The sequence below is a fragment of the Rosa chinensis genome, chromosome 5 (assembly GCF_002994745.2).
Source record: "Rosa chinensis cultivar Old Blush chromosome 5, RchiOBHm-V2, whole genome shotgun sequence".
In the NCBI taxonomy this organism is placed as follows: domain Eukaryota; kingdom Viridiplantae; phylum Streptophyta; class Magnoliopsida; order Rosales; family Rosaceae; genus Rosa; species Rosa chinensis.
In genome coordinates, this window is record NC_037092.1 from 82,848,556 (window position 1) to 82,901,823 (window position 53,268).

General features: G+C 39.3%; 3 protein-coding genes across 3 annotated transcripts; all 3 read left to right on the forward strand.

The window, feature by feature from the left end:
* Nucleotides 1-9,467: 9,467 nt before the first annotated feature.
* On the forward strand, nucleotides 9,468-11,557 carry LOC112168101. The gene is made up of 5 exons (XM_024305223.2): nucleotides 9,468-9,515; nucleotides 9,597-9,842; nucleotides 9,926-10,000; nucleotides 10,591-10,813; nucleotides 10,901-11,557. Exons 2-5 carry the CDS (start codon nucleotides 9,600-9,602, stop codon nucleotides 10,918-10,920), a joined length of 561 nt encoding a protein of 186 aa, XP_024160991.1. The 5' UTR covers nucleotides 9,468-9,515; nucleotides 9,597-9,599; the 3' UTR covers nucleotides 10,921-11,557.
* A 23,623-nt stretch (nucleotides 11,558-35,180) lies between these two features.
* LOC121049115 lies at nucleotides 35,181-36,907 on the forward strand. The gene is made up of 5 exons (XM_040505642.1): nucleotides 35,181-35,230; nucleotides 35,306-35,547; nucleotides 35,638-35,712; nucleotides 36,277-36,499; nucleotides 36,591-36,907. The coding sequence occupies exons 2-5, from the start codon at nucleotides 35,311-35,313 to the stop codon at nucleotides 36,608-36,610; spliced, it is 555 nt and encodes a 184-aa protein (XP_040361576.1). The 5' UTR covers nucleotides 35,181-35,230; nucleotides 35,306-35,310; the 3' UTR covers nucleotides 36,611-36,907.
* A 1,151-nt stretch (nucleotides 36,908-38,058) lies between these two features.
* LOC112167129 (outer envelope protein 80, chloroplastic) lies at nucleotides 38,059-44,671 on the forward strand. Its single transcript, XM_024304096.2, has 16 exons — nucleotides 38,059-38,742; nucleotides 39,629-39,722; nucleotides 39,876-39,958; nucleotides 40,137-40,234; nucleotides 40,361-40,430; nucleotides 40,975-41,065; nucleotides 41,175-41,256; nucleotides 41,361-41,396; nucleotides 42,111-42,264; nucleotides 42,363-42,503; nucleotides 42,682-42,752; nucleotides 42,882-42,960; nucleotides 43,038-43,153; nucleotides 43,315-43,462; nucleotides 43,642-43,711; nucleotides 44,102-44,671. Exons 1-16 carry the CDS (start codon nucleotides 38,170-38,172, stop codon nucleotides 44,254-44,256), a joined length of 2,061 nt encoding a protein of 686 aa, XP_024159864.1. The 5' UTR covers nucleotides 38,059-38,169; the 3' UTR covers nucleotides 44,257-44,671.
* Nucleotides 44,672-53,268: the final 8,597 nt, after the last annotated feature.

Genomic DNA, 53,268 nt, shown 5'->3' on the forward strand with positions numbered 1-53,268 from the left:
TGAGTTAGTTTTCTCAGAAGATATAGTACAAGAGGAATTGGATTTCTTTCTTGGAGGCATTGGACCAATATGGTAGCTTCCCTTTACTGCTAAAATTTGGTATCAGGATTTTAAGCTACAATGGATTGAATTTGCAAATTTGGGGATTTCGAAAATCAAACGATATATGGGTTTTATGTTGGTGAAGTCTGCATCTTGCTAAGATTGTGTTTTTGGGACTGGAATCAACAAATTGGGGCTAGGTTCTGAGAGAAAGAGAGGCTGAGAGAGTGATGTCGCGAGAGAGGCTCGAGAGGCTGCGTTTCTGGAATGAGATCCCTAAATGACCCCCTTAGGGTTTTTCCACTTTCGACTCAGATCCAACAGCTTTAATTGATTGTTGATGAGTTTTTCTATTAGAATCTCCAAGTTTACTCACTTGACCTCCTATGCTTTTTACACCTCCTATCAAATTTACAAATAATAAATTTACCACTAAACCTCACTAAAGTTTCTTAAATAACCTTACTCATATAATTTACAAATAAACTATTATCTTTAAAATAAAAAATTTAGTCATTTTAATAATTTAAATCTTAATTACATATCTATTTCTTAATAATTTAAATCTTAATTACATATCTATTTCTTAATCAGACAACATAAATCTCTTCTTCAACCACGTGGTGTGGTGTGGTGGACGAGCGGCCTAGTCTGGAACCCCCAGGTCTAGCGTTCGATTCCCAGCTCCACCCCGTGGCCAGCAGATTTGAGGGACCTGGGTTTGTTAACACCTAAGGTTCGTGCGTCTGCGGTGCAGTGATTAGTCTGGCAATGCTGGGATACACTGCATGGGTGGGTGTGTAAAGGTTCTACTGTCGTCTTGCCCCTCAATAAAAAAATCTCTTCTTCAATAAAAAAAATCAAACACAAGGTATTGAGTTTTAAAAATTAATTTCTAATCAACAAGAAAATAACAGGACCCATTCTGTGGTTTTTTTTAACCTTTTTTTTTTTTTTTTTTTTTTTCCTGTTTTAGGCTTTTAGCTGTGCAAAAAAGAGAGAAGAAGATTAATCATTTTTTCTTAATGTTTATTTTATTTTCTCTATTGTTTGTACCTCATGATTAATTATTAAAATATTTATTTAATTTTTTTAATTGCTAGCCTTTTTTTTTTTTTTGCCAATATAATGGGTAGACTTAGATTTAGATCATAATCTCCCTCATCTATATGCGTTCAACATGATCATACATTTTTATGTCACATGATCTTAATCATAATTTTAATTCTTATTAAATATACATGAATGCTTTAATGAGTATGAAGTGAATTGGAAAAGAAAAATAGATAAGGAAAATAATAAAAAGTGCAATCTAATATTATTGAATTGGAAAGTCTAGAGAAAATGAATATAATATTTTTTTGGTATAATTATTGTTCTTAATAGTCATTTTATTGTAGGTTATATATTTCATTTAATAATTCATAATAAAGTGAGGTCAAATGAGCAGATTTGGAGGTCCCAAAAGAAACACTCATATCAACAGCTAATAACACACCTACTAATAAAAGTAATAAAAAATATATAAAAGTTATCCTATCTGGTCGGTTCGGCAATACCAAACCTCCTCCATTAGCTAAACCACTACCGAGCCGATATCCTACCTTCGGTAGGGCATTACTACACCGCACCTCCCGCTGCCTTTTTGTTCTGCGTTGACTCTGTCGGTTAGGCCGGTTTCCGGTCAGTTTCAGCATTTCAAGCCAGCCCTAAAAAATATAACAACCTCATGGCAATAAATTTCGTGTAAAACATTTATATATATATATATATATATATATATATTGAATAGAGGTTTGGAATCCAATCTAACTGGAGATTCAGCCTCACACCCAATAATACTATTAATAACTAAAGGATGATTGTATAGTGAGGGGAACATATTACCTATACCTTGAGTACTAGCTTAGTACAAGAATTCTCATAGAGTGCATCTTGGATAATTACAGGTGCCTCTTCTAGCCAATAATCATCTAAATAATCAACACTACAAAGGTATGCAAATCTATGGGCCACACCATTTGCTTCACGATAGATAGAGCGTAAATTTAAAGAAGGAATTGCCTGCAAATATGCTTTGCAATCTATCAAAAGCTAAAAACCGATACCAAGCTCAACGGCAAAGATAAGTATGTATTTTTTTATTTCATTTAGTCTTTTTTTTTTTTGAGGAAATAGATAACTTCATTACTTATCAATGGCCAGAAGACACGTACATCAGATGCTGTCTCATACAAAAAAAACTAAATGGCACAAGCCGCCAAGTAAAAGATAAGTGACCCTCACTGTTAACACATAAGCCACTCATTGAGCCTAAACAACAAGAAATCAAGTCCTCACTACTAACCCCTCTTTGAAAAGTAAACCTAGTCACCTAGAGACCTCAATTGGTGTACAACTGGAGTAAACTAAGAAGAAAGTAATAGAAGACCCAATTTCAAGTGGTAGGCAAGAGACCTGGAAAGCCTTTAGGCTTTCCTTTGCCCTTATCTCTTGTTCTTATTTCCGGCGGTCTACTCGTCTTCTTCTTCTTCAGAGTGACAAGAAGCACATCATTGTCATCCTCAAGTAGAAAAGATTGGGAGGACTTGCACGCAGGACTACCTTCAATCTTTCCCAGATCCGGGGAGCTACCACCCGCTGCGAGAGCAAGAGGAGTAGCAAAGCTTGTTGTGACGACATCTATGGAGGCCATGGAGAAGGATGAAGCGATTACAAGAGGCTAGAGGCTAGGGTGCCGTAGAAGACTAGGCTGAGAAATACTCTCCTAGATTTTATTTAGTCTTTTAGTGGCTTTTGTTGACGATTTATTGATTGGTGAAAATATGTCTTTTATAAATTTGACAAATATGTCCCTTTTAAGTTTATTTATTGTATGAGAGGCTATTACCATTAAAAAATTCTTCGGAAATTAAGAAATCATAGTAAATAAACTTAATAAGTGCAAGATTTTACAACGATTAAAGGCACCCAATTTGAACAAGCTCCGGTCTCATAACTATATCTCCCTGTGTCGTGGAATAAAAGCAATCTCAATGCCAATTCCTCCAACTAGCATTTCGCAATATTCCTCCACATCACATGCCCTAGCCTCCACTGCTAGTTAAGGTTCCTCAGAAGTACATCCTAAGTCCTAAGATATACCGCTTCTAGGCAACATGACAAGGTTAGGCAATCCGATTCAATCAATCATCAAAGGAAAAAGGTAACCCTCAATGGCAAACGAATTGAGGAACTGCCTCGATCCCTAAAAGCTGAAGTGTAGATATCGCAAGCTTCTTGTTTGGCCAAAGCACCCATTAGCAATCCCGGCCTTCATCAGCATCTATTCCTATCAATAACAGTCCATGTGAATGAGCAGTTGCTCTTTATGTATAAGAACAGTACGAGGTGGAGACCAGCATTGGGGATTTCTCTTTATAGGGTAGCTTCCAGTTGCAGACCCTCCCAATGTGCGATAGTGTTTCGTCACTAGCTAGTGAATGTCTATTTCTAGGAAGAGAACCGTGAAGGCATAAATCACTGGCTTCTCTTAAACTATAGAAACCAAAATAACTATATATGGGTACAAACGATTCCAGATCATGCCCAGGGAGTACACGACTACACGGTCAGTCTCACACACCTACTCCTTTGCCTCTATAGTTAGGAGCAGTATATTAATTAAACAAGGAAATCAGTCACTGGAATTTAGGTTTGGTCATAAAATCCAGAATGGAACCCTAAACTGAAACTTGGGGAAAAAAGGGAGAATCAATTAGCTACCCAAAAGAACTAGTCAGCCGACACCATTGATTCTTCTTATCATCATTTTTATGGTCCACTATCACTGATAACCCGGCCAAGAAATTAATAGCATGTATATCACTTCAAGAACCTACAACTCGCAGTATGACAAGTAATGGAAGATTTTAATATTTGCAGGTATATATAAAATCGGTGATCATTAAAGTATCAAACTAGATTAAAACAATGGACGAACCAAATCTGTCAAACTTGAATCGTTCATACTTATAATCTTAAATCGTCATTTTGAATGCCTTAACGATAATCAATTTGGCTGAAAATTTGCATAAGTAATCTACACATTAGGACCTAAAAACTGAACGGTTGATATACAAAAATATAATCGGAAAGTTGGTCTAATGCTCTAATCCTAGAAAAACTAAAAAAAAAGGATCCCTCACTAGAAGACCCTGTATATATATATATATAGTTACTTCAATCTCTCCATCTTATAATAAATCCTTGTCGAGGCTAGATCAGTTACTGTGTTTGCTTTGGATGGCTCAGTTAGATTTACTTGCATGATAAAGGACACTACTTGAAAAGCAGGCTGGCATGTTTGGTGAGGATCAGAGTATAAGTAACACTGATTAGTTAACTACTTAAATAGTATCATCATTAATGATCAAGATAATGAGAAAGGAGAGCAGACAATTTTGAGAAAGGAGAACAGACAATTTCCTATACCTCTTAAACAGAACAGAATCATTATAAGTCAATGGTAATTAACAAAGATATCAAATGTACCCAATATAAATTATTTAAGGGGCAAGATGTGCAGGGTTCTTCGTATCTCATCCTCCAGAGGATATCTCTTTGTCTTTTGAACCATTAAGATCTCTCGCCCAACACCTATTATAGTATTGTAGACAATCAAGTAAACATCCGCCCCTCAATGCGTTTAAAAGAAGTATGTAGATCTTTTTAAGAGAGGACATTTTTGTTGTTGTTGTAAATATAGATCAGAACCATCAAGAATAATATCAATTACAGTAATATGGTATGAAAGAGTTACATGACTTACGCCGATTATCAACTGGTCCTCCTCGGCCTGAACGCCTGTTGTCAATAAGTTTCAACAAACTCCCTTTGCCATTATCAGCAACAAGACCAAACAATTCGAGCTGCACTGGAGGGTTGCCAGTGCAATGCTCCTTAACTATTGCTTGGTAAATCTGGATCACATTCTCAGGATCAATTGCCTCCAAGGTTAGCAAACGAACCGTCCAACCACCAAACACCTGGTTATATGCCTTTAACACTCTTACAAATTGCAGTTGGCATTCTAAAAGGACACAAGCCAAAACATTAGGGTTCGACATCAACTCATATACAAAACCTTTAGTGGCACAGGAACGTAAATGTGCATCTAATGCAGAATCAATAATGGATCAAGTTCGAGCCGTGAATACATATAGACATTATTCGAGACACTACTATTACGTGATCAGTATCTTCATACCAATTGACAAATTACGCATGATAAATATACGACATCTAAAGAGCTAGCTAATATAACTTATAGAATATTATATATATGACAGCTCTTTATATAGGAGCACGTTGAGAAACTTATGATCAGTTCAGACCTTGTGCTTGTTGAACACTTCCAAAACGAAATGTGCATTAATCACAACCCTAATGCAATATCTGGACGAGGTAGCAATAGGACTTGCTCGAGAAATAACATTTCTGGAATGTCCTGTTTCAAAGAAAGGAGAATGAGGGAGATCCAGAAATGAAAAGCAGTACTACCGGAAAGTAAAGAAGTAAATCCCTCCTTCAAAGAGACCCAGTAAACAGTAAAAAGAGAACAATATTAACGCTTTGAGCTAGCTAGGTCAGTTCCGGCTTTCCGGCCAGTTTCACATACTTGGTGGTCAGGTTCCACTTTCTTAGGCCGCCTTTGAATGCAGGGACGGTGTAATACAGAAAGAAAATGAAGAGGTTGACGAGAGGAATAGCCCAAATTTAGATGAAGCATCGAAACTGGAAACACGTCCTGATCATGATTAAGATTTAGGGTTCTGATTTCGAAAGGCGTGACCATGTTTGCTACTGATCTTCTGGTCACAACATTTCCAAGCATAGATCGAATAGTCGTTGCCATGCCGCCCTCCCACACTTCTTGTCAGTGCCTAGTCGTGGAACTGACTTAATATTACAACCATATGCGTAAACCCTAAGCCGTAAACCCTAAAATCCCAGCCCAAACTAATAAAAAAAAAACGAAAATGGAATAATTTTCTTTTCTACTGAAGTCTATATCTAAACTCTAAAGTCTACATTAGATAACCCACCAGGCAACATCAACCGAACTGAACTAATGAAAACTACATATTCAAGAATAAAATATATTGACTTACAGTTAATATACCGTTTCTCAATTTCACGGATCATTCTTCAAAATGTTCAATTGCACAACTCAAATTGTGGTGCAACTAGAGCAGTTTGGAAGTTGTTTATGCAGTTTATTTTTATCCATTTTCTTCTAAAATAAATTAACTATTTTTATTTATGTATTTAATCTCATAATGAATAAATAAATGACGTGGCATCTACTATATCATTTTTTTTTTTGAGGGGCATTTACTATATCATTGGAAATTCATAGTCGTTTTTTTTTTTTTGTTTTTTTGTTTTTTTTTAAAGGGCTGTGCGGCAGCCCTCAAGCCTTGATTATGAAATGGATGAATACATAGGGGCGGGGGGACATAGTGCTTAAACCCCTTATTACAATACACCTCAAGAGAACCTCCTGAATAAAAACAGAAGTCTCTACAACTACAATATATTCAAACATACACCAAATAGCAAACAGTATCATACAGACTACTCCATTTGCTTTACAATAACAGTGGCATATCGGAAAGTTAAAGCAATGTCATAGAACCAATAAAGTAGTTTTCCCAATATGCTGACGACCGGAAAGAAATCCGACGACACATCGTTTCATCCTGCCACCAAGAGGTTGTAACCAATTCATGATCCGTCGCCTCGCTAAGGCAGACAAGGCATACTGAGTATGCAAACTTGGACAGCGCCCACATGTCCTTACCAATAGGTGGTAGGGATTTATTGTAGGGTTATTGACCAAAAGCACCAAAATGAGCAAAAATTATCCAACCTCCAGTGAGAGATTTTTATTCCCACTAACCCAATTACAGATTCAAAAGACGATTCTACCCCCAAAAAATTTGAAAATTACTCAACGGCACAACGACTCTCTCTCTCTCTCTCTCTGCGCGCATCAAAAACGGCAAACGAACCCGCTTGACCACCAGTATCTTCTTCTGCAAGCGGACGACAAGGAACGACAGTGGACTGCCGCCACCTGGATCACGGTCGTTGCCACTTGGATCTGCCGCCATCATCGCGTATCACGGTAAAATCGTTGCGCCAGTTTGAATTGGTATAGGGCTACCAGTCACCTAAGGCATCGTCGTTGTAGAGGACGCGTAGCTTGCCGGCGACTTTGGTAACGGTATTGGTCTGATCTGATAGCACTGGTTACCGCTACTTCGGCGCGACGAAGAAGCTGCCGATGTCAGGGAGCTTTTCGAGAAGCTGTCGATGCCGAGGTATGACACTATGACATTTACAAGAGGATTGATGCTAGCTATTTTAGATACAGGGACGACGACGACGGGTTTTGGAGAAGCTGGAGGTTGTGGCAGAGGAGAAGATGAGGGCGAAGGTGGTCCAGCTATTGACTTGGGTGAAAAGAGCATTTTCTGGGTGTCCAAATAAGTTTTCTTTTTGGTAAAATATGGGCAGAAGGCCCAGAAAGAAAGAAAAAGGAAAAAAAAAAGAGGTTGTATTGCGGGCAATAGACGTCTATTAGGGGCAATAGATGTTTTGAATTAATGTAATCTTGTCGTTTTTTTTTTCTTTAATCAAAGTTTTATTTGTTTAAATTTATGGAGATTAGTTTCTATTTCGGCAACTGAAAAAGTTCTATTGGGGGGCAATAGATGTCTATTAGGGGGCAATAGATGTTTTGAATTGATGTAATCTCATCTTTTTTTTCTTTAGTCAAAGTTTATTTGTCTAAATTTAAGGAGATCACTTCCCACTTCGACGACCGAAAGTTCTATTGGAGAGCAATAGGAGTCTATTGGGGGGAAATAGACTATTGGGGGCTGCAATAGTCGTCTCTATTGGGGCAATAAACCTTTCTAATGACCTATGAGATATCCAACGACCTCTTTGGGGACATCCAGTGAGGTTTTCAGAAAAGTCTAGTGGGCAACGGCCGAAATCAGGCGACCGGTGACTGGAATCCGACTTCAGGTGACAGGAATCAGGCGGCCCATGACAGGGCTCCGGCGAAGTCTCGTATGGTTTTTGTCACGGACACGTTCTCGAGTAGGGAATTTTTTTTCGCTTCCCTCAAGTCCGTGATGGCGCCTTGCTGCCCCCCATATGACAACAAGACCAACCTAGCACACCTCAGAGTAGAATGTGCTTATCACTCCAGTGGTTCGCTGCCAACCCACACTCAAAGTGGACACCAATGTATGGATGAATGTTTCAATCAACAAAACACACGAAATACGGGGAAACCCCAACCTTTTATTAACTCACACTTAACAAAAGGAACTTGTGTTGGATCTCCACAATACACTCCTTATAGAATGTGTTTAGAGGCTCAACACACTTGGCTATTTATAAAGGGCAGCCAACCCTCGAAAGTTGACAACCGTAACTTCCCTAGGTACATGTGTCGAACACCCCACGCTTTTCTCACACAGCTGACAACCCCAACCACCTAGGTTTATCCAAAAGGGAGTTATGTGTACTCAAGGCAACATCCTCCAACTTCCTTTGGATAGGAGCTAATAACCTATGCTAACCGTCGCTTGCATCGCCCTTGCATCAGCTTGCTTGCTCGGGCTTACGTCACACACTTGCAGGTTGCTTACTTGATTGTCAGCATGCCATCCTTGCCCCTCGCTGTGTGCTACCCCTGATAGTCCCTCACACAGGCCATGCATTGCCTACTCTCAATGTATGGGCTTGCCATCATTGCTTAGCGAGGTTAACCCTCGAGTCTCCCTCCTTGCCTGCTAATGGGCCAATGTTGGCTTTGCCTGCTGCCTGCATGCTTGGCTGGCGAGGCTTGCTCTCTCAAACACTAGACTCCCTTGCCTAGTCTTCCTTGGACAACCCTTGTTGCCCTTCGACACTCGAGGTAGGCGCAAGACATGCCTTAACCTCGGTGCTTTCATCCCTTGCACCTTCAAGGGTGTGACAGTCTCTCTCTCTCTCTCTTTCTCTCTCTCTAAGTAACAAAAGGGTGAGGGTAAAATAGTCTTAAAAAAATTAAAAAAAAATAAAATAAAAAACTTAATTCGGTATTAAGGAAGACTTCCTTAGAGTATTTTAGGTAAGGGAGAATTAAAAAAACTTAATGAGGTAAGAGAAAAAAATCCATAAAAATGGGGTAAATGGACAAATTCTCTTTATTGTACCTAAAATACACTTAAACTTTAAACAAGCTACTACAAATAAAACTAGATCACAAGCCCACCAGTAAAGGCCCATCAACAAAGCATAGGTCCACGACCCAACTTCCCAAATTTTAGGTCAAGTTAGCGTTCAATCGGGCCCCAACCTTGACTTCTTCCTCTGCTATTCTCTGTTCTAAATTTCAAGCTGTTCTACTCAGAGTTCTACATTTCAAGGTAAGAAGAAAGTCACTCGTTTTTTGCGATTAACTGATAAAGTCCCTATTGCGTACTAATTCTGTGATTCTCCATTTACAGAATATGGCTTTTCGTTCTGTGCTTGGAAAGATGGGGAAAACTGTGACTATGACGAGTAGCAAATGTATTCACAAAAATGGAAGACTAGTTTTGAAGCTTGGGAATTTTGAGGCCGAAGCTATCAACCACAAAAACAATAACAATAATAAGGATGCGCCTTCGATGGATGATCCTCTTACTGCTTATCTCTCTGAAATGGGTTGTTATGATGAATATGGGATTCTAATTCCAATGACTGTTAATCGGGTATATGATGTTAGTTAATCTGTTAATGAATGCTAATTTGTATCAATTTGCAGTATCCCATTACTCTCTTTTTATATGAACAGGGGATTGATTATCATATGGATTTGGGGGGTATAGGGCCTGCCCATTTTGCTGTGGAAGAGTTCAACAAGCGAAAGGTATGCATGAGCTTATTACATGCATTAATTCACTAGTTAGCTCTTCTGTGAAAGAGTATATATAACATATATGTTTGCACCTTCAAATTTGACATATACACCTCTCTGAAAATTTTTGTTTTATACTTCTGATTTTACCCTTGGCCAACCTCAGTGTGAAGCGACCGATTCTTGCACCATTTTCGCTTGCCTATCAGAATAACTTTTCCATAGGAGTCTTTGAAAAGGTTGTAATGCTTTGGTGGGTAATGACCAAGTATTGCTCATTGAAAATGCAAATGCAATTTAGCTACTTTGATCGTTATTGGAATTCGGATGAATTTTCAGTTTTACAAAAGAGAAAATAAGATTTAAAATTTTGAAAAACTGAGGTGTATTTGGAAAATTTGGAGGTGCAAACAGAACTTCCATATCTCGTATCGTGTTAAATGTATATTACACTTGTCAATCTTTCTAGACTGCTTTCGCAATGCATGCTTTCTATTGTACATATCTTTCTTACCAAGTGGTTATGGACCTAAAACAAAGCATAAATATCGTTTCCATATATCTGATTAAGGGCTTGGTTTGGGTTCATAATCCTCTTCTAGAAAACCCAACTGCAACTTGTGAGAGTGCAGAGAACCTGGATGAAGCCGCTGTATCATCGTAAATGTATGTATAGACTAATATTGGAAGCAGCTGATGCCACCGGTGTGGTGAACTTTTACCTAGTGTATGTTAAGATAGATGATTTGACTGAGGGCATGTGGTTGAAAGAATTCAATATTTTCCGTGATAGTGGATACCCTTCAAGACTATATCATCACCTAGGTAACTAATTATTGATATTGTAGCATGCATTTTGCTTTGGTTGCACAATATTTATTGTTATTGATCAATGTATTTTGCTTGAAACAGACAACTTCTTTGTTGAATGATGCCTCATTCAGAGGGGTGGTAATCATTTGGTATGCGTTGCAACTATAACAGAGGTGTGAGGTGTCAGTCATAGGGTTTCCTTTCCCGTTCAGGATACCATTTTGGAGATTAATCACTTCGATTAATAGGAAAATTCTAGTAACTTTGAGGGCAGAATTCAGCATTTCGTTTTATTGTTTATAAATTAAATGTATGACGATATTGTCTGGCAATGCGTAAACCCGTTTAAGGCTTCTACTAGGGCTAGCTAGAGGAAATGATTTTGAAGAATATGATTGTACATTAGGGTTTTCAAGTGAAGCTGAATGTCATCTTTCCCAGATTTTGTACACAGTTTCTTTCGCATGTGCTATGAATTAAGGAAGCAATTGCAAGTATCATCATTCAATTACTGCAGATGGAGAAGCATTGTTGAGAATGAGGCAAAGGTTTAGATTTTGAAACCACGATGGGCAATTCAGTGATATTATTATTATGTATTACATTATTTGTTTAGCATTCCTACAGCTTCATTTGTGAACCCGTGTAAAGGCTTCTACTAGGGCTCGAGGAAAATTCTATATATGCTAAAACAGAGTAGAAGGTACTGTAGCTTATGAACAGTACTCCCTCGAGGGACTTAAATCGTGTTTAGGTTTCCAATTGAAGCTGAATGTCATGTTTTTCTCACTTTGTAAAGTTTCTTTTGCATTTTCTATAAAGAAAGCTACCAATCATTATCGTTCAATTACTGCAGTTTGAGATGCATCGTAGGAACTAGGCAAAGATCGACATTCTACTTCTGACACTGCGATGGGAAATTCAATGATTAGTATCGTGTCCGATCTGAAGGCCATCGCGACATGACCAGTCATTCTAGAGCTCTGTGGGGGATGGTGCAACACATGCACAAGAATTCCATAGTAGTACTATGATAGTAGGGCTGTAGGGTGCCAAAGAAACTAGGAGGCAGAAGCTACTTCAACGTTTATAAGTACCATGATAGCTCAGGTAGTTGCCCTTTCCACAAATAGAACCCGACAACTTGTTACTTCTTAACTACAGTAAGTTTGCAAGTACAAACCTGATATATATCAGAATATTTTTATAATATTAACCTAAACAGTATCTTGAAATGGTTCACCGGCTCAAAAACTCTTCATCAACAGAGAATTTAACCACCAAATAAACTGGCATCTGATGCTGTAGATCGATGACACGTTCTCACACCGAAAAGCTATCGTGTTAGAAATAATATGATAATATCCGATTTGAAAAATTAAACATTTGGATCCACTTTCTTAGGCTGCCTTTGAATGCACGGATGGTGATGAAGAAGGTGACGAGAGGAATAGCCCAAATTTAGATGAGGCATTAAAACTGGAAACACGTCCTGATCATGATTCATGATTAAGATTTAGGGTACTAATTTCGAAAGGCGTGACCTTGTTTGCTACTGATCTTCTAGTCCCAAAATTTCCAAGCATAGATCAAATGGCCGTTGCCATGCCGCCCTCCCACAATTTTTGACTTTTTGTCAGCGCCTAGTCGTGGAACTGACATAATATGAGAACCATATGCAGATATATATAAACTCTAAACCTTAAAATCTCAGACCAAAATAATAATAAAAAAACAAAATGCATGGAACTAATGAAACTTACATGTTCAAGAACCACAAGTGACTTACAGTGTTAACATTGCATCCATGGAGATAGAACTTGAAACCCTAGAAACGAAGAAGGAGAAGCTTACCAGAAGCTAGAGCTAGAGAAAAGCTTGGAAAATATCTGAATGTAATTTCCAAAAATGAAAGTCACACCAGAATTATTACAAACCACCTATTTATAGTAGTCAACTGAGTAACCTAACTAACTTTCCTAACGACCAAGTTATTACAGCTTGGATGAACTAAAATGAATTACAGCCACATCAGCACACCGACTTCTATATATAGTCATAACAGTTGCCACCTTTGACTAGGAAAGCTAGGAGCAAACTCAGTGACTCGGTTAACACCTCCCCTCAATCTTAGTGGGGTTCATCACACTAAGATTGGTGCAGTGTGTTTGAACCCAAAATTAACATTTTTTCCCAACAAGGGGGACTCGAAGAAAACCGGGCAATTATTGTTTTGAACGTCCACCATAAATACTTTGAACGTCCAAAATTTCAAGAAGAAACATAGCATAATTGGGTTATACGGGTTCACTTCGTGTTGGCGGGTTGACCCGTGGCCGACCCATTTATTAAATGGGTCATGGCGGGTTGACCCACCGTCGACCCGCTTTTTAATCGTGCGGGTTCAACCCACTTTATTTCGTGCGGGTTTCGAGTCGTGTTATCGGGTCGTGTCGGAATTGAGTACTCATGCAATTAAGTACTATCTATGGTGGGCCATCATTCACTACCAATGGTGTGCAAGCGAGCAAGTCTTCAATGCAATTAAGGTTTCATGAAGGTGGAGCAGTTTGAGTAAGTTACAATCATGCTTAATTGCAATAAATTAACAAGGGGTATATATTCCTGCATGCCACTATGCTACGGAGTCTTCGCAGAGATATACTAAGATACGTGCATATCCTACAGTTCGCATCCAAAAGTTTACATCCTAAGAGGCAATTAACCTTTGCCTATATTCTAGCAGCGACAGAGGATAATTATTAATTATTGTACAACTAGTTATCAAAACTATTAAGAGTTTTGATTTGATTCAAGGCCAATAACTGTGGCCTAAAATATAGTATTTCATTCATATTTGGAAAGTGAATCTACGAGCAGCCTATATATAGAGGCTAAAGACGATATACGAAGACAACTCTCAAATCAATCAATCCCTCAGATTATCAAGTCTCCCCGAAGTAACCTCTCTTACCGGTGACCACGTTCCAGTCCCAGTCTCCTCGAGAGCCGACTGTCAGCGCCACCAAACCAACCCGGCAATCGTGCTTCCAGTCCTAGTCTCTCTAAGAGCCGACTGTTAGTGCTACTGCCACCGATACTACCAGCGAAGCAAGGGTAACGCCTTCGCAATCCAGCGAAACTAAAGTCACGCTTTAGCAAAACCCGTGCTTTCTCCAACTTCCCAGTGATTGCTCTGTTTAGTCTACAACACTAAGTATCGATTCGGTGAATGCAAGAGACCACAACCAAAGCCGTTACCCGTAAGGCAAGAAGTCATTTTCCGGAAGGCAGAGAAAAGAATCTTGTGATGAGGTTGGTGCTCTCCTCGTCCACATCGTTTGAGAAGAAGTCAGGTCAAGGGAAGCCCCGACGACTGCACCCCACGGTGCTGGCACGCTCGCGCATTCAAAAGAGACAGTTTGCACCGCACTGATTTTCGCGTCAAACACAGTGTTCCTTGAACACAAGGCTATGTAACCCTTTGGTAAAGACATCAGCAGTCTGTTGAGATGTAGGAACATATTGCAACAACAAATCCCTCCTTTGAACACATTCTCTCACAAAGTGAAAATCATTGTCAAGATATTTAATTCTGGAGTGAAACACAGGATTAGAGCACAAAGCAATAGCAGACAAGTTATCGCATTTGAGAAGAGGAGGTGCAAGCACTTTAACATGAAGATCACAGAGAATGTGTCTCATCCATGATATTTCAGTTGCAGTATTTGCTAGAGATCTGTACTCAGCTTCAGTAGAACTTCGTGACACAGATCCCTACTTTTTAGATTGCCATGAAACTAGACAATGCCCCAAATACACAATGAAACCAGTTGTAGACCTTCGTTGATTTATTTCTCCAACCCAATTAGCATCACAATATCCTGTAATATATGTTGGAGACTTTCCATATTTGTAAAACAAACCATAATCAATGGTGCCTTGGAGGTATCTGAGTATTCTCTTCACTGAGGCAAAATGAACATCAGTAGGAGATGACATAAATTGACAAACTGTGTTTACCGCATATGCAATGTCTGGCCTTGTAAAAGTGAGATATTGCAGTGCCCCAACAATGCTTCTATAAAGTGTAGGATTAGACAATGGTGTACCTTCATCCTTAAGCAACTGAGCATGAGGTAAGCAAGTAGTATTACAATCTCTACAGGTTCCAAGGCCAGCCTTTACAAGAAGTTCCCTTGCATATTTTTCTTGAGATAAAAAGAGTCCTGTCTATTTATACCTAATTTCAATTCCCAGAAAATATGACAAGGGTCCAAGGTCTTTCATATCAAACACATCACTGAGCTCAGTAACAACAGATGTTATTCCAATCTTGTCTGATCCTGTTATAACAATATCATCCACTTATAATAGCAATGCTATCACACCATGATCAGTAACCTTCACAAACAGACTAGGATAAGAATGAGAAAATTTAAATCCTAGAGAAGGTAGGAAATTAGTAAACTTCTCATTCCAAGCACAAGGAGCTTTTTTAAACCATACAGAGATTTTTTCAGGTGACACACATAATCAGGATGAGTAGGATCAGAGAAACCTTGAGGTTGGTACATGTAAACATCTTCTTTGAGATCACCATGCAGAAAAGCATTTTTGACATCTAACAGTCTTAATTCCCAATTATTCATTGCAGCAAGTGCAAGTACAAGCCTCACAGTACTGTGTCTAACAACAGGACTAAAGGTTTCATCATAGTCAAGTCCTTTCTCTTGGCTATGCCCTTGAGCCCAAGTCTAGCTTTATATCTTGAAATGTTACCATCAGGATTCTTCTTGATCTTGAAAATCCATTTACTGCCAACAATGTTTTTACCCTTAGGTAAAGGTACCAAACTCCATGTACCTTGTTTTTGAAGAGCCGTTATTTCTTCAAGCATTGCATTATCCCATTTTGGAATACCAATTGCAACTCTAAAGCTCTTAGAGTAAGTTCACCCTTTGGGTCACTAGGTCACTCACTATTCACTACGTTTTAGTGTTAATTGATGTGCTCATATTTTCCTATTTTGTTATGCTTCTTAATCTTGATATTTATGTTTAGTTCTCCTTGTTTATGGTTCATTTACTTAGTTTAGTGTGTTTATAGGTATGAGGAGCAAGGATGAGAAAAAGAAGCAAAAAGAGAGGAAAAGGATTGAGGGTGGTTTGCAATCCTAACAACTGAAGCAGCCTCTGCAGAATGGCTAACTTTGAGGATTAAACTGTACTGATCCAGAGATAACCAGAAGACGAGCCTTATATGCACGGAAAGCCCTGAATGTCTAGTTTCTGGAGAATTTTACGGTTCGTGATTTCGATATTCCTAGAGAGAGATATGGCCGTTTAAGTACAGGCAGTTCAGTCGATACGCGGATCTGCGACGTGTTTCCAAGAGCTCGAGTTTTCAAGGCCTGAATGACTTAGCAAAATTCTGGGAAAATTGATATAGCATTATGGACCGTCTGAGAGCCCAACAAATGTTTCCTTGGAATTTTAGAAGTGCCACATCACCTTTCTTTTGTGCTAAGTTATTAAGGAGTTCCAGAAGCCTAAAGCAAGAAGGAAAAGTTGCATCCTATAAAAGGAGAATGTGTCAAGATAAAGAAGTACCATTCAATATCAGATTTTCATCAAAGAAAGCTGCTGCCATCACGTGTTCACCTTCCATCTCCGTTTAACAAGTTCTTTTATGTTTTTAAGATTTTCTATTATGTTTTCTTTGAACATGAGTAGCTAAACTCCTTTTCTAGGGCTAGGATGAGGCCCTAGCATGATTGTTTACATGTTTTGATATTCAATTGATGGATTATTAGTTTCTTTTCAGATGAATTCTTAATCTCTACTTGAATTGTTGCTTATGTTAAGTTCTATTGATTCGCGACCTTTAGGGCTTTGCATCTAGTTATCAGAAGATGAATTTGAGGCATAGCTGCAATATAATTCATATTAGCTTCATGTGATTAAGAATTGTAAATTACATTATTACTTGAGAAAGAAGAATGATTTGCTTGATTTCCTTGTTTTCTAAAACGTAATGAGTCCTGCATGTTAAATTTATACCTGAGAAGGATAAACTGCATAGTTAGGATATACGACCTTTACCCGAGAGGGAGAGAATCATGCACTTAAGGAAAACTATGGTCTAGAGTACCTGAGAAAGACTTAGATACGGGAATTATCATCTGGAGAAACGAAAGAATCCATTGGTTGGTTCAAAACGTAGATAAGATTGCTTGTGGTTGATTCCGACACCCTAGGCTCATCATCATCACGTTCTTACTTCTAATCATTAGAAACTCTTTTCAATTCCAGTTTATTTAGATTCACTTTTTAAGTTTCTGTTTTCAAGTTATTTTCCCATTATCAACAACTCTTTTCAAAACCGTGAAAATCATAGTCTTAGTTTGAGTCATTGTGTGTGTCTTAATTGATTTGTGTTTCTTGTTTTGTGTGTTTTTGGTTTTAATTAATTTAGGTTTTCATATTGTGAATTGACTTAATATCCTCGTGGGAACGACAACCCCTTCTCTTCCATTACTATACTACATCCATCCTGTATACTTGCAGGAATTCCATCATTAATATCACCCTTTGGGTCACGAGCACAGTGTATTTCGTGTCATGGGTCACCCGAAGTCACTTTCTGGGTCACCCACGATATTCATGGTAACACTTGATGTAAACCCGGCACCCATTTTCCTAAAAACATGTGATAGTATTTTAGATCAATAAAACACATAGACTGAAGCAACTAAAATTTTCACATTAGATACAAAAAAATTTAAAAGCTACAAACTTTCATCAAAATTCTAAATTATGTAATTGGGTTTACAATCTAGCACATCAGAACCTAATTACATACTGCAAAGACGAGGATTTAGGATCGTGGTCTCGTCTTAGACTGGTTAGCTCTCTCACTACTAGGAAGAGTACTTCTAATGACATTTTTTTATGGCATTTTATGAAAAAGTCATGAAAAGTAAATTCAATGACTTTTTTTTTTTTACTGAAATGTCATTGTTTATTGATACCAAAATTTTATCTTATGGTTGTGGCGTTTAGCAAACGCCATAGAAGTTTAAAAATTTTAATGGCGTTTGGAAACGTCATAATAATTATTTGAGCCCATGACGTTTGGAAACGTCCTAAAAGCCATGCCCAATTGTTTTTAATCTACCGCTCTATTTCTTTTCATTTCGTGCCTTAAGCCCATCTCATCTTATTTCCAATTTTTTATTTTTTTCAACACTTTACTTTTTTCTTCTCGTTCTTTTTTTCTTCTTCTTTTTGTAAAGATGATCAAAAGATTTCACTCCTATCCCCATGTCCTATCATCAGAATGAGCTATGATCTACCAAGATTGGCCTAACAACTGTGCACAACCAGTTAATGTAAGTATAACCCCGGTAGGAAATCTAGAATTCAACGGATGGAATTTATGTTGTTGCACCTTCTGATGATACTTTCTGTTGAAAGTTTCACTTCTCTGCCTATGATTTTCAGTATCTTGTATTCCATAAGGTGAACTGCTGCAACGACCATTGAATGTTCTAGTGTCCTTGTTGTGTTGGGTATCTTATGCTCTATGTCAAGAAGAGGCAAAGATGATATACATCTTGTTGGATAAACCTACAAATCAGTTATACACAAATCATCATTCTATTATTTGATCATTTCAATTACATATGACATGCATCTTGTGCTCTATGTCAAGAAATTCTTATACTTGCATCTTTAATGGAGGTTACATTTGCAGCAATGCCGGATCCAAGACGTGATGCATCTTTGATGGAGGATGCCTTTGCAGCAATAGTAGATTGAAGGCTTGAGCTCTGAACGCGATTAAAACGAGCCAAAATCTTGAGCATTCTGCATATGGAAGCATGTCATCAATATTAGAACAAATTGATTACTAGTTTTTGGCTGAATTAGTTTTGTGCTTCACTGGTTTGTATATTTTATTCATTCTGGAGAAATGTATTTTTGGTCTCAGAATTCCTCATGATTAGTCTGCATTTGCTTAAATTTGATTGCCTTCCACAAACCCCATCAGAATTCCTCATGATTAGTTTCTTTTCATTCTGCCTTTCCCAAAAAAAAAAAAAAAAATCCTACTAGTGCAACATCTTTCTTCTTTTGGTTGATTTGTTCTAATTGACAAAAAAAAAAAGGAAAAGAAAAAAAAGGCATGTCAATAATTTGTTCTATGGATTGTACATGAGATCTTGGCTGATCTATCTCAGATAATGCAATCAAGCAAAGACCCACTAACATCCATGTCAAATCTACTGTTCATCTACTGTAACGAAGCAAAACCCCATTCTATTATTCATGAGAAATTCACTGGGCAACATCCTTTTCAAATCTACTGTTCATCCACTTTAAACCCATTCGTGAAGATTAAACCAACCATGCTTGCAAAATCAAACTGGAAAGAAAACTTAATTAGTGCCCGTTCGGTAATGTTTTGAAAAACATATTTTTAAAAATGAAAAAGAGAAATAGAGAATGCATTTTCCAAACTAAAAAAGTGTTCGGTATAAAATCTTAAAAAATAGTTTTTCACTTTCTTCATTACATCAGAACCCCATCTTCACAAACAACACAGACTTCAAAGAGCCTTTGATACCAAGACCACCAATAATCATACAACAGTTCTTTATTGCTAATCAATTCCGATTCAATTAACTTAATTCTCATCCACCATTAATTATGCAAGAGATATTTTGTATTCCGTCTTTCTTCTCCTTTACAGTTTCTATGAGTTCAAATATAAAAATGTCAGATCCATATAGAGTGTAGAGAGCTTAAGATCGATACTGGAAAGACATGCAAAGCTTTAAATGATTTCAAAGAAATGCATCTGATCAATGATTGATGTTAAAAATGTCTGGTTTTGATTTGTGTTTTATTGGTTTGGCCGGAATCTGATGAGGACACAAGTTTGACGATGATGAGTTCGTTAGAATCCAGAACTGTATGAAAGAGTTTAGGCAGTTTCAGTTCTTTGAGTTTCAAACTGTTGAGGTGATGTAGATGAAGTTTAGGGGTTGGAGGTATGTGAGATGAAAACAGATGAATGAGAAATATTGAAAACGTTAATTTGACGTTTTCAGATTGTTAGAAAAAAGTTAGAAAATATTTTCAATGTCTGTTTTTAACATTTTCAAAAATATACTGCCGAACGCAATTTCTTGTTGTTTTTGTTTTTAAAAATGAAAAAGAGCTCTTATTTTTCTACCGAATGGGCCCTTACTTTGCGGCTAAGAGGGGCTCGACCAATGAGAGGAAAAGACCAAGTCGGCTCTTTGGCCCTAGTCTCTTTCTCAACGAGAGGAAAAGACCAAGTCTTTCTATTTCTCCTTCTCTTTATTCTTTTTCTTCTCTTCTTTTCCTCTTTTATTGTTTTTTCTTTTTATTTCCAAGGACAAGCATTAGTACTCAAAAATATGTAGAGACGTATTTTCCTGTTTCGTATTTTAAAAATAACCTTTTAAATTTTTTAGAGCACATACATATATAGGGTTGTCGAAACTTAGGTTTCAACTGGCGGCGGTGCGGCGGGTACTCTGCGTTGGTATTGTTTGGTGGCGAGAAGCTTCTAGTCTGGAGGCTTATCTGACCGTGCTTTTTTGGATTCGATCCGGCGGTATGGGCTCAAGGTCGTAAGGCTCTGAGTCAAATTTTGCGGCAAAGATCGTCACTTCTGCTACAGTTGCGGTTTCTGCTAGTGCAGTGATAGTTTTTGTTGTTGCAGTGGTGGTTTGGAGGCTCGACTTTTTGAGGTATCTCAGAGGCAGGTTTCGTCTGCACTTGGGGGTGACAGATCGGCTGATCCAGGTTGGTGTTCAGGTCGGGATCTAGACTTGACCATGGTCATGGTGGAGGTCCACCGCCAGCCGCTGGACTGGTGAATGGAAGCTGCTTTCTCGAAGCCTGTTGCGGGTAGGTCGAGGATGGAGAGGGGTATGGGATGGGCCTCCGCCTACCTGGGTCGCTCCTAGTGGTATGGCTGGGCATGCCAATTCTTTTATTCCCTTTCTTTGCTTGGACCGGGCCTGTTATAAGTTTTTGGAAGAGTGGTAGTGTGAGCCCCGGAAAAATGTGTCGAGCTTAGTGATGATCGTGCGGTAAATTATTTAACGATCTCGGTAAACGTGGTGACGCTCGAGAAAATTTTCGAGAATTTTCACAAAGTGAAATCTTAAATTTAGGAGTTGGATAATAAAGTATACGACACAACGAGTTTGTGAAAATTTTCGGAGAATTGTTAGGATACCCGAGCTATTTATAGTGGTTGTCTGAAGTTTTGGGATTTTGGCAATTCATTACAGAAACAGAAAACAGGTGGAGCAATCCTAGCCATCCACCGTCTCCACCGCTTGATCCTAGCCTTCCATCATTAATTGGACACGTCTATATAAGTTGTGAACGGTGGGAAGACACAGGAACATTCGAGAGAGAGAGAGAGAGAGAGCTCGGTGCTCTCTGAACCGAGATGCAGCGCGACCCGACAACGTGACTCAGCCACCGCGCCACCGTCCGACCACCGATTGCTGACGGATTATCACCGTCTGCTTCATCTCCGCGTTGCCTACCTCCTTACATCCTCAGATCGCCCATGTATTGACGATGAACAGCGCAGCAACGACGGGAAGCCCTGAGCTTTCTCCGGCCTCCTCTGCAACTTCCGGCGACCAATTAAGCTGCATTTGGTATGGAGACTTATCTCCTCTTCATGCTCAACACCCCAGTATGAGTAGTTGTTCGATTTAATCAAGTTTTGACTATTTTGTTTCTGGGTTACTCCTGCCTCCTTCGCGATTCCTCAATGCCGGCAGCTTTCCGAGCTCTTCCCGGCTTCGTTTTGACTTGGTTGCATCTGTAGGAGGAAGCTGACCACAAATGGGAGTATGAAGCTTTGAAGATTATTGGGTTGTGGACGTTGAGGCTTGGATACCAGTTCATCTTCGGCAATGAAGCTAGGAAACTGGGTTTGGATCATTGGGCTTTGTTCTGGGAACTGAGGTTGGCTTGATCAAAGTCAATTTTGCATTCGAAGGTATAATCTCAAACTTAAATTCCGTTTTGTTCTTGTGTTGGTGATCGGAAGCTATGGAATTGAGTGTGGTTGGTACTGTGAAATTAAAGACTTCTTATCGGATTTGTTATGTTGTCTTGATCATAGTGTTTTGAGTCGTGTGAGTAAATTTGGGAATTGATATTTGACTTGAGATCGTAGACTGACATTGGCTGCTTGAGTTGCATGTCTATTGTTGAAACTTTGGTTATGGAATAATTGAAAAGTGCTCAAGTTATGAATTTGGGTGTCCTGAGCAATTTTGGGCACACCCTGTATAAGAAATAGAATATGCTTGTGCATATGTTAAATGGATAGAAAGTGAAAGAAATTAAATTATAAGCATATAAATATTGGGTGGCCTTAGTAAATCGGGTGCACTCATTATCGTAACAACAAGTGAATGTTCGATAATTTAGGTAATTATCGAACCTATCTCGATTGGTCAAATGTGATCAAATTGGTCAATGTTGGTCAAGCAGTGGTCGAAAGGGTCAATCCTGGTCAAACCACGAAAGGTTGGTTTGAATGATATATTAATCGTCGAGATTTCCTATAATTTTCCAAAAAATATTAACTATCGAAATGTCGAAATCTAGGACTCCAGTTACCCGAGGAACAGCAGGTTCGCGACTCTCGAAGTACGTGAGGGAAGGCATTGGAATCCAAGTAGGGATTCAGGACTCTCCTCGGATGGTGATTTTCTTTTATATTTTATTAATGTGATGCATGTTAAGTGGTATGGGTTGGTTATGTTAAAATGCAATGCATACTGACCAATCCGTGAGAAAGTGTGTGATAGCTTGAGAGAGAAGGGTGGCACTGACTTCCTTGGGTTCGATCCCCAAAACCTCCGGAGGGTTAGTTACGCCGGTCGTCCGGGTATTCCAATTGTAATGACGGGCCCGGTACGTGTGCGTAGCTAGGTAGCGGACGCTCTCGCTACGCTTACCTGGTGATAAAGTAGATTGAGGTAAGGTCGTGTAGTGGATCTATGGGACCGACCATCTCGAAAGATTCAGCGCGCGTATTCAATTTAGTATCATGCATCGATTTTCAAGTCAAAAGCATTTTTATAAAGTTCGTCGTTCTTTTAAATACTTGGTTTAAGCATGTTTTCATACTGGAGCTCCAAAATCTATTTATCGATTTCAAACCTAGTCGAGTTAGAGTTCCTATTGAGCATCGAGGACGAAAGCTCACCCCTACAACATTATGAATGCAGGTACTGTGCATTGGTGACAAGACAGTAGCGGGCAGAGCTAGGTGTGCGGAAGCTCGGTAAATCATCGTTTGGATTTAATTTTTAAACTCTCTTTCTCGAACTTCGTGTTTCGGTGCTTATTGTTATCTAGCCTCATGTTAAATTAAGTTGAATTCTCTTTCATTGAAATTCATACTTCGTGTGATCCTTATCCAAGTTCTGGACGAACAAAATAGATTTCAGCAATTCAAGTTAACACCTCAAAAATATTTGTAGTTTCCGTTGTGTTTTACAAAAAGTTTTTCAAACAAAATGCCTAGCAGTTCTCTAGGATGTAAATCGAGCGTTCGGTTTATGTTTTAGAGACTCGCGGCACTGTGACGTGCTTAAGCTGGTGAGGTGTAGCTTGGGGCGTTACAGGTAGTTTGTTCTTTCTTCTTGTTTTGAATAATTGAGCTTGGCTTGGCTCACCTCCTATTCTGCCCTTGATCGTTGTTGTGTTCTGATTTGATGAGTGGTGATGTACACCATGAAGGTCTTAGGCGTCAATGCTTGTTATGTCAGTGGCTTTGGTTTAGGGTTGGATATGTGTTGGGTTTATTTACTTGTTGCTTTTCTTTTTCTAGTTTTAGCTAGTAATAATTTGGCTGCTTTGAGCAGTTTGGTTAGGAGATTTGGCTGCTTTGCGCAGTATATATTGTGCTGTACTTGTACTATGAGTGCTTTCTTGGAACCTTCTAGCTTGATGTCGTAATATATTGGAACCTGATTCAATTTCCCTAAAAAAACCTTTTAAACTTTTTAAGTTTATGAATCCAAAAGTAATATCTCTATTTTTTTTCCCTATACTTAAAAATCAATGTTTAAAATGCTTTGTTGAACTTGTAAGCAAACTACTATTGTCGTTATTCTACGGTATTGGCAGAATACCCTAGATATTCGATTTTGAATGCTCAATCTAGGGGTCATCATGGGCCGGGCTAGGGCCGGCTCCACCCTAAATTTTAGGGCTTAGGGTAGGGCCGGGCCGGGCCTAGTCAAAGTCAACAAAATTTAGGGACGGGTAGGGTAGGGCCGAGGCCTAAATATGCTAACCCTTACCCGCCCGAAAAGCCCTAGTCACTAAGGCCAAAAGGGCAGGGTCGGGCCGGCCTTCCAAATAGGGCCAAATAGGGCAGAAATGGGCCTAAAAGGGCTTTAATTTGTTTAACAAAAAGAAATACATTATTCTTTTTTTCCTTAAAATGTGGCTCCATAGTCATATAGGCAATATAAGACTCATTGTTTTTTGTTGATCATATTTAATATATATATATATATATATATATATTGAGATTAACTTATAAGTTATAACATTTATAAATATTAGTTAATGAGGTTATATTTAATTAAGTATCTCTCTAAATCTCTAAATTAATTTTTATTTAACAAAGGAAACAAGAATTAAAGAAAATAAAGCTTAGGAAATCAATTACCAAAAAAGAGATAAGTTGTATGCTATAGAAAAAAGAGAAATTTATTTTAAAAATAGAAAATATTAGGGCTTAAACGGGCGGGCCTAGAGGGCCGGCCGGGCTTCGCCCTAACGGGCTCAAACGGGTAGGGCTGAAGGGCCGGGCCGGGTTTCAATTGCATGGCCCTTACCTACCCTATTTGAGAAAGGGTCGAGTAGGGCTTCAGCCCTATGGGCTGGGCGGGCTTAGGGCCGAAGGGCCAAATGATGACCCCTAGCTCAATCTCTCCTTTAACGTCAGTCATTTTTTAGATAACAAGTTGTCGCCTACTGCTGCTACTACTTTAAACTTTGATTGGATTGGTTCCAGTTGCCCTCCGCGCTTTACTTCTAACTTTTTGTAGTCTTTTCTTATCAAAAGAAAAGAAAAGAAAAGAAAAAACTCTGGGTTAGATCTCTTCTCAAGTCACACACCACTGTGTCAGTTTCAACCAATTTACACTCTCAACTAGAACTAATCTTCGACATAATCTTGTTTAGATTATTTGCATCTAATTTAGTCACTCACTCACCGTTATATATTTCAATGGTAGGGGAAGAAAAAAAAACTACTATATAAGTTATTACAAATCTCAGTTAACAAAAGGGCCATTAGCCTTTTATATAATATATATATATATATATATATATATATAATTCTAAACACAACAGGCCCCGTAGCTGCTATTGCCTTTTCCCTCTCTTTTTACCTTTTTTTTCCCTCCTAATCTTTTGCGTTCCCTTTCCTCTCTTTCTTCCGCGTTGTCTGCCCATTTCCAAGTTCCTCTTCCCTTTTCTCCTTCACTCACTTCTTCATCTCATTTTTACTTGGTTTTCTTTTCGTCAAAGTTCAACACCCAATCTCTTTTACACCAAGGGCTGTGATGCCAATGGCTCAGTTGTCCTTTAGCTCAACCTCAACATAGTAACCGCAAAAGCCTCAAATACGAGATAGAAGCTTAAAGTAGAACATGGTAGTGATACAACTTTTTACATTATGTTAATGTACGTGGCAATAGCCATTCCAAATGGTGAAAACAATAGGTACCTCAGTACTCTCTTCAGATACATCTCGGTAAGTATCTAAGGATAAACTTCCAATTGCCTTTGCCATACCTGTACTAGAAAGGGATACATTGATGAGAACTTAGAAACTGCTTAAAGTAATCATGATTGCTAATTACTTAGCCATTAGAAGCATGGTTGCTAGAAGGTACTAAGGACGTAAAATTCCAATCATCTTTTCAGAAATAAGAACTAAGTATGAATTAAGCAACCAAAAATTTCGACTAACGAGCTTGAAACACAAATCCATTTCCAATAATCTGCTAGCACCTATCATGATAGGTCATCCTAGTCATGATATGATGATCCATCTACTAAACACTTCACATGGACATCCTTTCTCTCGAGCGACATGAAGCATGAATCAAAAGTTGATTCCTGGACTAAGTGTGATCGACGCTGCTGCCTAGGGCACCACCTCTGTGCACCACTAGCCAAGGGCTGGCGCAGTCCCTATCCATAACACCATGGATGGCGTCCATCATGGTGATGGCGCCCCAGGTGATGCTGCAATCACCAACTTGCTTCAAATAGCTTTTTAGCGCTTAGGCCTAACCAAAATTCCCATTGGTTGCTTCTAAAGCCTCTCGCTCGTTTTACAAAGCCCGTTCCTTAGGGAAATTAGGACTAAGACCGTCCTATGCCAAGGAAATGAACATACTCATTCTGTTCTTATATAGAATCCATAGGGATTCTGTGGACTGATTCAACCAACTTGCAGACGCTTAAATATTTCATGATGTTGGTTGACACGCAAACACGCTGGTCACGTGTTGTGCCATTGCCCACCTATAAATGTTGCTTATGCTCCACTCCTAGCACATATCATATGATAACGGGCTCACTCCCCGGATCATTCTATTCAGTCAATTGGATTTGACTATGCAAGAGAGTTTACATCGAAAGACTTTCGATGGATATTGCAATGGGACTGATGTTGAACATCATATTCCCATGTACACACCCATATGGTCTTACGGAAAAGACTACGATGGTAGTTCGGACATTGGTAATGCGCACCAATCTCCTTATATCCGTTTGGGGTGATGCAATATCGCATGCAGCTATGCTAATTTGTCTACGACCCACCGCCACTCAATGTACCTCTGCGTTATAGCTAGTGACTGGGTACAAGTATCGTACTTATGCATATTTGAGTGAGCCATTTATGTGCCAATTTCACAGCCACAACGCTCTATAATGGGTCCTTACAGATGAATGGGCAACTACGTTGGATTTAAGACTCCAACAATCGTCCGCCACTTAATGCCCTTGCAAGGCGATCTCATTACAGCTAGATTTGCGGGTTGTCACTTTGATGAGACAGTCTTCCCGTCGTTAGGGGGAGATAAGAACACTAATGTTCAGCAGGAACGACAGGAATTGTCGTGGCATGTCCCGACTATGTCTCATCTTGATCCCTATTAAAGTCACGAGATCACACAAATATGCTGCAAACATGCCTGCAAGGAAGTATGTCCCTACTAGAGGACGTAGCGCCACCCTACACGAAGGTAGGCATGGTGCCAACGCCAAAGAGAGTGTCACTCTGGCGTTATAGGGCATGGCCCCAGCTAGGATGCGTAGGAGGCCCGTGAGTTCGAAGGATACTTTGGCACATTCCAATCCTTGATCATCAAGACTCAAAATCCATCTCATGAGAATCTTCAGGGTTATGGTTATCGTTGGGGGACGCCTCAACGTCAGAACCTATTCCTGAGAATATAGAGCTCTATGAAAATTACACTAGTGTACATGAGACGTGGGATAGAAACTCCATCATAATGATGATGTAGTTGCGCATGCGCATGAGTTTGTTGAGTCCGATGACATCGAACCACGCTCCGTTGATGAATGAATGCCAACGTAGAGAGATTTGGCCTAAATGGAAAGATGCGATCCAGGTTTAGATGGATTCTCTAACGAAGGGGAAGGTTTTTGAGCCAGTGATGCCAGCACCTCCTAACATATAACCTGTTGACTAATGGGTCTTCGTTAGAAAGCGTGATGAGAAAAAGAGATGGTAATCTCGCCTTATGGCGCAAGACTTCTCACAAAACACCCTGGAATTGACTACGATGAGACATATTCTCTCGTAATGGATGTCATTGCACACCACTACCCTGTCAGTTTGGTAGTTTCTGAATAACTGTTTATGCAGCTTACAAATGTGGTCACTACGTATCTCTATAGGGATCTAGATACGGAATATACATGAAGGTTCATGGTGAACTTCATTTACCCAAGTCAAGAGGTTCTAGACCACGGAGCGCGTTTACAATAAGGTTGAAACGCTCACTAAAGTGACTACTTGATTGGGAAGGGATATGCCCACGCGTTTCTATAACAAGTTTCAGATTCTATCGCGGTTCATGTTGGACATGATCTTCATTAGAAGCCCTTAAAGGATTAAGGGAAACCGCTAAACACTTGAAATCCGAGTTTGAGATGAAGGATTTTGGGAGAACATGATTATGTCTCGGTTTGGCACTTGAGCATCGTGTTGATAGATGCTTAGGCATTTTGACAAGGTCAAGCCTTCAAGCACCCCCATGATCGTTCATAGTCTTGATCCTAAAAAAGATCCTCTTCGTCTGAAGGATGATGACGAAGATATGCTAGAGGCAGAAGTGCCTTACTTAAGTACAATAGGCGCATTATTGTACTTATCTCAATGCGCAAGACTGGACATCTCATATGTTATGAACTTGTTAGCTAGGTATAGCTATGCGCCAACGCGACACCATTGGATTGGTGGAAAAATATATCTTTCAGTACTTGAGATATACGGTTGATATGAGTTTGTTCTATTCCTACAAAGAGATGATGGATTCAGACCCATCACACACCAGAAAAGCCACCAACGCTGGTTTGCATTCTCTATCCCCACCCTAAAATGACATAAGTGTTTTGGAAGGTTTTGCTGATATTGGGTATCTCTCTGACCCATACAAAGTTCATTCCCAAACTGGTTAAGTGTTCACCATGGGAAAAGACCGTGATGTCTTGGAGGTCTACAGAACAGACCTTACTCGCTATATCTTCGAACCATGCAGAGATTATTGCTCTTCATGAAGTGGTTCGTGAATGTTTATGGATTGGATCCACAATTATGCATGTTCGAACAATTGTGGTTTGAAGTCTACCACAAGATGAACCTATGAGCATTTAGGATAATGTTGTTCGTTTTGAACAAATGAAGCAAGGCTACATCAAAAGCAACAACACCAAGCATAATCAGCAACAACAGACTCTCCTCAAATACCAAAGTGAACTAGGTTCTATCTGAGGACAGTATGACAAAACTTGCTCACTAAGTCATTGCCCAAATTCCACTTTCGAGAAACATGTTGCTAGCATCGTTTGCAGAAGTTATATGAACTCCAATGACCATAGTCATCAGGGGGAGGTGTTTACATGTATGGTCTCAAAACGTGAAGGGTGTGTTGTGCTCTTTTTCCCCTTCGACTGAGGTTTTTTTTTTCCCACTGGGTTTTTGTTACTCGGCAAGGTTTTTAGCGAGGCAATGAGAGAAGCACTGCGTTTGGGCAACACAAGGGGGAGTGTTCAAGTATAACCCTAATTTGTGTTTGATCCAAACTCTAGGTTACTTGACCTAGTGGTAATAGGGTTTGATTAGAAGAATCTAGAGATTATCTTTCCTTGTATGATTCAGACTCTATGTCTTGTAATCATAAAGAGGCCCCTATTATCAATGAGAATACACAACAATTTTCTCTCAACTCCCGTTTCTCTAAAACAAATATAATATTATTGAATTGGAAAGTCTAGAGAAAATGAATATAATATTTTTTGGGTATAATTATTGTTCTTAATAGTCATTTTATTGTAGGTTATATATGTCATTTAATAATTCATAATAAAGTGAAGTCGGAGGTCCCAATATAAACACTCACATCAACGGCTAATAACACATCTACTAATAAAAATAATAATAAATATATAAAAGCTATCCTATCTGGTCGGTTCAGTAATAACGAACCTCCTCCATCAGCTAAACCGCTACCTAGCCGATATCTTACCTTCGGTACGGCATTACTGCACTGCACCTCCGGCTGCCTTTTTGTTCAGTGTTGACTCCGCCGATTCGGTCGGTTTCCGATCGGTTCCGACAATTTCGGCATTTCAAGCCAGCCCTAAAAAATATAACAACCTCATGGCAATAAATTTCGTGTAAAACATATATATATATATATATTAAATAGAGGTTTGGAATCCAATCTAACTGGAGATTCAGCCTCACACTCAATAATTTTATTAATAACTAAAGGATGATTGTATAGTGAGGGGAACATATTACCTATACCTTGAGTACTAGCTTAATACAAGAATTCTCATAGAGTGCATCTTAGATAATTACAGGAGCCTCTTCTAGCCAATAATCATCTAAATAATCAACACTACAGAGGTATGCAAATCTATGGACCACACCATTTGCTTCATGATAGGTAGAGCGTAAATTTAAAGAAGGAATTGCATGCAAATATGCTTTGCAATCTATCAAAAGCTAAAAACAAATACCAAGCTCAACGACAAAGATAAGTATGTATTTATTATTATTATTATTATTTTTTTTTTGAGAAAATAGATAACTTCATTACTTATCTATGGCCGGAAGGCACGTACATCAGATGCTGTCTCATACCAAAAAAACTAAATGGCACAAGTCGCCAAGCAAAAGACAAGTGACCCTCATTGTTAACACGTACATAAGCCACTCATTGAGCCTAAACAACAAGAAATCAAGTCCTCACTACTAACCCCTCTTTGAAAAGTAAACCTAATCGCCTAAAGACCTCAATTGGTGTACAACTAGAGTAAACTAAGAAGAAAGTAATAGAAGACCCAATTTCAAGTGGTAGGCAAGAGACCTGGAAAGCCTAAGGCTTTCCTTTGCCCTTATCTCTAGGGCTAGAAACCGAACCTCCAATTACAGTTACTGGGACGTTGGCTCTTGTTCTTACTTCCGGCAGTCTACTCGTCTTCTTCTTCTTCAGAGTGCCAAGAGGCACATCATTATCATCCTGAAGTAGAAAAGATTGGGAGGACATGCACGCAGGATTACTGTCAATCTTTCCCAGATCCGAGGCGCTACCACCCACTGCGAGAGCAAGAGGAGCAGCAAAACTTGTTGTGACGGCATCTATGGAGGCCATGAAGAGGATGAAGCGATTACAAGAGGCCTCTAGATGAAGAAGGCTAGGGTGCCGTAGAAGAAGAATAGGTTGAGAGAAATACTCTCCTAGATTTTATTTAGTCTTTTAGTGGCTTTTGTTGACGATTTATTGATTGGTGAAAATATGTCTTTTATACATTTGACAAATATGTCCCTTTTAAGTTTATTTATTGTATGACAGGCTATTACCATTAAATAATTCTTCAGAAATTAAGAAATCATAGTAAATAAACTAATAAGTGCAAGATTTTACAACGATCTGTTCACTGCAATCCATTAAAGGCACCCAATCTCATAACTATATCACCCTATGTCGTGGAATAAAAGCAATCTCAATGCCAATTCCTCCAACTAGCATTTCGCAATATTTCCTCCACATCACATGCCCTAGCCTCCACTGCTCGATAAGGTTCCTCAGAAGTACGTCCCAAGTCCTAAGATATACCGCTTCTAGGCAACATGACAAGGTTAGGCAATCCGATTCAATCAATCATCAAAGGAAAAAGGTAACCATCAATGACAAACGAATTGAGGAACTGCCTCGATCACTAAAAGCTGAAGTGTAGATATCGCAAGCTTCTTGTTTGGCCAAACCACCCATTAGCAATCCCGAACTTCATCAGCATCTATTCCTATCAATAACAGTCCATGTGAATGAGCAGTTGCTCTTTATAAGAACAGTACGAGGTGGAGACCATCATTTGGGATTTCTCTTTATAGGGTAGCTTCCAGTTGCAGACCCTCCCAATGCGCCATAGTGTTTCGTCACTAGCTAGTGAATGTCTATTTCTAGGAAGAGAACCATGAAGGCATAAATCACTGGCTTCTCTTAAACTATAGAAACCAAAATAACTATATATAGGTACAAACGATTCCAGATCATGCCCAGGGAGTACACGGTCAGTCTCACACACCTACTCCTTTGCCTCTATAGTTAGGAGCAGTATATTAATTAAACAGGGAAATCAGTCACTGGAATTTAGGTTTGTTCATAAAATCCCGAATGGAACCCTAAACTGAAACTTGGGGAAAAAAGGGGGAATCAATTAGCGACCCAAAAGAACCAGTCAGCCGACACCATTGATTCTTCTTATCATCACTTTTAGTTTTAGTCCACTATCACTGATAACCCGACCAAGAAATTAATAGCATGTATATCACTTCAAGAACCTACAACTCGCAGTATGACAAGTAATGGAAGATTTTAATATATATATATATATATATATATATATATATATATATATATATATAGTTACTTCAATCTCTCCATCTTATAATAAATCCTTGTCGAGGCTAGATCAGTTCCTGTGTTTGCTTTGGATGGCTCAGTTAGATTTACTTGCATGATAAAGGACACTACTTGAAAAGCAGGCTGGGCATGTTTGGTGAGGATCAGAGTATAAGTAACACTGATATATTAGTTAACTACTTAAATGGTATCATCATTAATGATCAAGATAATGAGAAAGGAGAGCAGACAATTTTGAGAAAGGAGAACAGACAATTTCCTATACCTATTAAACAGAACAGAATCATTATAAGTCAATTGTAATTAACAAAGATATCAAATGTACCCAATATAAATTATTTAAGGGGCAAGATGTGCAGGGTTCTTCGTATCTCAGCCTCCAGAGGATATCTCTTTCTCTTTTGAACCATTAAGATCTCTCGGCCGACACCTATTATAGTATTGTAGACAATCAAGTAAACATCCGCCCCCTCAATGCGTTTAAAAGAAGTATGTAGATCTTTTTAAGAGAGGACATTCTTGTTGTTGTTGTAAATATAGATCAGAACCATCAAGAATAATATCAATTACAGTAATATGGTTTGAAAGAGTTACATGACTTACGCCGATTATCAACTGGTCCTCCTCGGCCTGAACGCCTGTTGTCAATAAGTTTCAACAAACTCCCATTGCCATTTTCAGCAACAAGACCAAACAATTCGAGCTGCACTGGAGGTTTGCCAGTGCAATGCTCCTTAACTATTGCTTGGTAAATCTGGATCACATTCTCAGGATCAATTGCCTCCAAGGTTAGCAAACGAACCGTCCAACCACCAAACACCTGGTTATATGCCTTTACCACTCTTACAAATTGCAGTTGGGAATTCTAAAAGGACACAAGCCAGAACATTAGGGTTCGACATCAACTCATATACAAAACCTTTAGTGGCACACGAAAGTAAATGTGCATCTAATGCAGAAATCAATAATGGATCAAGTTCGAGCCGTGAATACATATAGACATTATTCGAGACACTACAATTATGTGACCAGTATCTTCATAGCAATTGACAAATTACGCATGATAATTAAACATAACACATCTAAAGAGCTAGCTAATATAACATATAGAAGATTATATATATAACAGGTCTTTATATAGGAGTACGTTGAGAAACTTATGATCAGTTCAGACCTTGTGCTTGTTGAACTCTTCCAAAGCGAAATGTGCATAAATCACAACTCTAATGCAATATCTGGATGAGGCAGCAATAGGACTTGCTCCGAGAAATAACATTTCTGGAATGTCCTGTTTCAAAGAAGAAAACCGGAAAGTAAAGAAGAAAATCTCTCCTTCAAACAGACCCAGTAAACAGTAAAAAAGAAAAGAAAAAAAGAGAACAATATTAAGGCATTGAGCTAGCTAGGTCAGTTCCGGATTTCCGGCCAGTTTCACATACTTGGTGGTCAGGTTTCACTTTCTTAGGCCGCCTTTGAATGCACGGACGGTGTAACGCAGAAAGAAACTGAAGAGGGTGACGAGAGGAATAGACCAAATTTAGATGAGGCATCGAAACTGGAAACACCTCCTGATCATGATTAAAATTTAGGGTTCTGATTTCGAAAGGCATGACCATGTTTGCTACGGATCTTCTAGTCCCAAAATTTCCAAGCATAGATCGAATAGCCGTTGCCATGCTGCCCTCCTACACTTTTGTCAGTGCCTACTCGTGGAACTGACATAATATTAGAAGTATAGAACAATATGGATATAAACCCTAAACCCTAAAATCCAGACCAAACTAATAATTAAAAAACGAAATGGAATAATTTTGGTTCGATTAAAATATATATCTATTAATAGAACTTACATGTTCAAGAACCACAAGTGACTTACAGTACCTCTTCTTTTCATGGATCATTCTTCATAATGTTCAATTGAGAAACTCAAAATGTGGTACAACTCGATCAGTTTGATGTTTTTCACTCAATATTATTTTAATATGGGAGCTTCTACTCATACCTTTTAAGTTGGTATTTGGACCTCCCCTTCTAAAATTTGCACAAAACTTCTAATCTTGCCATTTTTTGTATCCACACAATTTTTTCGAATACGAATCTACTAGTAATATCTTTTTTTTTCGACACTTACAACTCAATTCATATGAGTTGTAAGCTTGTAAGCTTGGAATCTCTTGGATATTCTTATGAACCTCCTTCCATTTCTTAATAAATTATACAATTTACAATACCACAGGAGGACTATTATCAAAATCAATTTCCCTGAACTCAATCAAGCTAGCAATATCTACAGAAACAAAAAAAAAAAAAACCATAAAAAGAGACCAAGATAACAATTGACGTCAACGCTATGAAGTGAAGCAACTAAGCCAAACTAGAAAGAAACAAAAAAGAATAGGCAATAGAAATTGTTTTTCGATCAATATTTTCTCAATTCTTCTTCTCTATATTTTTAATTTGTCCTTTATTCCATTTTGCAATCTTTAACATTAGAAAGTTGCCCGATAATCCTCATGTATGGCTGTAAGAGAATGAGGGAGGGGGAAGGAGGGAGAATTTTATTTAATTTTTTTTATCTTTCATTTTGTTCATTTTTTTAGAAGGGCAAAGTTGGATTTAAAACTTCCAAAAATTGTTGAAGGTTCAAATACCATTTTAGGAGGTATGCATATAACTTCCCTTTAAATATATTTTCTTCTAAAATAAATAAATAAAATTTACTCTCTTTTTTTATTAGAAATAGCATTTCATTGATAATACTGATGAACAATACAAATAAAGGGCAAATTGTGGCTTCATTAAAAACCCTACTTCAACAAGAAGCAAGTAAAAACTAGTACCACGCCCCTAATCATCTAATCGACGATTCTTCTAGTACAACTTCATTGAGCCAAGGAGGCCCAGTTTCTTTCCAGAACCGGATGTCTGATTTTCGTAATGCTTCTCGAGCTACATTTAATCTCTCAATTGCTAAATAAATGACGTGGCATTTATCATATTATTCGAGATTCATAAAAATAAAAGTTTCTGCAATTGCCAAAATTTTTGGTCAAATTAGGGTTCAATTGGCAACTTAAACCTTGGCGGATTCCTCTGCTATTCTCTGTTCTAAATTTCAAGCTGTTCTACATTTCAAGGTAAGAAGAAAGCCATTCTTTTTTGGTGATTAACTAATTAAGTCTTTATTACTAATTCGGTGCTGCGCAATTTAGAGACTATGGCTCTTCGTTCTGTGCTTGGAAAGATGGCGAATACTATGACTAGTAGTAAATGTATTCACAAAAATGGACGTCTAGTTTTGAGGATTGGGAGATTTGAAGCTATCAACCACAACCCCAATCACAGTAACAAAAATAAGGATGCGCCTTCGATGGATGATCGTCTTACTTCTTATCTGTTTGAAATGGGGTGTTATGATGAAAATGGGGTTCGAATTCCAATGACTGTTAATAGGGTATATGATTTTGGACTCCCTGTTGTTACTTACTGAATGCTAATTTGTATCAATCTGCAGTATCCCTTGACTCTCTTATTATATGAACAGGGGATTGATTATCATATGGATTTAGGGGGAATAGGACCTGCCCGTTTTTCTGTGGAAGAGTTCAACAAGCGAAAGGTATACATGAACTCATAACATGCGCTAATTCACTAGTTAGCCCTTATGTGAAAGACTACATGATTTTACCTTCGAATTGTCACACATATATATCTGATTTTACCCTTAGCCGGCCTCAGTGTGAACTGTGAAGGCGACCGATCTTGCATCATTTTTGCTTGCCTACCAAAATATTGCATAACTTTTCTATAAGAGTCTTTGAAAAAGTTGCCATACTTTGGTGGCTTATGACCAAGTGTTGGTCACTGAAAATGCAAATGCAATTCAGGTACTATTTTTGTTGAATTCGGATGAATTTTCAGTTTTACAAAAGAGAAAATAGGATTTAAAATTTCGAAATACTTGGGAGGTCTATATGTTTGTGCAAACAGACTTCCATATCCCCTATAGTCTTGGATGTATATTATACTGTCAAAGTTTCAGATTGCTAATGCAATGCATGCTTTTTACTGTACATCTCTTTCTTACTAAGTGGTTATGGGCGTGAAACAAAGCATAAATATCGTTTACATCTATCTAATTATCTGATTAAGTGCTTGGTTTGGGTTGATAATCCTCTTCTAGAAAACCCAACTGCAACTTGTGAGAGTGCAGAGAACCTGGATGAAGCCGCTGTATCATCATAGATGTATGTATGAACTAATATTGGATGCAGTTGATGCCGCTGGTGTGGTGAACTTTTACCTAGCATATGTTGAGATAGATGATATAAATGAGGGCATGTGGTTGGAAGAATTCAATATTTTCCGTGATAATGGATACCCTGCAAGACTATATCATCACCTAGGTAATTAATTAATTATTCATATTGTGGCATGCATTTTGCTTTGGTTGCATAATATTTATAGTTATTGATCAATGTATTTTGCTTGAAACAGACAACTTCTTTGTTGAATGATGCTCGATTCAGAGGGGTGTAATCATTTGATATGCAGTGCAACTATAACAGAGGTGTGAGGTGAAGGAGCTGCAATACTGTCAGTCATAGGGTTTCCTTGGCGGTTCAGGATACCATTTTGGAGATCAACCCTTCGATTAATAGGAAAATTTTAGTAACTTTGATCTTAGAAACATAGAAGAGAACAGAGCATTTCGTTTTGTTGTGTTTAAGTTACATGCATGACAATATTTTTGTTTGGCAATGCGTAAACCCATGTAAGGCTTCTACTAGCACGAGAAGAAATGTTGAACGCTATGGAAGAATGTACATCGATTTTTCTCAGATTTTGTACGCTGTTTCTCTTAAGCAAGCAAGCAATCATCATCATTCAGTTACTCCAGATGTGGAGAAGCATTGTAGGGAATGAGGCTAAGGTCTATATTTTGAAACCATGATGGAAATTCATTGATCATTATTTTTATGTATGACATAATTCTTTTGTTTTGCATTCCTACAACTTCGTTTGTGAACCAAATCAACCAATGTAAGGCTTCTAGTAGGGCTCGAGGAGAATTCGAATGCTCTGGAGGGACGTAAATCGTGTTTGGGTTTCAAAAATTGAAGCTGAATGCCATATTTTTCTCAGACTTTCTACAAAGTTTCTTTCACATTTGCTATAAAGCAAGCCACCAATCATCATCGTTCAATTACTGCAGTTGCAGTTGGAGAAGCATTGTAAGAACTAGGCAAAGATCGACATTCTACTTCTGATGCCGTGATGGAAAATTCAATGATTATTAGTAACATGTCCGATCTGGAGGCAGTCTAGAGCTCTCTAATGGACGGTGAAAGACACAAGAATTCCATAGTAGTACTATGATAGTGGGGTGCCAAAGAAACTAGGAATCAGAAGCTACTTCAGCATTTATAAGTAACATGAAATTACTCAATAGCTCAAGTAGTTGCCTGTTGCCCTTTCCATAAATAGAACTTGACAACTTGTTACTTCTCGACTATAGTCAGTTTGCACGAATCCGATATACACATCACAATACTTCTATGACATTAACCTAAACAGTATCTTCAATTGGTTCACCGGCTCAAAAACACTTCAAAACAGTCTCTGAAAATCTACCACAAATTTAATCACCAAATGAACTGACATCTTATACTGTAAATAACATGCACATTCTCATACCTAGAAGCTATCATGTTAGAAATAATAACAGAACATCCGATATGAACAAAAATTGAACATTAGAATCCCTGTCCCCGTTACCCAATTAGCCCTGAATTTCTCCCCTATTAAAATCGAATACCCTGATGGGTACCCTACTTGCCGGAGATTTTCCACATCCATATTTACGTATTGTGTCAGAAATGATGATATAATATCCGAAACGATTACAAAGCCCACATTCGAAAAGCAAAAAACGGCCCAAACCCACGACCCGACTCCGGACCCATCCGGGACTCTCCGTCTTCTTCACCACCAAAACCCCTGAGTCTTCCCCAAGCTCTCCCTACTCTCTAGGGTTTATCTTCTCCTCCTAAAACCCTCCCCAATTTCCAACACAATGCGCCGAAACGACGACGTTCGCTTCATTTCCTTCCCTTCTCTCAAACTCCCCCACTCTCCTCCTCCTTCTCCGCCGCGATTCGACCTCCGCTCCCTCTTCTCCAACAACTCGCTCAGTCAACTCATCGACTCGATCAAGGCTCGCTCGCAGCGGCCCCAGACCCGGTCCGGCGACTCGAATCGGCCGGTTCTGTGCTCGGCGTCGCTGTCCCTGACTCGGTCCGGCGACTCGGCCGAGTCCAAGTCGGACCGGAGCTGGCTGGTCAGGAAGTCGCCGCTTCTGTGCTCGGCTTCGTTGTCGCTGAGTCGCTCCGACGAGTCGACTCGGTCTGGATCGGAGGAGAGGGTTTTGATAAGCGAGGTGCTGATAAGGAACAAGGACGGCGAGGAGTTGGAGAGGAAGGACCTGGAATTGGAGGCCTTGGGGGCACTCAAGGCTTGCCGAGCAAACTCGGCACTCACTGTGCGTGAGGTCCAGGAAGACGTGCATAGGATCATTGATAGTGGCTATTTCTGCCAATGTATGCCTGTGGCCATTGATACAAGGGATGGTATCAGATTGATCTTTCAGGTAGTTGCATTATACATTGTTTGTCGAAATTGAATTCGAGAAAGTAATGGTTTTGTGAACTAAGCATTAGTGTATATTGTTCATGTTAGTGTAGGTGTAGAGCATAAAGATAGTGAAAGTTGCGATTTTTGTGAACCAAGCATTAGTTTTTATGGTTCATGTTATTGTCTACAATTGTACATTATGGTGAGGTTTGTGTAGGTGTATTGTGTTATTGTCGAAATTGAATTGAGTAGTTTGTTTTTACCTTGTTTATTGGTTTAACTGTACGGAGAGAGCATAAAGAAAGTGAAAGTAGTGACTTTATAAACCAAGAATTAGCTTTTAGTGTAATAAACACGAGTACAGTTGTGCATTTGGGTGAGGTTTGCATAGCTTTATTGTAGCCTTATGCTAGTAATCAAGGATTGTTGAACACTTTGGATTGCATATACAATGCTTCGAAATTGAGTTCTTGGTTTTTTCCTTCTTTTTTTTTTGTTTTTTTCCAGATGATTTTTAATGTAGGGAAAGAGCTTAAAGGATGTGAAAGTAATGGTTTTGTGAACCAAGTATTAGTTTTTATTGTTCATAAAATGGTGCATTTGGGTGAGGTTAGGCGTAGCTGTATTGCGGCCATGTGCTAGTAATCGAGGATTGTTGAAGATTGTGGGTTTATGTGTTTCCCACAGTAGCTCTTAACTTTTCTTTAATCCATGTCTTTAAATCTGAAATGAGAGATTTAGCCAGAAGCAAAAAGCTGAAAATAAGTGTGAGCAAACCTTTTTAACGTTTTCTGTGATTGTTTCATTGGTGACGCAAACTCATGCCATAATCATGTCTTTTTTTTATCCAATTGATGGTACAATGAGAATAATATGTAATCTTTTTCTTTTAATGCTGCAAGGTAAAACCAAACCAGGAATTCCAAGGGCTAGTATGTGAAGGGGCAAATGTTCTTCCTGCCAAGTTTCTTAAGGATGCATTTTATGATGGATATGGTAGGTTTTTCTTCAATATCTTATATACCAATCCACGGCTGCATGTGTGGGAGTTCAGATGCCTTGCATGAAAGATCTTTTTTTTCCTAGTGTCACTTTTCAAAATGTGAGGAAGCCTATATTTATTTTAGATTTTGGTGTCAAGTTGTGCAGGAAAAGTTATTAATCTTAAGCGTTTGAATGAAGTAATCACTTCCATCAATGATTGGTACATGGATCGGGGACTTTTTGCCATGGTTCGGTTCTCATCCCTATAAATATTTGACTTTTTATTTTACATTCTTAACATTTAGACAGAATAAGTTAATGTTTTATGTGTTGTAGATTGTCGAATTATTTCTCAGACTTGAACACTTTCTTTGTTATCAATGATTTACGTAATAGTAGACAATTTTTTCCTCAACTACTTTATAGGTTTCAGCTGTTGAGGTTCTATCAGGAGGTATTCTTAAGTTACAAGTTTCAGAAACTGAAGTCAATAACATCGCCATACGGTTCCTTGACAGGAAGACGTAAGATTCTGCTTACTTGAGTTCAGATTTATAGATGTTGCGTCATTTGATATACTCAAAATTTAAAATATATGGAAAAGGTGCAATGACAAGATTTCTTGACTAATGCTTTATGGCTCTTCTTAGGGGTGAGCCAACTATCGGGAAGACAAAGCCAGAGACCATACTTCGCCAACTCACAACTAAAAAAGGACAGGTACTTTACTGGAACTTTTTTTTTTGTGGGTATCTTGAACAATAATTTTTCAGTGCTAGTTGGGAACAGTGGTTTTGCTTTAAGGCATTGCCCTGATTGTCTAGTTATGCTGGCTTTTCTGATAATCTTATTTCTTTTCATTAATTTTTTTCCATGCAAGGGAAGAAATACTTTCTTCTTTGTTAATTTCATTTTTAGCATGTAAAATTAGTAAATGGTGACAGAGAAAGTGGTAGATAGAAATAACAGTTAATTACTATAGTTTCCTTGTTTTTAAAACCTTTAACTAAAGTTTTGTAGTGTAAAGAGGGAATGGTTGACCTCTTTTACACTTTTGATCAAGAAAAGCTCCACTTTATAGATTTCAAATCAGATGGATTCTGTACCTTTTCGTTTTCTGGGTTGGCAACTGGAGTCTAGTGATTTTTCTCTTTTAGTCATCAAGTATTTGTGCATAGATGGTTCTTCATTAAAGTCATGCACTAAATCTAGTGTTGACATGTCCACTTTTAAAGGATTGCAACTTGGGGTGATGCCTATGTAGGTCTACAGTATGCTTCAAGGAAAGAGAGATGTGGAAACGGTATTGACAATGGGGCTTATGGAAGATGTTAGCATTATTCCCCAACCAGCAGGTGGTATATAAGTAATTCAATTAATATAATTTTGTTTATGTTTTAATGATTGCTACATGGATCATTTATATGGTTGAATTTGTTTTCTAATGTTATTGCAAAATTGTAGACAGTGGTAAGGTTGATATTACAATGAACGTCGTTGAGCGGCCAAGTGGAGGTTTTTCTGCTGGTGGTGGTATATCAAGTGGGTAAGTCAAATGAGTGAAGCACACAAATTGTTTCCTATGTCAAAATTGAGTTTAAATTTTAGATTTGTGGTGTTAAAGCCTAACTTTTATTCTTTTCTTTTTAGAATAACAAGTGGCCCTCTGTCAGGACTCATTGGAAGGTAATAAGACTGTACATTATTGTCTAGTGTCTTATGCTTTATTCTTTTTGTTTCCAAGCTTTTCCTGTTTCATCTGAATTGCATTTTTTTTTCTGTGGTGCAAAACTTTAGGTTGGTTAGTCTCCCATGACTTACAACCAAAATGGCTACTATTTTATTTATTTTGAACTGAAATATGCTTTTATATTCACATCATTTGCTTCAGTTTTTATCCTTTTGTTGAAAAAGTACAAACAGAGGCAAGGGCCTAGTGTCTGAAACCTCAAATGGTAGAGCATACCTGATAGGTGAATTGGACTTTTAGACTGATACCTGAACAACTGAACATGGTACCTGTACTAGATTCTTGGACATGAGAGCTGACTAATGTTGGTTAGCATAGGTAACCCTTTTGAAGTTGATAGTAACTTAGTAAGTAAAGTTCAGCATGCTTTGGACTGTTAAATGAAAAAAACATATGACTAGGGTGTCAAATGCACTGACTGTTGTGCTGACAATTGTGCTGCTACACTGGTAACATTTGTATTGCTTTTGGATAAAAAATGTTTGCTCTAAGCCTTTTTAGGTATGTGCACATATACATACAATATACAAGTGCATTCAAATTGTGTTAAGAGTGGTTTGTTAACTTGTGTGTGCATGTCATCTAGTGTTGCTCCAAGTTCTTAAGGTTTCATTGTTGCACTTTCCATGTAATCTTTGTTTGCATTGCAGCTTTGCCTATTCTCATAGAAATCTCTTTGGAAGAAACCAAAAGCTGCATGTTTCTTTGGAGAGGGGCCAGATAGACTCTTTATTTCGTATAAACTACTCAGATCCATGGATTTCAGGGGATGATATGAGGACTTCCCGGACAATAATGGTTCAGGTAGTTTAATGCTTTGTGTTTCTAGTGCTATGTTTTCTGACTTTTCTTACTATTCTAAATATCTTTATGAGATGATTGATCGATTCTTCTTCCATTAGAATTCAAGGACCCCTGGCACACTTATCCATGGTGACCAACTTGATGGTAGCAACTTGACCATTGGTCGCATCTCGGCTGGTATTGATTACAGCCGTCCAATTAGACCAAAGTGGAGCGGAACGGCTGGGCTTACCTTTCAGGTACTTATGCTTTTATGTGGTTAGCATTTCTGTTTGCTTTTATAAGCTTTAACATTGGACCACTTGTAGTTGTTGTAGCTTGTGAGGTACATTATAAGATAAGAAGCTTTATGTTGACTTATTAGTTTATTGTATCTCATTTATACTATTAACTCCATACTATGGATAACTGTTGCAGCATGCTGGTGCTCGTGATGAAAAAGGAAGTCCTATTATCAAGGATTTCTTCAGCAGTCCCCTAACTGCAAGGTACTTGAGTCTGAATCAAACTACGCCCAACTTTTATCAGTTTAGTTTCATGTCTTAGTTTAGATTTCTTATGATACACGCTTATAAGTTTCTTCTTCTCTCACCATTGTTTTTGTTGTTGTTTTGTAGTGGTAATAGCTATGATGATATGCTGCTTGCTAAACTTGAGACTGTCTACACAGGTTCTGGTGACAGTGGGTCTTCAATGGTTAGTCTTCCGTTGTGTTTCTACAGTTATGCCTCTCTCACTGTATATTTGATACCTAACTTTTTGGTCTTCTGCAGTTGAAATTCAACATGGAACAAGGACTTCCAGTTCTGCCTGATTGGTTGTTTTTCAACAGAATGAACGCTCGTGCCAGGAAAGATCTAGAAATTGGCCCTACTCACCTTCTTTTTAGGTATGGCAGCTGAAAAAGATACAAGAGGAAGTTCAGTAAATTGAAAAATTTTGTAACATGATGCTATCCTCCTCTCCTCTCTTCTCTCTCACTTTTCATGTCTTTTGAACTAAAGTAAATGATCCTCTTTTCTGGTGTTTTCTTTTGCTTTGCATTACTAGCGTATCTGGTGGCCATGTGGTTGGTAACTTCCCACCACATGAAGCATTTGTCATTGGTGGAACAAATAGTGTAAGAGGTTATGAAGAGGGTGCTGTGGGTTCTGGTAGATCTTACGCAGTTGGCTGTGGAGAAATTTCTTTCCCCCTGGTATGTGGTGACAATGTGAATTTTTTTCTTTCTTTCTTTTTTCTGTTTATTAGCATGCATTCATAAGATTCAGTACTCTCTGATCATGTAAAATTCTTCCTGATCTCTTTTGTACAATATCAACTTGTACAAAATGTTGATACATTGATCCATCAATATGTCCTGTCCTATTGTTGCAGTTGGGGCCAGTTGGGGGAGTTATATTTGCTGACTATGGCACGGATCTTGCATCAGGTCCAACTGTTCCTGGTAGGTCTCTCTATAGTTTGGTTCACTCCGTTCTTGCTTTTGAATTCTCCTGTAGCAATTTTTTTTTCTTTCTGGGTGGGGTGTGATGGACTCATGACGTTACAAAAGGTGCAGTTGCAAAGTTATTCTCCTATATTAGGTTTTAACATGTTAAAGGTTTGGCACTTTTCTTCATTTGCTTAGAAAGCTCAATGTCACCCGAGACATGGCTAAGAGTGAAGGTTTGGCATTTGATGTAATACTTGAGGATGGGTTGGGCTTTGGTTCTTTGAAACCATACCCTTTTAATTTTTGGTCTGACAAAATCCTTGGAACTGTACCGAAATTCTCTGAATATAGGACTTTAATAATGCCCTTGAAGGTTTTTAATTTTGAATTCTATGTTGATAGGTGATCCTGCGGGAGCAAGGCTGAAGCCTGGAAGTGGGTATGGATATGGGTTGGGCATCAGATTGGACTCACCTTTGGGACCGCTTCGTCTTGAATATGCATTTAACGATAAGGGTACACCGAGATTTCACTTTGGGGTCGGACACCGGAACTAGATCCTTGTATTTTTTTTCTTTCATTTTTGGTCATGTTGTACATGCCTTGCAATTGATAGGAAAGGCTTCCCCCCCTCCCCCTTCAAACTACTGATTCATCAGATTGCCTTCATCTGATCCTCCATCAATGGGTAGAAATAGTCACAAACTTGCGTATTCCTTTGGAATTATCTAGCTGAGGCTCTTGAGTCGCTTGTAAATTATTTCCAGTCTCATTCATTCTCGTACAGAGAGAGAGGCCAGTTTTCAGTTACTGGTGATACTATTCTCAAATTTTGTGGCAGGTATTTGGACTGCCACATCTTAGCAGAGTTTGGTGTATGGACCTATCTTGCATCTTAGCAGACTGACTCATTAGTTAGAGGGTTTAGCTGTGGTATTAGTATAAAAGCATGTTATCCTCTTTGATAAGCAAGCTAGCCTTGTATGATTACCAGAGAATCAAGAAGAAAAGTAGTTCTTCGTTTTCTTCTACAATTTCCTTTGCTTCCAATTTTCTTCAAGTTCAGTATAAAAAATCTAGCACTTATAACTTGCAAGATCACTATAGGCAAGAAGAACAAGGAAGATAATTTCCCTTATCAAAATGGTCTCCTTGTCTTATCGAAGTATCGAACAATGTCTCCGATTCTTACTAGGATTTGGAACACAACTAGCTCAGGCTTGCAATTTGAAGTAAAGCTAGGATTTGGGTTTCTTCTCTATATAACAACGCTTAGGCTTGCAATTTGAAGTAAAATCCTTGCCCGGAATCTCTTCTCTCTGGGGTTTACCGGCCAACACTTGTTTCAATGAGTATAAGCGGTGGCATAGAGACTGATAATAAGACCCTAAATGAGTACAAGCTAGATTCTTCTTTTAAAAAATTACATACAAGTGTCATTTTGAAACTCTAATTAGCCATAAGGCCACACAACTCAAAGATTCTTAAGGCCACTTTCAACTTCAAATTATTTTGTCTCAATAAGACGTCAAAACCAACCTGAGATCCTATTCAATCCACTCTTCAAAAAAAAAAAAAAAACAGACCCATCGTTCTCTCTTTTCTCTCTCTCGTCAGCGATTCAACCTTCTCTCTCTCCGTGGCTGTCATCCATGGCGTCGCCAAAGAAGAACATCTTCGACGTGAGAAGCTCTCCCTTGGCGGCAACCGACGATTGCTCGTCGCTGGCCGAACGATCTCGACGGAGAGAAGCTTTGTTACGGATCGGAACGAAACGAGACGGCATCGTTTCACCACCTCCTCCTCTTTCTCCCACGTTTTCTCTAATCTCGACGCCGATTCGAAGCAGATCTGAGCTCAGGAGATCCGTCGACGCATCGATCGGTGATGCTTCTCCTTCAGATTGTTCACCTTCGGTGACCTCCAGCTTTGTTCCTCGTCGGTGACCTCCAGCTCCGGTTGTCCTCATCTTCCTCTAGAAAGTCGTTCAGAATACGCCAGCTTGTGGTCGACTTCTCCGGCGGGGTCAAACTCCAAGAGGCGAAGGCCGACAGCCGCGACCGGAGGAGGATGTCGTCAACGCATGTGGTGTCGTCCTCGAAATTGAGCGTGTAGTTGGGAGAATTGTGGCTGACGCCGCGGTCCTTCGCATCTGAAAATGAGATTCCGGCATCGGTCCCTCATTTTATTTCTTTCAGCTTCTTTCCGGTGACGAGTTGTCCTCAATGCCATTCATTTTGCTGAGTTTTTGATTTTGGTATAGATTTGTGGTTTTAATTTTGTATTGTTACTGTTTTTGGAAAAGGTAGAAACTCATTTGTTCCCTATGCCTTGATTTGATGCATTGTTGACTTTTGTCACTGGATTTTGTGGTTGATCTATGGACATGTAGTGATTAGCGTTCTCTATTGGTAGATTTGTGTCACTAGATTTTGTTCTGCTTGGTTATAGCTTTTGACATTTATGAGAGTAGCTTTTGGTGATGGTGAGAGTAGTTTTTGTTATTGGTGAGAGTAATTTTTTGGTGTTGATGACAGTAGTTATTATTGTTGATGACAGTAGCTTTTGGTATTTATAACAGTAGCTTTTGTTGGTGGGGATAGTAGATTTTGGTTTTGAGAAGTGTAGCTTTTGTTTGCCATAGTAGCTTTTATTACTGGTAACAGTAGCTTTTTGTGACCTCACTGGAGGTTGCCAGAAATCTTACAAGAGTAGTTTTTGTTCCTAGTGACAGTAGCTTTTTTGTGGTAACAGTAGTTTTTGTTGCTAGTGACAATAGCTTTTCTGACCTCGTTGAAAATCTCACTAGCGTAGTTTTTGTTTGTGACAATAACTTTTGTTGCTGGTGATAGTAGCTTTTGTAACCTCGCCAAAAATCTCACCAGCATAGCTTTTGTTGCTAGTGACAGTAGCTTTAATTGCTAGTGATAGTAGCTTTTGTGACCTCGCCGGAGGTCGCCGGAAATCTCATCAGAGTAGCTTTTGGTGTTAGTGACAGTAGCTTTTGTTGTCGCCGGAGACCCGCCGGAGGTCGGCCGGAGACCTCGCCTGACGCAGTTGGATTGATAACTAGATTTACCAGCAATAAACCTAAAATAAAGATTCTGGAGTCCACCAGAGATAAAAGAGAAAATTCTCAATTTTGATTGATAATATGATAAAAGATGCGTTCTGCAGCCGCATAAATAAGAGAAAAGTACCCTAGGGCGACTAACAACGAAACCCTAAGGCCCATGGATAAAAACGAAAACAACCCAAAAATAACTAAGAAAACCAAAAACGGGTAAAATAGAAAAATGCAGTTTTGAGGCCCTAAACGACCTCGAAAGGCCGAAAAAGGTCACAGATCGTGGCAAAGCCACGAGTTTGATTTCTGGCGCGATTCCCTTTCCGGAAAGGTAAAGTGCGTCCCAATCAGACTCCGGAGGCCCATTTCACGTCTACTAGTCACTTTTCGTTTTCCACCTTTGGCACGATCCAATTGTTCTTGAAATTGGACCGCCATCTGTTCTGCATCATCGCCGGAGCGGAGAGAGAGAATGGTTGATGACTTTTTACTCTAGTGGCATTTATGTAAATATGTTGGTTTTTATATCTAAAATATAACACCATTTTTAATCTAGTGGCCTTATGAGGGAAAAAAATTGGGAAAATGATCATTTACCCGATTTTAGGCTAAAAATTGCCCACTTGCTCCACCAACTGTTTTTTAACCCCATTTACCCAAAACACTCTAAGGGATTATTTCCCCTTTACCCAATTAATTCTTTTTTCTTTTTTTTTTGAGACTTTTTTGCCCTCTCCTTCTTTCTCACTTAGAGAGAGAAGTCACCTTCCACCTTGCTGTGCTCCGGTGACCAGTGGCCGGCGCTGTCTCCGGCGACAGGTGACCGGACTCCGGCGAACGGTAACCGGATTCCGGCGACCGATGACCGGAATCCGGAAACCGGTAACCGAAATCCGGCTACCGATGACCGGAATCCGGCTATTATTGCCCCCCAGTAATCATATTACTGCCCCCCAGTAATCATATTATTGCCTTCCAAAAATCATATTATTGTCGTCCAGTGAATTGTATGAACTCCCAAAACCAAAATGAATACACTACAGACACAATTGATCAATTTATAATCATATTACTGCCCCCCAGTAATCATATTATTGCCCCCCAATACAAAGTCCAACGTCTCTACTGCCCCCCAATAGACCACCAAAAATGCACCATTTTGTAAGATTCACAGATAATTTGACTTTAATACACAAACAACAACAGGTAACTTATCAAAACACCACACTATAGTGATCCCTGTCCCTCATATCAAAGTCTACTGGGGGCCAATAATGTGTCTACTGCCCCCAGTAGACCATCAAACAAATCCCACAGTTACATTGCAATTCCTTCCTCATTCTCGGGGTTCACATTGTAAAAAAAAAAAAAAAAATGCTTCTGGCACCCAGAAATTGCTCTGGGCACCGGATCTGAAGGACCAGGGACAGAGGCGCCGGCGCACGATTTGCTGTCTGATCGGCCGGCCGGAACTGTGAAATTGCAGGTGCAAATGGCCGGACCTTGAAGCTCCAGAATCGATTGGATTTGGGACGAGGTTGATGGTGGAGCTCATCGGCGGTGCACGTCGACTGCTTCTCCAGAAGCTTGACGGCCTCTTTCGACTGGTCATTGGAGAAAGCTCTGACGCGGATCGACGTCGTCCACGGCGAGGAGGAGAACGACCATAGCACCCGACGTGCCCGGCGAGGAGGAGCAGTTTGTCCCGACGGTTCGGGTCTCTGACAACCCGATGGACCTGGACATGTACAACCAGTGGAGATGCTCCAGTGGCACTGGAAGATCGACGATCTGATTCGTCAGAAGCCTGGGTCGCCGGAGGCCTGGGTTGAGCATCGGTGAGTGAGAGAGAGAAGTCGTTGCGGTCTGGGTCGCCGGATTCGTCAAGCGTGACGGAGTTCAGTGAGAGAGAGAGAGAGAGAGAGAGAGAGAGAGAGAGAGAGAGAGAGAGAGAGAGAGAGAGAGAGAGAGAGAGAGAGAGAGAGAGAGAGAGAGAGAGAGAGATAGATCGGTGAGGGGGGGGGGGAGAGAGAGAGAGATTAAAATGAGGGTAATTATGTCAGTAGAAGTTAAATTGGGTAAATGGGGTCAAAAAACTCTTAGTGGAGCAAGTGGGGAATTTTTTGGTTAAAATTGGGTAAGTGGTCACGGCCCCAAAAAAATTAATTGGTAGCTTTATGATTAAAAAAACATTCAAATATGCACTTATAATGAACTCTCCTTCCTTAACGTTATCAAAGCAATCAAACTGAGCGATCTTTTATCTTCGGACACCAACACCAATTCATTAAGCCAAGTGGCTTATGCTTCTAGCGATGATAATGTCCCAAGGGCAGGACAACTTGAGGGCTTTTCCACACCCGAAGGAAAAACAGAAAAATACATTGGCTGGTGCTACTGTGAGTTGGAAGAAACCAAAATTAGTGGAGTTGGACGGCAAACTCTTCGCACTCAGCCGTGCCCAGTAGATAAATCAATGAGCTTTTCTTTCGAGGTATTCGACCGGAGCCTCCATCTACATTCAGAGTTCCAGACTACTTGTATGGCGAGTTATCCCGCCGGTTTAACTTTATTGCCGAGCAGCACTTTCCTCATTTAATTGTGCGCACAAACCTCTTTTTATCCGCCACGATATCACGTTACCTTACAACGTGGCTAACCCTAATTAACAACAAAAAGTGGAAGAAACGTACATAGCAGGCCTCTTCTTTTCGCAATGTTTGCAACTGTCCTTGTACTTTGTTCCAGCACACTGCTTCTGTAGGCGTCGACGGCGGCGAGGGTGATTCGTAATTTTCCGCCACGATGATATTGAAACAGATCGTGCCCGTATAGGTCTACCTCATCCTCATGTCGCAGGACGGTTATTATTCTCTGAAACGCATCCAACCTCTGGAGCTAACCATGGATAACGAAATGTTGCCTCCTCATAGAGGAGGACAGTGCCGTTTTGTGGATCAAGGAGGTCGTAGAGTCTGCATGGTGTTGTCCAAATTCATGGGCTCGCTAAGTAGCGGCTGTCAAGCTGATTTCGAGAAGATGAGTACGTGCATGTTTTTGTCGTGGTATTTGAATTTCAAGTTGTGAATAGGGATGTGCAATTCCTGAGTAAAAGATTGTTTGAATACAATACCAGGAGGTCTCCACTCTCCAGAGTACGAAGCTAACACCAGTACTAGTGCAATATGCTTGGTGCTTCTTTGCTATAAATCATACATGTTCAAATTTACTGTGCATGCATCACTTTTGCATCTTGGTCTTTCTTTTTTATGTGAACACACATGCATCTGCTACTCCCATATTGCATTATAGTTAGACATTTAAGAGAGATTATTCAGAGTGTTGGGTCACTTACACCGTCGGTGCATAGAATAATTTCCATCAGTTGAGAGCCAGTTGGTAGTTTAGTTTTGATTGAATGGAAGTGATTACACAATGAAGAGTTTCTCATGTAAGTTATTATCTTGTACACAAGGTTCTGGTTAGCTAGCCATTGCCTAGCCTTACAGATCATGTTTCATGTGGTTTGAATTTTGTTATTAGTCACTCACATGCATATTTATTCTCTTACTGCAAGAGTGGTATACAATGTGATAGAGAAAGGGATTAATTTTTCAGTTTCTGGATAGTGATACTTGACTCAAAGTAGGTGGCAGGTTAATTATCATAATTTGATCTACTAGGTCCAGAAAAGGAATTAGCAAAAATACTCGATCGATGTTCTATGGTTCTGTACGTGATATTAAGTTGTGCTATTCAAATCAACGACAAATTTTTCTTACAATAGGATTTGTAAATGCGTTATTTGATGATCGATATATTGCATGCATCATCAAAGTGAGACATCTTAACAAGCCACTGAGAATTCGAGGCCTCGAGGGCTTAAGTTTACGGTGCTTGAGATATTTTATACATTTCATAAGATGCCCCAACTATTTTTCTTTTTAGCTAGCCGATATAAAAGAAAGGAAAAAATTTTGTTTTCTATCCTGTACTTTCAAAGGTTCATTAGTTCAATCCCTGCACTTCTAATTTAATCAGAAAAGTCCTCGCACTCCAATTTCATCAAATCGATCCATTCAGTCACCACTCTGTCAATTTTCGCTGTTACAGTGTTGACGTGGGCGGAGGAGGTCTGATCTGTCAGTTTTGTGGGACCTTCTCACAGGAAAAATTCTCAAACTACCCATCGACTGTATCTCCCTCATATGACTGTCTCGAAAGCAAGATGACTCACAACCAATCGAATAATGTTGGCTGCGCAAACAGATCCTGGCATTTCGGGTAATGCCTTGCTAACTCCGCCGCCTTCGCCACCATCGCCTAAACTTTCATCGGCCCTTCTTTCAGAATCTTCGAAAACACTGAGCACACTCCGGCAATGATCATGTGCTCCATGCTTTCAGGGTCCCGGCCTAATAACTCGAGAGCCTTGGCAGCGTTCTCTTAGTCTTCAACCTTGCCCTCTTTGATCAATTTTAACAAGGGCCCAACTCCTCCTTCTTCAATAATTAGCTTTCCATACCTATCGTTATCCTTGGCTAAAGTTATCCTTGGCTAAAGACACTAGCGACGTGGGGATCGGTCTTCGAGCGAACCGGTGTGGAGAATAGCGATCTGCTCCCAAATGAGGCCAAGAATGGGCTTGTTGGTCGCGATTGGCAGTGGGCCCAAATACCCATCTTCCCGGATATCCGCCGGAGCCGAGACTCTGAGCAGCCAAGACACGTCACCGAGCTAAGTCTCGAGATGCGACGACATTTTCCTGAACTAGCCGCCAGGATTATGGTGAAGACCCACTTCATTATCCCGTTGGTATGGCATTTCAGGACTAAAGACAGAGCCTTCTCGAGTACCTGCTCAGTCTCGTCGATGATCTGCCCCGTCGGCCACACATAGAGGTCAGAGCTGGCCTGGACCTTGATTTTAGGGTTCTTCAGAGAGTGAAAACGGGGTTTTGGGGAATTATGTTGCTCGGATAGGAACGGGGAGGGAGATATAGTCGATGGGTAGTTTGGAAATTTTTTGTGTGACAAGGTCCCACAAAACTTACAGATCAGACCTCATCCGGCCACATCAGCACTTTAACAGCTAAAATTGACGAAGTAGTGACAGAATAGATCGATTTGATGAAATTGGAGAGTGCAAGGACTTTTTTGATTAAATTAGAAGTGCAAAGACTGAACTGATGAACCTTTGGAAGTACAAGGTAGTTAGCAGAATTTTTTCCTAAAAGAAAATTATTAGATGAACCTACAATAAACATTGGATAGCACAGCAGATGAATGCACTATAAGATTTTTTGGTGCAGTTAAGAACCAACAACGAATTATGAAAGACCCGATAATAGAAATCAAATTCCTAAGATATATATTATATAACTATAGAATGATTGAATACTTGTTACTCCTCAAACTTTTGCCTGAAAAATAGTTTAGTCCCTTGTTTTTTTAAATTAAACTGGATAGTCCTTATTATCTCTAGTTCTCACACAATAGGTCCAAATTGACTATTATACCCTTCATTTCATTTTTTTTTTCAATTTTTTTTAATTTTTTTTCTTTTTATTTATTTTTATTTTTTCTACTTCTCTCTCTCTCTCTCTCTCTCTCTCTCTCTCTCTCTCTCTCCTCCCCCCCCCTCTCTCCTCCCCCCCCATATATCCGGTACAGATCACCACCTTCGTCATGATGAAGATCACAGTCTTACGTGTTGTTATCGGATCTGGGTAAGGAATTTGGATTACCTGGGGAACTCAGGGATTAATTTTTGCAGAAATCGAAGCTCACTGTCACTGGTAAATCTCCTAGCTATTTTGAAATCGTGTCGGAAAAGTGATTGAACGAGAGGTTGAGTGTGCATGAGAGAGACTTCAGGTCGCCGAAATCCTCCGGCACTGATCAAGTGAAGCCGTTGTTGGAGAGGTTTATTGGAGGAGATTTTCCATATCGAACAAAATTCCGGCCACAATTTCATAATTTTGCAAGTGAAATTGTTTCTGTTGAGTATTAGTCTATGCAATTACTTACAGTTTTTCAGACCTTTGTCTAAGGAACTGGAGAGGCAGTTGTTGGATAGGTCGAGGTTATGGATACAGTGGTGGGCTGGGTTCTGGATCGTGCACCAAGTCGGGTTCTTTGGCTTTAGGTTAGCGTTTGTTCCTGTCTAGCTTTCTATAGAGGTGATAATGTGATGGATTGATGTTGGTATAGCAATCAAAATTTAGATACAGTTTGTTTTTTGAATCATATGATGGCGGAGAAGTGCGGGAGTGGCGGCCGACAAAGGATTGGGAGTGGTGAGGGGTGTCGACAGGGCTGAGGACGGGGGTGGACTAAAAAGACGTGGCGGTATTCTCGCCATTGTGGGAGTAGCGAGAGGGGCTTTGGATATAGTAGACTGGGCGACAGGGGAATCGGGTCTGGGACACTCGTCTGCTCTAATGGTGGAGTATGCCTACACCAACTCAGAGAGAGAGGAAAAAAAAAAAAGGAAGTGAGGG

Coding starts and splice junctions, on each gene's coding strand:
- LOC112168101 (XM_024305223.2), top strand. CDS start 9,600: ATGGCTTTTCGTTCTGTGCTTGGAAAGATGGGGAAAACTGTGACTATG. Junction 9,843..9,925: donor TTCCAATGACTGTTAATCGG/GTATATGATGTT, acceptor TTATATGAACAG/GGGATTGATTATCATATGGA. Junction 10,001..10,590: donor AAGAGTTCAACAAGCGAAAG/GTATGCATGAGC, acceptor ATCCTCTTCTAG/AAAACCCAACTGCAACTTGT.
- LOC121049115 (XM_040505642.1), top strand. CDS start 35,311: ATGGCTCTTCGTTCTGTGCTTGGAAAGATGGCGAATACTATGACTAGT. Junction 35,548..35,637: donor TTCCAATGACTGTTAATAGG/GTATATGATTTT, acceptor TTATATGAACAG/GGGATTGATTATCATATGGA. Junction 36,500..36,590: donor AAGACTATATCATCACCTAG/GTAATTAATTAA, acceptor TGCTTGAAACAG/ACAACTTCTTTGTTGAATGA.
- LOC112167129 (XM_024304096.2), top strand. CDS start 38,170: ATGCGCCGAAACGACGACGTTCGCTTCATTTCCTTCCCTTCTCTCAAA. Junction 42,753..42,881: donor AGCAGTCCCCTAACTGCAAG/GTACTTGAGTCT, acceptor GTTGTTTTGTAG/TGGTAATAGCTATGATGATA. Junction 42,961..43,037: donor GTGACAGTGGGTCTTCAATG/GTTAGTCTTCCG, acceptor GGTCTTCTGCAG/TTGAAATTCAACATGGAACA.